General features: G+C 40.5%; 1 protein-coding gene across 1 annotated transcript; it reads left to right on the forward strand.

Moving 5' to 3' along the window:
• The first annotated feature begins 37455 nt into the window (after window positions 1-37455).
• On the forward strand, window positions 37456-55011 carry LOC136866335 (uncharacterized). Its single transcript, XM_067143195.2, has 3 exons — window positions 37456-37568; window positions 46714-46956; window positions 53979-55011. The coding sequence occupies exons 1-3, from the start codon at window positions 37479-37481 to the stop codon at window positions 54315-54317; spliced, it is 672 nt and encodes a 223-aa protein (XP_066999296.2). The 5' UTR covers window positions 37456-37478; the 3' UTR covers window positions 54318-55011.
• The last annotated feature ends 5937 nt before the right edge of the window (window positions 55012-60948 follow it).

Raw genomic sequence — 60948 nt, forward strand, 5'->3', positions numbered from 1 at the left:
GGATTACACATTAAACTTTGTGAAACACACCCTAGTGGGAGGATCACGTCGATATTAACAGAAGATAACACACTGTACATAAACATCTACCTGCACTCTGGAACACATCGTCGTCACGAGCGAGAGGAATTTCTGACCACACACTTACCATTCTATTTACGACATAACTACAAAGACTTAATTTTCGGTGGGGATTTTAATTGTGTTTTACACGCCAAAGACCAGAGAGGAGATTTCAACCCTTCTCCTGCACTTGAAAGGATATGTCAGGCCTTAGAGCTTCGTGATGGATGGGAAAGTAAACATGGCAATTTCGTACAATTTACATTTTTCCGAGGAACAGCGGCTTCTAGAATTGATAGATTTTACGTTAACAGAGACCTAGCACCGCATGTACATGACATCAGTGTTAAAATATTACCCTTCAGTGATCATCATGCTGTCCTACTGAAGATTCGTACCACTAGGAGAATACCTGTTATCGGGAAGGGATATTGGAAACTAAATAATGCGTTGCTTGATGACGAGCAAGTGACAGAGAGCTTTCAACAGATGTGGTCAAATATGCTCAGTCGTCTCACCCAACAGGGACCTTTAACTGTACACAAGTGGTTGCATAAGGTTAAACCGGCGATTCAATCCTTCTTTAAGAAACATGGAGCAGAAAAAGCACGTAACAGACGGAAAACTCTGCACTCTTACTACACTATACTAACTGACCTTCTGGCGCGTCAACAGGCAGGTTACAACGTAAACAGTCACATAGCCGCAGTTAAACGAAGAATAACAGCTATTCAGGAGAACATCCTACAGGGTTCCTTAGTTCGTTCGTGTTCTAATTCACCCTTAGCAGAAGAAAAAGCTCAGCTTTATCATGTAGCCCATGAAAAAAGGAACGGGAAGAGCAAAGTAATATCTACTCTTCATACAGATGACAACAGACGACTCATATCTACTAAAGACTGTCTAAATGAAACTGAGAAATACTTCCGCGAAACGTTCCGGGACTGTGAGAATTCCCCGCTAGATCAAACGAACATTCTAACTTTCGTCGATCAACAACTCAATGATAATGATAGGCAACAGCTCCTCCGTCCAATTGAAGAAAGTGAACTATTCGAGGCCCTACGATCGGCCAGTAAGAGATCAGCTCCCGGCCCTGATGGTCTGACTTACCTTTTCTACAAAAAGTACTGGAACATCCTGAAAACAACCCTTTTAACACTAATGCAACTATTGTTCTCCAATCTACAAGATTGCACAGGCGTTAATGAAGGCATTATAATCCTTATACCCAAAGTCGCCGCACCACGAACTGTATCGGATTTCCGCCCGATAACACTCCTCAACACCGATTACAAAATCTTCATGAAAATACTGGCGAAAAGAATACGTCCCTACCTTAATAACATCATCAAAGAAGGGCAAACATGTGCTATACCCGAAAGGAAAATTACCCACATCCTACAGGCAGTAAGGAATGCAGTGTTACACTTTGAAGCAGAACCAACTGAAATGGGCGCGATTCTAAACCTGGACTTCCGAAAAGCTTTCGACAGGGTGCATCATGGGTACTTGTTAGCAGTGCTGCAACGCTTGGGTCTCCCAACCGCAATATGCAATCTTATTCGAACCCTGTATAGTTCGGCGCATTCTCGAATCCTTCTTAATGGACTCTTTTCCAGACCAATTCCAATTAAGACATCGGTACGTCAAGGATGTCCCCTCTCAATGACTCTTTTTGCTTTAAGTATTGAGCCCTTTATTCGGGCAGTCCACTTTGTACTGTGCACGATTCCCAACCCCCAGAGCCTGTTCACGGTTGCAGCCTATGCTGACGACGTCACCATATTACTGCAGACACCAACCGTTGCCTCACAGTTGAAGAGTATAATAACAACTTACGAGAAAGCCTCTAATGCCCAAGTCAGTTATCAAAAATCCGAGATACTACCGCTTGGTAGCTGGTCACAAGAGATGACAATTGCGTCCATACCAATTAAAGATAGAATTAAGATTTTGGGATTAGTGTTTACCCCTAATATGTCCCAAAATATTGACATAAACTGGTCAACCATAGTTTCAAGGGTACGCGCCACATTGTCAATCAGTTTGAGTCGAAACCTGAACATCATCCAAAAGGTGTGGCATATAAACTTGTATGCCTTGTCTAAATTGTGGTATGTGGCACAAATTCTACCCATGCCGGTAAAAATAAGCCAGCGAGTTGAACTCTGTATTAGTTATTATTTGTGGCGCGGATATATGTTTCGTGTAGCAAGGTCACAAGTGAGAAAATCCGTAGCGCAAGGAGGACTGGGTCTCATAGCAGTCGGCGAAAAATGCCAAGCGCTTTTAATGCGAGAGATAATGATTGCGCAGACGGGAGTAGGAGCTGCTCATAATACTTACTTTTGGAATACACATCAGCAAAACCCGAAGTATTTAGTGCCGACTCGATGTTTTAGAAGAGCGCTGCAAGCGATAGATACGGTACGAGTGACAGGAAACAACGTTCCTCCTACACGAGTAATATACCATCATCTATTACAGAAGAACGAAACACAACCCCAGATCACGGAGAAGTACCCAAATCGGAAATGGAATGAAATCTGGAGAAAATTCAAAGATCCTCTTATACCAACTGACTGGAAAGTAGCCGCATATAAAGCTATTAACGAAATTATTCCCACAGAAGATAAAAAATTCCGTCACAACATCACCCAATCCCCACTCTGTAAAAAATGTTTGGAGGTGGACACACAGAGGCATAAACTTACTACCTGTGGAAATGTCCAAGTTATCTGGAAATGGTTTTGTTCTGTGCTAAGACAGATGACAGGATCGACGAATCCTAATGCAGCTTACAGAGCAGCCTTAGAGCTCGATTTCGGTACGCAGCACTTGAAATTTGCGCAAACCTGGCTTGTCATGGGGTATCTTTATTTTGTCCAGACAAACGAACAGTGCTCCCTTAACACGTTCATTCGTCTTCTAAAAGATGCCAAACGAACATTACTGAAACGTGTGCCCTCGAGAGAGAAACATCAAGTTAAGGAACTCGAGAGTGTTTCATTATAACAGTCGAATGGTCGTGCAGTGGATAGTGCAGTGTTTTTCACGCAATGTGTTTTGTGCCAATGTGTTTTTTTTTTTTCAGTTGAAATGACTACTCTCTAGAACAATCAGGACAGAAGGACTTGTGACTAGTGCACACTATATACTGTAATAAGAGATTCAGTGCTTTGCTTGTTGTGTTACTTTTGTATGTTGATACTGTATCTTGTTATTTGTGAGAAATAAATGATTATTTACAAAAAAAAAAAAAAATCGTGTCCCATCGCTATTTGATAAAGGAACTCTACCCTTAATTCTTCGAACTGTTATAGAAATGTGTGCCTGGATTTTGTACGCGGTGAGTTAATGAATATATCAGGAGTATGTCCAGTATACACGAAGCTGTTGTACGCCGAATGGAGATTACAATGAATATATTAACTGTATTTCCGAGAACCAGTGTACCTGAGACTGAAGTATAAACGCTCTTTAATAAAATTAAGTTGTTACCGAAAGATTAAATGCATCAACTATTCGTGTGCCACTTTGTATACTATATAGGTACCATCTCAAGAAATACCTCCTCATAAACGCTGTGGGAGTTTTGGTCGTAGTCAGAGAAACGGTTATATCTTTCTTTGTCGACTTCCTCAGCAACTTAAAACGGACAAAGTTATCAACCATGCTGCTATCCTCACAACATTGAACGGGCCCATTGAAAATATCATTTGTTTTATATAATTAGGTGTTTATAACTGCTGTTTTTAAATTTCTCAAGTGTTCTGGATCTTTAAGGTTACCAGCAATTTCGTACGGATTCAGAAAGCGAACATTTTACGCTCCTCTTCGTTTCTTTGCCTCCACAGGTTATTCCTACTATCCAAGTATTTTGTCTCATTTAATATTCTCAGTATATAGTTGAAATCGTTAAACATGATCAATAAAAACCATATGACAAATCAAAATTGCTGTTACAATCAATAGTTATTCATGAAAAATGACCAAAATTAACTGTATCTTGATCAAATAGTAATAATGGACCGAGCTCCATAGCTGCAGTCGCTTAAGTGCGGCCAGTATCCAGTATTCGGGAGATAGTGGTTTCGAACCCCACTGTCGGCAGCCCTGAAGATGGTTTTCCGTGGTTTCCCATTTTCACACCAGGAAAATGCTGGGGTAGTACCTTAATTAAGGCCACGGCCGCTTCCTTCCCACTCCTAGCCCTTACCTGTCCCATCGTCGCCATAAGACCTATCTGCGTCGGTGCGACGTAAAGCAACTAGTCAAAAAAAAGTTATAATGGAAATTCACTTACCTGACTGTATTATCAACTAGATGGTTAAATACATTATTTGTACATGCCGCTATTGTTTAGTTACTTGCCTAATATTATCCTAATGGTCTTACAGTCCTGAAGAAATCGCATTTATATATTAATATTGGTAATACTGATATACTAATCAAATTGCACCTGAAAATATACGTGCAGTGTTTTTCACGATATGGGAACAGATTAACTCCTCGCAAATTACGAAAATACTGTCAACATGGGAGTTGCACTGGCAACATTAGGTGATGTGGACGATATCATTTAAAGTGTGTAAACTAATGTAATACTGTAATAAAATATGGTTTCCTGTTAAGGGATCGTAACTTGTCAAACCATGTTTAAATACAGGATTACCTACTTGTGATTAGCCTCTCTTACTTTTACATTCAACTTGACCTAAGTATATTCTGTTCTCGTCTGGTTAAGGACACCTGGACGTGGAAAGTCATAAAAAAATTCATGTATTTCAATTTCATTTCTTCGAATACAGAAGGACAAAAATATAATACGTGTATGTCCCTGAAACAAAAGTGTACTTTATGTAGATATTTAAATATGTCACTACCAACGCGATTCCCTTCAGCTGCCAGCTAACATTATATTTTCAAAAGTAACATTTAAAAATCTGAGCTACACTTTTCTGAGGAATTTTAATAGCTAGAACTCTTCAGTTGTCTAAAAGATACGAGGAAGACTTGTATAATGTATATTCTCTAAAACATAAGTTGCATGGCACTAAACACCTCCAAATACTTGTATGTCTAACTCTTGTCCCGTTCCTGTACGGGGTTGTGTATCAAGTGAGATTAACCTTCGTAGCGACTTTTTAAGACCGAATGCCCTTCGTGACGTCAACTTCGTCAGAGGCGTAATAGAGGAGAGGGTAAAACTCGGTGCCGGTACACACCCTACTCGTGTTGAACAGCACCAAGGCTCAAGGTTTTAAATCTCCATCCGACGGATTAATCACCATCAACAGCATCATAAGCCCTCGCTCCATATGAACACTGCGGGGAGGTTTGGATCTGATCACAGGTTTCTGGCACGCAATCTAACCAACTCTAAATATTTAAGGGAAACATTATTTATCTTTTAGAGCCCTTTATAATGGGGTGAAATGCTTTTTGTATCCATGTGTATTAGGTATTATGGATGATAAAATAATATCTTCCGTGGAAGTGTACTTAAAACTGTGGCAGAAATTTTATTTTTTGAATGTCGTTTGTCGCAATTTGCACTTCTGTTGATGAACTATGGGAGACGTGTAGTATTTTAGTCTACGTAATGTTGACATGTTTGCTAGTCTTCGAACAAGTAGTTGTAACCTACAGAATGAGACCTAAAAGACCCAGGTTTCTCGATCAGGAGGTCTTAATGACTCCTTCCCTTCACTATAGTCCGCGCTCCTCATCGTTCATTACCTGACTTCCCTATCCTTAGAAGGTTGGAAGACTTCTCTCTTCCTTTGTCTGACGACTTCGACGTAAACACATTAAACTTCGACGTAAACATATTCCACTGAATCATCATGAACATATGTGATGAATAACATCTATACTGTAAATAAAAGTTCAAATGCAGGGATGTGTAAAAATAGATATAAAATTAAAGGGGACGTTAATGAATGGGGCACTTCTATACAGTGTTGCCAATCGTAGAGATATTTGGCTCATTTCGTTATAAAGTAGGGACGTACGGATGGATTTCTGAATCCATTTCAAAATATAATTTCTTTTTTTGTCAAATATTGAGATAAAATACCTTTAAGTTTTTTAACGTATGGTTCTTTTTAGTTCGGTAAGTGTCCAAGGACATGGTTCGGTCCACCATTTCTCTAGTTGCTTTTCCCGGTACACGGTAAGCTATATATACCGCTGTGTGGTTTGAGAGTGTAGGTGTAATTGCACGCGCTAAAAATTGGGAGGAAGCGGTCGTGGTCTCGAGAAAGACACAATCCGTGGAGGTGAAATGGGAACACACGGCAAACCATTTCGAAGATGGCCGATGAGGGATTCAAAGCCACCTGTCTCCCGAGTACAGAGCTAGCAGCCATAACTGGCCATGCCGAGCTAACCTCTTCGGTATAGAAAATACTTTTTACCGTAGAATACGCCCGACTCGATGACTAAACGCCTGCGTCGCTGTGTTCGGCACAGTATCCCACTGAAAGAGCTGAATTCTGTGCTGTGTGGTATACATCGGGTGACTGTCAAATTGAATGATGGGTGTGGTGATCTTGGATGAGCCATACATTTACTTCCAGATTTTATAAAATTCCTACCAGTACCTTCCGCAATGTTGATACGAAGAACGTACCGGCCTATTCCGTCACTGCTAGAAATGATTCCTCAACGGATAAATGGGTTAGAGGATGGTTGTCTAGTTGTACCTCCTCTTAAAACAATGATCACCACCACCACCGGATAAGTGGGCTATGCTGGTGTTGGTGATCCGTAAATTCAAAAATGTCCAAGCTTATCGGGATGTTGTAGCTTCGGATGCCACAGGCGTCCGGTTGGCCATTTTTGTTCTGTACTTAACATCTCTTCAATACGTACTATGTGCTGAACACGACCCAATAGGTTGAAAGTTTATTTCGACCCGTGGTTGTGTATCGTTGTATATTTGTGTATACGTGAATATGTCTTTTTCTATACCAAGCTGCATAAAACGTGATAAAAATGAACATTGAATTTTCAACAAGAAGTGGGAGTTACAATATTTATGTTATTTAGTATTTGAGTCGTAGAAGAGAACTTCAAAACAACCGAGGAATATTTATAGCTACTGTAACAGCAATTCACAGTTTTCAGTAAACTTACAACATTATTTCACGAGGACTTGGTCAAAGGTAGCATGCTTAGTTACAGATGGTGTATCAGCCACAGCGAGTGGTGAAGACGGTCTTGTCGGAAAGGTAAAAGAAGGATCAGTTGTTCCATTTGTACATAACCATTGCATAACACTACAAGGTTAACAATAACACTAATGGGAATTAGTGAATTGCAGATCGAATCATATTTATAAAACTTTCATGCGCACCGTTTAACACAATCAACTTGCAAATGTATGCACCGACAGGGGACAAAAAATATGACGGTGAAGTAAAAGTATTTTATGATCGTTTTCTGTGAAAATATATTCTGTTTATAGCTACGGCGAGGATATCACATCCGTTCTCATTTATGTGTGCAAAGTATTCTAGTTCTACGGCGATATCATCCCCAGCATTTTATAAAGGAGATGGGAAGACGGTAACCCATGCCATACGGTCTCAGCATCCCCATGTCAAAACTGTAAACGTTCTCTGGAATGTTTCCTAAGAGGGGTGGAAGAATATACCCATGTATGATCTCCAACGCAGCCGTCTACGATGGAAACGGAGCTATAGAGCAACAGTCAACAATGCCGTTGACGCAAAAGAGTACATCTGGTGATGCCATGGTGGTGTTCCTTGAGATAACTGCACTTTCGAAACCGTTCATAGAATCCTATTTAACACACTATGTATTGTAAAAAAAGTACATCACTTAAACTATTTTAAAATCCTATATTTAATAGGAGGCTGTTTAATCTAAACTGTAATGATACGCTCAATGCAGCCAGAAGGATGTAGGTACCACGACCGGAAGTAAAAGAATTTATAAATGCCGCTTAACTTCTACTTAGGCACTTATAGCTGGTGTTTATTAAGTCCGCTGTAGAAAAGGGTACATGCTAAATCCGGAGGGAAAATGGGTGATCGGGCACAGAATTAACCATTATTCTTTTGGATAGAGGTAATACAACTCACAGGGTTACACATATCTCCTCAATAATACTCCTTACAAATACTGTCAGATATTTTATTGAACAAATATACGTAATGTAACAATTTTTCACATAAATTCATGAACGTAGAATGAAGACAACACCTCTCGCACTCCAAGAACAATATATACAAATAATCAACAAACCCAGTAGTATATATTTTTCTAAAGATCTACTGAGTTCTAGAGATAAGATAAATAAAAATTAGCCAACTCGATATTTATAAGGGAAATACATGAGAGTATGAGAAAAACACAGACACATAATGATAGTCATAGGAAACACCATATCAATTTAAGCACTTTTCCTATTCTGTCACAATCCTGGTGATTAATACGCATACACGTTCCATGGTTTTGGGTGAGTATATATGTGGGATAGCCTCACGAATATCAGTGTAACATCCTGGACAATTCTTTTGTTATCTGGTGTCGTGTGGCCATGGTTTTCTCCAGGTCTTGTATCAACTCTACGGCTAGTACGTCCTTTCTGGAAACTGTTACATCACGTTTCTCAGTAATCAACAACAGGTAATGCCCGTTACATATCTTTGGGAGTTAAACTACATTGTTTCTCGTTTAGAACCTCCAGTGCAATATGAACAGTAATTCCACATTGGTATGGCTCACTGCTGGACCATTGTAGGGAGTATTGTGTCATTCACAGATGTTACACATCACTTGAGAAACCATTAAATCGACACCTAGAATGAAAACCCCATAAGTCGATTTAATCTGAAACTGAGATTTCTCTCTCTCTAATAAAAATATTATGAAACTGAGATATTTGGACCAAAGGTTGGAATCCTTCGGTGTGAAGCTGCTAAATGACGAAATACCAGAAAGATGAATTGTATTCCCCTCCAGCGATCAGATAGTAAACGTATGACTGAGTAGGCAGAATTTAGTGTGAAATACACGTTGGCCTTAGATTATGATTATAATTTTTAGATGTATTGTCCGAAATAAAGTATATTTATATGAAAATCTCGTATATCCAATAATAGGTGTATTAAGTAAACATTTTGTAAGTTGTAAATATATTAATGTTTGTAGGATGGTGTTCAACTTAATTATCAATAAATCTATTGAAAGAAACTTTGACATGTAACGAAAAAGCGGTTTTCTGCTTCTCCTGCAAAATTAGTTAAATCGGACGTACGAGGTTTACATTCTTAAGGTGTCGAAATATGAGGGAGGTCACTTCATATTCACTTGATTCGCCCTAATGTACTGTACACAGCGATCAATCAGAACCACTTTGCATTTCCATGGCATGATTTTTGAACAATACTAATCTTATGAAACCATATACAGCAGAAGCTCGTTATGCAGGGGATCATGACATCATGGATGTCGTGATCGTAATGTTTCCAGTTACAAATGTTTAATTATATATGCAGGGAATACGGGTCAGTACACTAATTTTAATTTTTTAGAGACGGGAACATGATTTCAAAACCTTTACTGCTGCGATAACTTTGCACATTAACTGAAAATTTGAATCCAAAGCCTTAATGTAAGTACCACAGTTGAGGTGGGTGTAGATATTTTATTGCCGAGTTTAGAAACAGTTCTGATGGAGCAGAAGAGGTACTTGGTGAGTGATACGTTGAAAATTATTAAGTGTGTCGCAAGAGGAGAAACGAAATCAAAGATGTTAAGAGGTAGTGGAACACCAGAGGAAGAAAAACTAAACGTAGATGGATGACGAAAAACGTAAAATAACCTTCGTCAGTAAATTGTGTAATATAAAACCACAAACCATATTTCACAGTAGTCAACAGCACGCAATGCTTGTGGTATATTCGATCATATGGCTATACAGCTCATGTTGTTATATAGATTTGTCAATAAAAATCCTCACTATATTACACTATTCTTCCTTTGGAGCCTCGCTTGCGGATACGAACGTGTGGTTATGTATGCATTTTCAGAGTTCAGAAGCAGTCCGGATGGAGTAGTGGCAAATGAGAAGAATTGTACGAGAGGTGATAAGTTGAAAATGATTGAGGTGGGGATTTAAAATGAAGTTTATGGAAGGGAATCAGGGGTGTACAAACGAAACGTTCTCGGTAAAGTCAGATCATTGACTATTTCATGAAGAAATAATATATGTACTGTTTCTAAGTTTAATCAGGAAAAGTTGCATTAGCCTAAGTCTTTTTTTTTTTGCTATTAGCTTTACGTCGCACCGACACAGATAGGTCTTATGGCAACGATGGGACAGGGAAGGGCTAGGAGTGGGAAGGAAGCGGCCGTGGCCTTAATTAAGGTACAGCCCCAGCATTTGCCTGGTGTGAAAATGGGAAACCACGGAAAACCATCTTCAGGGCTGCCGACAGTGGGGTTCGAACCTACTATCTCCCGAATACTGGATACTGGCCGCACTCAAGCGACTGCAGCTATCGAGCTCGGTAGCCTAAGTCTTGTGTAAATGACAGTTATTTCTTTTTATCCACTCTGTGTTCTGTTCACGTCTGGCTCCGTGGCTGAATGGTCAGCGCTGAGCCTTGGGCTCAGAGTCGCATTGGGGATATTAATAGTGTCTGCTTAATTCCTTTGCCTCGGGGACTAGGTATTTGTATTCGTTTCAATATAAAACATCACAAAAATAATCAATAGTGAATACATCCATTCTCATAGAGTTGACGTCCGAAGGGCATCCGGGCGTAGAAAACAGAGCCAAGTACACTTGTGCAACACAGTTCACGCCCACGACCCCACCAAGGTGTGTTAAAAGCGGTAGAAGAAGAATAAGAAGAATACGACTACAACAATTAAATGTACTGTGTGTGGACATTTCACGTTCAAAGACCATTCAAATTGTGTCATAAATTGCGTTTATTGTTTGTATATAATTTGTATGACTGTGTATGTATTGTACCTACTGGAGGTAATGAGAGTTTCTGATTTCCCGTCAATAAAACTCCGGGGAAAAGTGTGGTACAAGGTAAACGTTCTCCCGCTCTCGTAACAAAGAAAGGCACACTTCCCGGTGAATTAAGAAGCAAGTTATAAGGGTTATGAGGATATTTAGGGGTTTTAGTTAGGACATTAAAAAAGACGTAGATGTCTCTTGTATCACCCCCATTAGAGTAAGGTTCCAGTGTATGGGACCCTAACCAGGATTACTTGATACGAAAATTGGGGGGGGGGGGGAAACAAAGGAAAGCAGCAAGATTTATTCTGGGTGATTCCTGACGAAAGAATAGTGTTACTCTGGGGTTGTGAGTAAGGAGACTAGTTGGTCGGCTAAGTTGTATTTTCCGAGCTGTCAGTGGAGAAATTGCGAAAAATGATTTTTGTAGACGAATAAGTTTGAGTGGAACTTTTAAAGGTAGGAAACATCACAATATGAAGATAAAGTTGGAATTCAAGAGCACAAATTGAGGCAAATATTAGTTCATAAGAAGAGGAATTAGGGACTGGAATAATTTATCAAGGGACATTTTCAATAAATGTCTTTGTGATCATCGAAGAAATGACTGGGTAAATCATAGTTAGGGAATCTGCCACCTAGGTGACGGCCCTAAATTCATATCAATGATGACTGATTGAACACTGCATAGCTAACGGATTAAGTGAAATGGTAACTGACTAGAACAATTACTGACTGTAATGGGATGTGGTAAAAGATCTACAATGCTTATGTTCCGATATAATACCCCAACTTCATTCCATTCTTGTCCTAATATCTTTAAACTATCACCTGCAGCAATACTGAAAAGTCACAAATCTTTTGACACATGTCCACACATGTCTTTGTAGTGATTTTCTTTATATCAGATAGTAAGAGCTTTGATTATTAATATTTACGAGCTTTACAAACGTGATTGTTTAAGTGCGCAGTTTCTGAAGTGAAACACAGCAGTACTAAACAATGCACAGGATGCTCAACCAAAAAGAACTGTTAACTTCATTTCCTACTAAGTGAAACTCATCCTACACTTCACTGCTTAAACCCTCTCAAATAATTTATCTATACTGTTTCTTACTACTTAGCTCTAATAACGTTTGCTGCTTCTCGTTTCATTCTTGTAGCGCGTTTAAGCTGTTTAGTACCACGAATAAAACGAGTTTCCTCTTCGCCCTTTATAGAATTAACATCTGGCTCACACCACCCTCTTCTCAACTATACGGTAGTACTATGTTTTTGTGCGTGGTGCTTCGATTCAACGATAAACAAGGAACTTATCTGAAGAGGCATATTTATCACGAACAGAAAGGACTGAATATAAACGGACTCAGCCGGTCTATTATACCCTGTTGTAGTATGCATCACCGCCTTACAGAAGCGTCTGGTGGTTTGCCGAAATTGGCGGGCGTCAGACTATTTCATTTAATCAATGATCTTCAATTTATTCTCGGTCATGCAGAACTCTAGTAACAAGCTTCTACTGTGTTTAGGGTGACAGGCTAGAGTAGTATTCTAGTCACTCAACTCATAACCTGATTGCCCGGATTTCAGTCCCGGCGAGTTTGGGTGATGTTTCCAATGGGACTAGTCCATGGCGACAGAAGAGCGTCCCAAGCCAACAACAAAGTTGAACCCGGTTGCTAGTCCAACCTCACACAAATATGTGAAGGTGAACTTCAGGAAAATATATACTATTAATTAAAGATTTCCACTCACACACATGCTCGAGAACTTGGATGAGTCTTGTTAATCATATTTACAAAATGTGAGTTGGCGAAAGTGTTATAACGACATACATGATAAATTGATTCGGGTGAATAAGATGTGATGTACTTTCAGGATGAGTGAGGGGTGATCGCCTCCCTGAGGCATGTTAAAGTGCTATCCGTAATCTGCTGTTCTTCGGACACAGAAGAAGTTACGGTATCTCGACTGCACTCAGCAGCAGTGACCACAGCCTGTGGTACCTCCGCCTCTATCTTGACGATGGCCCTCCCGAGATCTATACTCATCTGGTTCAAGTGCAATACGCCCTTCGAGCTGGTTGTAGCCAGACATACAGCGTTCCAGTTGCAGGCTGTCAGGTTTTGCACCAGCTCCCGCCCCGTGCTGTTTACCTTCTGCACCGCCTTCCAGGCATCCTCCATATCAGGTTGGATGACTTGTCGAGCTTGTCCTGAACACTCATCCAGACGTTCCCTAGTCTGATTCCTCACTTCATCCATCTCGTTCCGACCAGTGCCGACACATTCCATCACCGCAACGTTGGTAGCATCGGCATCATTTATTACCTTCTCCACCCTCTTCCAGAGCTCACTGACGGAATTCTCGAAGCCTTCTACAGCCTTTTCAATGGCATTCTCAATTCCCTTGTTTATTTGGTTTTCTACATCCTCAAATTTATTCACAGCAGACGTTATAGCTTCCTTGACTACATTTTCAATGTCAGAGATTATGGACGATTCCGTACCCTGAAAATAACAGGAAAAGGTGCAATATTAGCCAATGGCATAATGTGAATATTTTCTATGTTTGAACAATAGTATAGGATAGGCTTATCTTAAATGTACTCTATTCATAAGGAACAGTTTTTTCGTAAATATTTGACACCATTTTTGCTTTAATTGAAAGGAAAATATTGTATTCTCCATGGTTTTTGAATGATCAGGAAAGAAATACAAGGCCAATATTATATCTGTTAGCCTTTCCAGGCTTTATATCGAATGTTATCACGAGGCAACCTTTCTTGAAAATTACTGAAGTTTGCGTATTGAATACGGTGCACCAAATATTTATTACATTCGGATGTCGAAAAATTAATGACACCATAATGGCATCATTAAGCATATTTAAATTGACTCCTTATTAATATTATTCAATTGTGTGAAACAGAAGTATTATTAGTATATTTTCATTAATAGAAACGTTCTATGGGTGAGACATTCTTGCTTACAGAATAAGCATAGAGACAGAGAAAATCGCTGGGAAAGAATGAGATAGAAGGTAAGAAAACACACAATACAAATAGCAGATCAAAATAAATCAAGAATAAACTAATGACAGAGAAACTGTAAGCAGAAATTATCATTTAACTACTTTTCTCAGTGTCAAAAAGTAATTCCTGTTCTTAGCCTTGGAATAACTAAACATAAAAATTCTGTACTATATTTAAAAACAATATTTTCTACCCACCCTGAAAATCTTCAAGTTAATATCAGTACAAATTAAAACAACACGTAACGTTTTACAAGAGTTAGGTTGTCTGATGATAAATTAACATGTTATAATATCTGATTAACAAAAGAGAGTCCTGATAACCATGTTTTGTGGACAAATAAATAAACATAATACAGAACATTAGGTTTCACTTTTCTTTGCAATTTGTTTTACGTCGCACCGGTGCAAACAGGCCTTATAGCGAAGATGGCACAGGAAAGGGCAGGGAAGAAAGAGACCGCGGTCTTAATTAAGATACAACTCCAGCATTTTGCTGGTGTGAAAATGGGAAACCTCGAAAAGCTATCTTCATTGCTGCCGGCAGTGGGATTAAAACCCACTATCTCCTGGTTGCAAGCAGAGGTTACGTGGTCCAAATCGTGCAGCCAACTCGCTCGATGCACCATATTTCCCTTTGGAGAGAATATTCAGTTGAGGGGTGCGACGATCTTGTAAAATTTACTGAACATTTTTTATTCACCTCTAAGCTCAAGTTCTGACTCTTTGACTTCACGCTTCCATCTTCCCATATAATGATGATGATGAGTAACGTGGAACGTCAGCAGCGCATTTTCGCACCAGATTCAGTCATATCACGACGTTTTTATAGGAAGTAACTACCATACAGAGGGAGGTGGATCAGTGTTCCAGATCCCAAGATCGTGGCTTCAAACCCGACAGATGTAGTCGGACGTTTGGAAGGCGGAGACACTCCATGTCGTCACGTAAAAGTTCTCTGGTGACATATTCGGTGTTTAACCGACAAATTAATTAAAATTTAGCCGTAGAGCGCCCAACAGAGAGCCATTTTAATCTGTCGAAGTAAACCGGAACGCAAGCAGCCCGCACGGCTTTCAGACGGTAGTTGAGGTCATGCGATTATCATAGTACAACAAGACCTCTCAAACACCCACAATCTCACGCGTGCAAACTGAGGCGCAGAGTTCCTGTGTACAGTGCATCGGTCCTACTCGGCTCGGGTTGGACCAACGGTTCGTCTCTGGGCTACTGGGCTAAGCTCGGCTCAACTCGGCTCGGATTTGAAGCGCTACGGAGCAAGTGAGGAAGAGGGAGACTGACGGAGCGAGCGAGACAGGCGTGAGGAAAGAGAGAGACAGCGCTATTGCTCCAAATCGGGGAGTGGGGATCTGCACTCTGGTCAACCAAGTGAAGTCGCCTTTTGCAGCGTGCACAGTGCAATGCAATGTAGTACAAGCATGCACAGAAATGGAGTCCCGACATAAACAATCAACACTGCCCTACTGCAGTACTGAAAATATGGGGAGGGAGTGAACGGGTAGTGCTGAAGGCAGTGTATGCATTGCTATGCATTCACCACTGTGCCCATTTTAATCACAACAGTCTTGCAGCGGGCTGTCTACCTGCAACAATGCGCTAAGAGAGCAGGTGGGGTGGGGGCATCATGCTTTGTTTACATCGGGATACCATTTCTGAGTACGCATGTACGTATACAACAGACATAAATACACGCTGTATATAAAGGACAGTTTTAGCACAGAATACCATTGTTCGAAGGACGTTCTTCGTCAAACGCAACACATGCATAGCGTTTTCAACAGCTGTATAGCGCATGCAGGTACTGGGACGTGGTCATAGTTACCATAAACCATTTGGTATAAATTCAGAGTGTGAAAAATAAGCCTGTTTTTACGTATATCGTTTATCGAATGTACATTTTTTAACACTGTTAGGGCAAATAAGAGTTGTCTATTAGAATATATTACATACTGTGAAATGTGCATATACCGGATCTTCTAAATACTGAAAATCCGTAAAAATGGGAAATAAATCTCGGAACGGAGGAATTTCCTATACTAAATAACACTTTAAAACGAAACACTGCCTAACGCACAGAACCATACTTGGTACCATTTGCGTAACTAAAAAAGAAAAAATTCCATGGCTCAACAGTCCCGAAGAGCCATGGCCTACCAAGCGACTGCTGCTCAGCCCGAAGGCCTTCAGATTACGAGGTGTCGTGTGGTAGGCACGACGAATCCTTTCGGCCGTTATTGTTGGCTTTCTAGACCGAAGTCGCCATCTCACCGTCAGATAGCCCCTCAATTGCAATCACGTAGGCTGATTGCACCTCCAACCAGCCCTCAGATCTAGATAAAATTCCATGACCTCTCCGAAAATCGAACCCGGCACCTCAGCCTAGAAGGAAGAAACATTTGCGCAACTAACTTGATGAAAATGGAACAATTCAACGGCAACTGCTACTGAAATCTATCTAATCATTTTTAAATTTTCAATGATGATAGCAAGCAAGGCAATATTTTTGAGACTGTAGTCGGATTTCTACGAACTATTAACTCCACCCACGGTGACTGTCTTCTTTCAAGGACCTGGGCGATTCCATACCAGTCTTTGCAGATAACTTTCTCTTTTGTGCTAAAGAAGATTTCTAGAAATTTCTAACGCTACTGCTCTGTAAATAGTGTACCGTTAATCCTTCCACTCCACTTGCAATGCACATTTAAAGTAGTTACGGCCCATCCTCACTTTTGTGCTGACAGGCAATTCGTGGATTACGGGAGAAATAAACTGCGAAACCTAGTGATTTATTAATTCAGTTTTGTGCTATATTTTTATGAACAAGTCGTGACAATACACTTTGAAATACATGCGAGGACAAAGAAAGTAGGGGAGACTGCAACCGAGTAAATTAATTCAGAGAATAAATTTAACCTACATTTAAAATCAATCAATCAATACTGATCTGCATTTAGGACAGTCGCCCAGGTGGCAGATTCCCTATCTGTTGTTTTCCTGGCCTTTTCTTAAATGATTTCAAAGAAATTGGATATTTATTGAACATCTCCCTTGGTAAGATGTTCCAACACCTAACTCCCCTTCCTATAAACGAATATTTGCCCCAATTTGTCCTCTTCAATTCCAGTTTTATCTTCATATTGTGATCTTTCTTACTTTTAAAGACACCACTCAAACTTATCCGTCTACTAATGTCATTCCACGCCATCTCTCCACTGACTGCTCGGATCCTTTCACCTAGTCGAGCAGCTCGTCCCCTTTCTTCCAAGTCTTCCCAGCCCAAACTTTGCAACATTTTTGTAACGCTACTCTTTTGTCGGAAATCACCCAGAACAAATCGAGCAGCTTTACTTTGGAATTTTTCCAGTTCTTGAATGAAGTAATCCTAGTGATGGTCCCATACACTGGAACCGTACTCTAGTTGGGGTATTACCAGAGACTTTTATGCCCTCTCCTTTTTCATCTTTACTACAACCCCTAGACACCCTCATAACCATGTGCAGAGATCTGTAGCTTTTATTTACAAACCCATTTATGTGATTACCCCAATGAAGATTTTTCCTTATATTAAGACCTAGGTACTTACAATGATCCCCAAAGGAAAATTTTACCCCATCAACGCAGTAATCAAAACTGAGAGGACTTTTCCTATTTGTGAAACTCACAACTTGACTTTTAACCCCGTTTAATCCTTTTTACAACATTATCCAGGTCATTTTGCATTTGCTCACAATCTTGCAACTTATTTATTACTTTATACAGAATAACATCATCTGCTAAAAGACTTATCTCTGATTCCACTTCTTTACTCATATCATTTTTATATATATGAAAACATAAAGGTCCAATAATACTGCCTTGAGGAATTCCCCTCTTAATTATTACAGGGTCAGATAAAGCTTCGCCTACTCTAATTCTCTGAGATCTATTTTCTAGAAATATAACAACCCATTCAGTCACTCTTTTGTCTAGTCCAATTGCACTCATTTCCAGCAGTTTCTTGTTATAGAAATACAGTACTGTTTTAAAACACTGTAAACCAGAAACCTTCTTTAACGAAAAATTTCCAACAAAGGAGCAGTGTTACGAAAATGTTGCAAACTTTGGGCTGGTAAGACCTAGGAGTAAGGAGACGAAATGTTCGACTATGTTTTATGCTTTGAGCTGTCGGTGGAGTGATGGCGTGGAATGACATTTGTAGATGAATAAGCTTGAGTGGAGTTTTTAAAAGTAGGAAATATTAAAATATGAAGATCAAGTTGGAATTCAAGAGGACAAATTAGGGTGAATATTCAGTTATAAGACGAGGGGTAAGGAATTGGGATACATTATTAAGGAAAATGTTCGATAAATTTAAGTTCCTTGAACACGTTTAAGAAAGAGCTTGGTAAACAATTGATAGGGAATCTTACACCTGGGCGACAGCTCTAAACTCAGGTCATTGATGACTGATTGAACGACGTCCTGGTCGAGGCAGGCTTTTCTGTCGTGGTAATTAACAACTGTTAAAACCTTGTAAACAGTTACGAAATATTCATAAAACAATAATGCCCGAGCTAAATCCCTTGGTAGTTGATACTTCGGATAAGCGCCAGTTCCTCTAGAAAGAAGTGAGTGATTCCGGGCAGTAAAATATTACACATATTTTCATTTACGTATTTGTCTCGTTTCATCGTTATAGACACATATCATATGAATCAAATTTTCATGAAAACTATTATTTTTTCACAAATATAAATACAGTAGCATATTTATTAAGGCATATTATGGAATTTGACGCTGTTTTCACAAGCTAACTGCTTTCAACTTAAGATGGGAGCAAACAGCATTAAGTTTCTGCTTTCACTTCAAGAATATAGTAGTAAAGAATGTCAATAGAGGATGCTGTATACAATGATATCATTATTAGTGTCAGTATAAGGAACTTGCAAGAAATATTGGGTGCCAGGAAGAGACTATTTTCAAGAAATACGCCAATACAATAAAAAATCTAGCTAAAAAGTTCAAGCAGACAGGTTCAGTAAATGATCGTAAAAGACGTAGAAGGAGACATGCAGCAGTGAATGGCAAAAATTGTCAGCACCAGCTGTGAACTGGGTAAGTAAAAAGTTCTATAGTCAATGACGCAGTGCCGGGCGAGTGCTGGCCGCATTACGGCAAAGTGCTTGGCGGGAGACAGGCTTGCAGCTTAGGCGACCGGGCGAGTGTCAATCCCCGTCATAGATAAAACAATGTCCCTGTATGTAAGCCATTCACAATATGGCGGCACAGAAAATAATATAACTGAAATAGAAATGAAAAAAAAAAAAAACAAAAAAAAAAAAAAAACGAAGCACTGAGTGACATCGTAGTCAGGGACAACAGCAAGGATAGGATAGTGCCAATGGGTGATTTCAATGCGAGAGTTGGAGGGAGAACTGAAGGTGATGGGTAAATGTACGGAAGATGGGGAGATATGGAAACTAATATGAATGGGAAGTGTTTAATGGACTTCTGTGCTAGTATGGCATTAGCAGTTATGAAAACATTATTCAAGCCTAAGGCTATTCACCTCTACAAATGAGAGAGTAGGGACATCAGATTCATAATAGACTGTATCATAACCGGCTTTGAATTCAGGAAATGTGTCAGGAATGTGCGGGTATTACGGGGATTTTCGATGATACAGACCACTATCTGATCTGTAATGAACTAAGTATCTCTAGGCTTGGGACAGAGAAAGTGAAATCTGTCTGCGGACGAATAAGGGTAGGGCATCTCCAGAACGAGGAAATTAGAAGTACATGAATATGATTAGTGAAAAGTTTCAAAGAACAGACAGTAAGCAAGCTCACTATATAGGAAGAGAATGCGTGGCATACGCGATGCTGTAGTAGAAACAGCAAGGGAATGCCTAGGAACGACTGTGTGTTAGTGGAATGATGAAGTGATGGCAGCTTGTAAACGTAAAAGATGGCGTATCAGAAATGGCTCCAAACAAGGACTGATGCGCGCAGGGAATTGTACGTCACGAAGAGAACAGAGCGAAACACGTAGTTGTTGAATCCAAAAAGAAGTCGTGGGAATATCTTGGTATAATAATAATAATAATAATAATAATAATAATAATAATAATAATAATAATAATAATAATAATAATAATAATAATAATAATACCGAGCTCGATAGCTGCAGTCGCTTAAGTGCGGCCAGTATCCAGTATTCGGGAGATAGTAGGTTCGATCCCCACTATCGGCAGCCCTGAAAATGGTTTTCCGTGGTTTCCCATTTTCACACCAATCAAATGCTGGGGCTGTACCTTAATTAAGGCCACGGTCGCTTCCTTCCCACTCCTAGCTATTTCCTGTTCCATCGTCGCCATAAGACCTATCTGTGTCGGTGCGACGTAAAGCTATAGCAAAAAATATAATAATAATAATAATAATAATAATAATAATAATAATAATAATAATAATAATAATAATAATAATAATAATAATCGTATGGCTATTTTTAGCCGAGTGCAGCCCTTGCAAGGCAGACCCTCCGATGCGGGTGGGCGGCGTCTGCCATGTCTAGGTAACTGCGTGTTATTGTGGTGGAGGATAGTGTTATGTGTGGTGTGTAAGTTGCAGGGATGTTGGGGACAACACAAACACCCAGCCCCCGGGCCACTGGAATTAACCAATGAAGGTTAAAATCCGCGACCCAGCCGGAATCGAACCCGGGACCTTCTGAACCGAAGGCCAGTATGCTGACCATTCAGCCAACGAGTCGGACAATATCTTGGTAATAACTAGGAAAGGCTAGGTCAAGCAGGAGGGAAACCTTGCTGGACAGTAATAAAGAATCTTAGAAAGGGAGGGATAAGGAAATGAATAGTGTTTTGGGTAAATTAGGTGAACTCATAGCAAATCCCACGAAATCACTGGACAGATGGAAGGAACTTTTGAAAATCTTCTCAACGTAACAGGAAATATTTCTGTCGACGTGGCAAACAACTGAGTTTAGTCGGGAGGATAGCTAAGAAAATGTCTTGAGTGTCTGGTCGGGAATATAACATTTGAACAGGTAGAGATTTTCAACTATTTATGACGTGTATTCTCACAGGACGGAAGTATAGTAAGTGAGACTGAATCAAGGTACAGCTTGAAGTTTCGATCAACAGTATTTTGTAAAAATGATTTCAGTTCGCGCTATATACTATCGTTACAGCGGTCTGTTTTCAGATCAACATTGCTTTACGGGAGTGAAAGCTGGGTAGATTCAGGATATCTTATTCGTAAGTTAGAAGTAAGAGGCATGAAAGTAGCTAGAATGATCGCCTCTACAAACAGGTGGTAATAATGGCAGGAGAGTAGTCGGAATGAGAAGATAGATGCTAAGTTAGGAATGAACTCCATTGATAAAGTTGCACGCATAAACTGGCTTCGGTGGTGGGATAATATGAGGCGAATGCAGGAGGACAGGTTACTAGGAGAATAATGGACTCGGTCATGAAGGGTAAGAGAAGCAGAGGAGGGTCAAGATGACAATGGTTAAACTCAGTTTCTAATGATGTAAAGATAAAAGGTATGAAACAAAACGAGGTGACAGAGCTAGTTACAGATAGAGGACTATGAGCCGTTTAGTAAATTCACAGAGGCCTGCAGAGTGAACGCTGACATAACATTATATTAATAATAATAATAATGTTATTTGTTTTACGTCCCACTAACTACTCTTTTACGGTTTTCGGAGACGCCGAGGTGCCGGAATTTAGTCCCGCAGGAGTTCTTTTACGTGCCAGTAAATCTACCGACACGAGGCTGACGTATTTGAGCACCTTCAAATACCACCGGACTGAGTCAGGATCGAACCTGCCAAGTTGGGGTCAGAAGGCCAGCGCCTCAACCGTCTGAGCCACTCAGCCCGGCCTAACATTATATTATGAATATGTAGAGTATGTATGTATGTATGTATGTATGTATGTATGTAAACAAAAACACGAACACCGTGCCCACAGGTGGCCCAAACGAATTAAAAAGTTAAAAATAAAGTAAATTACAATAAAATAAAACAATGAATAAAATGTATGTGCTAAAAAAGCTGCCTCTGTGGTGTAGTCGTTAGTGCGATTAGCTGCCACCCCCGGAGGCTCGGGTTCAATTCCCGCCTCTGCCACGAAATTTGAAAAAAAATGGCACGGGGGCTGGAACGGGGTACACTCAGCCTCGAGAGGTCAAGTGAGAAGAGATGAGTTTGATTCCCACCTCAGCTATTCTCGAAGTGGTTTTCCGTCGTTTCCCATTTCTCCTCCCGGAAATGACTTGATGGTACCTAACTTAAGGCCACGGACGATTCTTTCCCTCTTCCGTGTCTATCCCTTTCAGTCTTCCCATCCCTTACAAGGCCCTGTTCAGCACAACAGGTGAGGCCACCTTGGCGAGGTACTGTTCCTCCTCTCCAGTTGTATCCCCCGACCCAAAGTCTCACGCTCCAGGACTCTGCCCTTGAGGCGGTAGATGTGAGATCCCTCGCTGAGTCCGAGGGAGAAACCAACCATGGAACGTAAACAGATTAAGAAAGAATATGTGCTACATCTTAGTGTGTAATTTTCACCATACACACGCTGCTGATGTAGGTCCACGTTCTGTAGGCGGATTAGAAATGATCAAATATTCCCTCACTGAGCAATGGAAGGAGTGCAAGCACCGTGTATTGAACGCTGTTGTTCAAGAAACTGATGAATGTCGGACTCCTTATTCCAAAAGTGTGCCTGTTTTGCTATCTCCATTCTGTCACTGAATATATACAATTTTAGCCGAATTTCTCACAAATAGTGGCGTAAACGATTTCACTTTCTTATAGTTTATATATTTATTTCCAATTAATGTTTCTATTAACCTTCCGATACGAGAAGTGAAAGGTGAGAGGACCCATATCAATTAAGCACCCAAATGTAGCGCCATATTGGATCGGTCATTTTGAATTTTGTCCTTTTGATTCAGATGTGCATTCTGTGGCATTCGGAAACCCTGACGAGCATGCTAGCTTCTAAATTATCCCATTGATGCCATGCTATTCTCTAGAACAGTCAAATTTATACAAAGGATAGTATCCACATTCAATATTTCACCATTGTAAGAATTTAAAAAAAGTACAGTGCGTGTCGATTGCTTTTTCGTAACTTTACCGATATGTAGGTTTAATTTCATCGATCCCTGCGCCTTTATGACACCATAGCGCAATTACATTGTTCTCGTTCCCAATGGACTTCGTTGCTCGTGACTTTGGGAGAAAGGTTTTCTTTCACATTGAGAATCTTTTCAAAATCTTCCTTTCATTTGTCCAAAGGGCAGTTTAGAAAAGAGGGTGAAATCAATGATGTAAAGTCAAATGGGTGAAGACCGGTTCGGTTTCTGACCACAAAAGGGCTGTCAAGGCCAGATTTTCACTATGTGTCAAGTAATCGAAACATTTTACGAGAAGAATAGCAAGTTTAGATGATATTTGATAGATCTAGAGAAGACTTATGACAGAATATCAAGCGAAGAAATGTTAACAGTACTGAGCTAGTATGGTTCCAGGGGTAGGTTATTACAGACAATCAAAGGTATTAATGCTGACAATCGGACCGTAGTGAAAGTCGATCACAGAATGAGTTCTTGGTTCACACTAATTACAGGGATCAGTTAAGACTGTAATCTAATACCGTAATTGTTCACAGTTTACATGGATCATCTACTGAAAGATATACATTAGCTGGAAGGTTTTCAATTCAGTGGAAATGTAGTGTGCAGTTTTGTTCACCCGGCGAGTTGGTTTTGACGGCACACAGTGCGGCAAGTTTGCCATCTAATATCACTGAGTTTGAAAACAGGTGCAACGAGTATGACCTAAGGAAATTAGAATTTCCAAAACTAGAGTGATGTCAGTTGGAAGAAACCTAAGCGTATTTAATGTCGGGTAATGAATACAAAATTGAGACAGTTCGGTTTCTGATCATAGAGGGGCTGTCAGGACTAGATTTTCAGTGTGCGGTTAAGAAATATAAAAATGTACGAGAGGAATAGACAGTTAAGCTCAAGTTTGTTAGAACTAGTACCAAGGGAAGAAATGTTAATTTTACTGAGGTATTATGATACCAAGTGTAGGTTATTACAGATAATCAAAGGTATAATGGTGGCATTTTCATTTACTTGGGATATGCATTCTGATAGGATCATGGTATAGTTTGTGAATTTGAATCAAGATGTGGCAAAGCTAATGCAGTGAACTTGTATTTGAGATCAACGATATTCCTTAAGCAAGAAGTGAGTTCTCGGACTATATTATCTACGTTCTATTTTCAGACCGACTTTACTCTACGGGGGCGAAAGCTGGATTGACTCGGGATATGTGCATAACTTGGAAGTAATATATATGAAAGTAGGTAGAGTGATTACTGGTACAAACGGATAGGAATAATTACAGGAAGGTGTTCGAAATGAGGAAGAAAAAGCTTAAGTGAGGAATGAATTTGATGGATTAACCTGCTTCTGTACTGGGCTCAAGTGGGGTGAATGTGGAGAGGATTGGTTACCTAAGAGAGTAAAGGACTACTTTTTAATTTTGAAGTATGGTCTCTATGCTGATGAAACACTAAGAGTAGTACTAGTTTATAATAATTATAACACTAACACATGAAAATTAAGTTACAAAAATAATCATACGATTTTGCAACCTGTTCTTGAAGTATTTCACAGTTTTTAAAATAGTTCTTCAATTATGATTGTCGACAGTTCGAGTGCTAAGTGTGAAACTAATGTAACAACAAAAATTGACACATTTAGTTTCTTACACCAATAGATAACTCATTCAATTTTGTGCTTCCTGTCAAAACTTTGTTCCCGACAGTCATGTATATGAAATAATTCATGACTAAACAACATGATGGTATATTTAATGTGAAATGAACGAATTGCCTATTACAAATCTTTTTTTAGATTAACAGTTCGACATTCTAATGTGAAACAAATTATGTGTACCCAATAAAACCATTTCTGCGTGTAATTATAAAATATCATTAAACAGATGATAAAGAGGATATATGTAGTGACAACAGTAAAGAAGAGTTAAAAACGTTTAGTTTATTTGTAAAGACAAACAAAACTTAATGTAACTTCGTCATTCAAATTGGGGTTAGGCTTTCCGACGAAATGTCGATGTGATAGTTTTATGTAATACAGTAAGTGATTATAGATTGTACGGGAATGGTTTGTTTATTAATTTAAAGTAGAAAGATGAATGCATAAGATGTGAGCGCGGCAGCTGACGTAATGTAAATGACGTCATGACAAGATGGCTGCCCATTTAAGGTATTATTTTGCCAGTTGGAAGTCACAAGTAACTAATCTCATGTTTGTTCCGTATTGAAGACCTTAAGATTGACAATAGGCTGAAGATGCCCAAAAACAGGGCGAAAGTACCTATGTAATGCATACAAATCACTTAGAATTTAATCACCACAAACGGTGAATTGTATTGAATAAGTGGGTACAATAAAATTTATTCTAATAGAATCTTACTTATAGTCGTCAGTTATCACGTGGTGTAGCTTGACGTGTAGATGTATCACAGAGACGAGTGAGATTTCATTTGATTTGTCTCGACGAGATCTGTCAGAAAACATCAAAAACTGAAGCTTATCTGACTAAAAGTTGACGCATTTTGGCGTACAATACAAAAATGTCTAAATGAATTAGTCATAAGCGGGTAGAAGCCTACAGAAACAGCATGCAAGATGATCTAGACTCAATACGGAATGTAATAAGATCAATGGTTCATCTACAGAACAAATGGACGTCTACGGGAGTGTGGCAAACTTGAGCCTACCGTGCTGGCCTCTTGTGAAAACGAACGACATTGTAAATTATACACCTCTAACTTTTCACATCATTCACTATTCTTCAATAAAATATCGGTAAAGGCTAAATATGGTACACAGCGTCGCCATAAGACCTATCTGTGTCAGTGCGACGTAAAGCAAATAGCAACAAAAAAGTACAAATGAAAATTGAAATAAATAATTAAAGTTGTGAGCATTTTAACTTGCATATTCATTCTGATTATTGTTGGCGGTAGAAGTTTCACATAAATAACTCATGCGCCTGAAGTAGAGCTTAGGATTCTTTGAGAACTTAAAGACGATCTGAACAATTATCAACATAATTAAAGACATTGCTTATGGTAAAAGAACATTTAAAGAAATATGGCAGATGGAAGAGAGAGCCAAATGACCCTAATTTGCCAGAAAAAGTTATCTTATGTATAGATTATCCTATGTATAGATGGAATATTTCCCCTTATCTGCCTTGATTCTTAAAGAATAATAAATTTGATTTAATTCAGATGTGAAATATCAACGATGTTGAATTTTAAAATGTTATTCAGTCTGAAGAAACGTTTCATATTTGTGCTTACATTAGTTTTACACTAAGCCATAGACTTAAAGTGGTTACCTGAAGAGCAAGGAGTGTCACCAAGACGAACAGAGCGCTGATCTTGGAGTTCATGGTTTAATTTCAGCTCCAACTCTCACGGCCTACTTACTTATATGCCTGTTATCTGCATCTCTCGTTGACTCAGGTGCTCGCCAGATTTTACCAAGGTTCTTCTACGTACTGTATTGTTTGTTTTCCACTAGTTTTCCTTTATAGTTTGTTTAGGTGAAAGGCAGTGGATCAGGAGATCGGTGAATATGAGACGGATTGGCCAATATTTAGCTACAACATGCGGTAGAATTCATATAGTGGAAGATCTGACCTTCAAGTGTTGTTAGTTACCGAGCATCCAAGGTCTGTACTGAACACACGAGGAGCAGTTTGAGGGAAAATGCTCTAGAGTACAATCTACAGAGTGATCATGCAGTTCCATCACCGCTATAATAAAAAGTACGGGAGGGGACAGATCAGAGGTTGTCCCGCTGGATTTTAGAGAGACAGCGTCGCGCGACGCTCATTTGGTAGAGCTGGTCACGTCAAAAACTACATGAACGACAATTTTTGTAGTGATACTAATTATTTCCCGTGTCTTCGACATGGAATTCTACTTTGGAGAGACTGTAGCCGGATTTTACTTCTCCAAGAAAGACATGATGTATTATAACAAATTTCCCCACTACTGCCTAGTATAGCAGTACCATGTTATTGTCACCTAGTAACACGGATGTCTAATTATATTGTATGAGTATGCACGAACCTTACCACTCCGTACCATTCCGTACGAGTTGTCGCGTGCGCTTATGTAAGGCGTATGAATGTATGTGGTTATAACTTTTTCAAACCGAGCGAATTGACCGTGCGGTTAGAGTCGCGCACCTGTGATTTTGCATTTGGGGGATAGTGGGTTCGAATCCCACCGTCGGAAGCCCTGACGTTGGTTTTCCGTGATTTTCTATTTTTACACCAAGTACCTGAATTGAGGCTACGGCCGCTACCTTCCTAATCCTAGCCCTTCCCCAAACTTCCGTCGTCGAAATCCTTCGATGTGTTATTGCGATGTTAAACAATGAGAAAAAATTATTATTAAAATAAAGAAGCCTGAGAAGATTTACGGTGGAGCAGTTATATCCTCTTCCAATTCCCCTTTCCAGTGATACCAAACACGGTAATATTTCAAAGCATTTCGTAATTTCCTACACCATGTCCTAATTGTTGTAAGTCTACCGCAATGACACCGTTATGTCGGGCATAAGAATCTCAATTCATTGCTAAACACACCATGGATCGGAATTTACATTCAGAAGTGGATATAAAGCAAATTAAGAAATTCTCACATTTTCAAACCTCACATAAGTTTGTCTCCAGGGGTTGTAGGATAACCGTTGTGGTACCAACATCTCAGAGTAAGATTTATAACGGTGCCGTATGTGAGGAACTGATGTTTAGACGGTCAAATCGTCGAATTTTCAAAACCAGTTACAACTTCAAACTTTGGGTCTGTCCTTTACCATATTATTTTATTACATACATACATCATCATTATAAACCGTTCAACGTTCAGTCTGCAAGCCTCTGTGAATTTATTAAATGCCGTACAATCTTCTCTGACCTCGTTTAGTTCTATACCTCTTATCTTCAAATCGTTAAGAAACTGAGTCTAACCATCATCGTCTTGGTCTCCCTCAACTTCTCTTACCCTCAACAACAGAGTCCATTATTTTCCTAGCTAACCTATCCTCCATAATTATTTCAACCATTTTGTTATAAGAATGTAAGGTGACATATATTCTATCTTTAGGCATCTTAATCACCTTCCTCTATCTTTTGGTTTTGGAGTCATTAATCGCAAACCAAACCATATAATTCAAAACGGACACTTTTAAAACAACCCTCTCTCCTTATATTTCACTGAGGTTCCTCTCATATAATACATTTCCAGTGAAATGAAATGTCGTATGGCTCAGGACGGGTTCAGCTCGCCAGATGCAGGTCTTTCTATTTGACACCCGTAGGCGACCTGCGTGTCATGAGCATGAAATGATGATGAAGACAACACATACACCCAGCCCCCGTGCCATTGGAATTAACCAATTAAGGTTAAAATCCCCGACCCGGACTGGAATCGAACCCGGGACCCACTGAACCGAAGGCCAGTACGCTGACCGTTCAGCCAACGAGTCGGACATTTCCAATCAAATGATAGCTCAATCATTCGAATAGGCTCTTCACTTTCTGAGTTATAAGCCCGAACGTAAGAAATGATTTCGTTACACTAAAATTCGAAAATATGTAGCCTGATTTTGTAGCCTTTGTCACGCCAAAAACTACATAAAAACATTTCTATATTGATACCATTTTCCATGTTTTCTGTATGGAATTCTACTCTACAGAGACAGCAGCTGAATTTCTGAAGTTCTGCTTCTCCAAGAAAGACATCCTGCATTGTAACAACTTTCCCCATGACTGACTACTACAGTCTTGTTTTGTTGAGCTTTTTGTCGTGGTTGTTGTGAACACACGTATTTATAATGATTATATTTTAAAGGTATACGGATAAACCAATAAAATACAACTCATAAGTGATGTTTACAAAAACAATACCAAGCCAATCAACCAAGTCGTTGTACCTCGCTCTAGACCACAGAGGACAAGTTCAAATCATTTCACTGTTAATTTAAAAATGTTTAATAAAATGCCATCAAGTATATACATATGCTCTTTTTAACTAAGCCCTGGAATACTTCGAAACTAAAGAATTTATTATATGTTGAAATTAAGTATTAAAGTATTCTGATTATGAGCAGGTACACTACCGCTCAAAAGGTTTGGAACTTCTCATTCCGAGGTTCGTTTGGAAAAATGCTGTTATTAAAGCATAGTATTTATTCACACAAAGTTACTTAGTGGAACTAAATAACACTTTCTAGATTTTCCTTTCTTCAAAATAGCCTCCTATTGCTTTGATCACTATTTCACACACTCTGGGCTTTCTATCAGGTGCGCAAATGTTTCTTCGAAAATGTCCCTCCACTCTTTGTGCAAACAGTTCCAATGAGCATTTATGTTAGTTAACGACATCTTGCCAACGGCCGTAGCCGTGTTGAAACACCGGATCTCGTGAGATCTCCGAAGTTAAGCAACATTGGGCGTGGTCAGGAGTTGGATGGGTTGCCACGCGCTGTTGGTTGGGGGTAAGGGAACTGGCCACCCCACCGCACGTAAACTCCGGCTCAGGAACACCTCTGCGGAGGTTCGGACCTGCCTTCGGGCAGAATAACCCTTAAACGACATCTTTCTGGCTTCTCTATCGAAATGATTCCGAAGACGCTCCATAGGGTTACAGCCAGCGCTTTCAGGGGGCCATACCATGTTCTTCAGTTCTTTCTTCTCTTCTAATCGTTCAACATTTCTCTTCTGCATAGTGAAGATGAATTCAGTGTTCAGAACAGTATTGTATATTCTGTTGTATTATTTTCTGTTGTATTATATGTATGTCTGTACATTATACATATACAACATACAGTCAGCTGTGCAAAAGCAACAGAAACATAACAAAAGCACAAAGTTTGTACTGTGGGGTTTTGAGCACAAAATCGTCGTTCATTATGAAGCATCAATAACGTGCAAGCGCACTTTGCAGCTCTAAGGCACGCGTGAAGACGATGAGGCATACTCAGCATCAAATAATACAATTTTTTTAAGGGCAAATTATCTTACTTTTGTATAGCAGCTACAGGCAGTTGCTGAATATTAGCAGAGGGATGAGGACGGTGGGCAATTATTCTGTTCAGTTCAAGACATGCATGTTCACCACAGTTCATGTCCGCAGAATATGCTGGCCACACCAGGGAATATACAGTCTCAGGGAATTAATTGACCACTCTGTATCGATGGACGCGAGGATTATCATCCAACAGTGTAAAGCCCTCGCTGACAGTGGCAGCAAATCCTGTATCTACAGGTTGGAGGATGTTGTCTCTCTCTATACCAGACACGTCAGGATTTAGAGGCGTACGTCGTACGTCGACCAAACACCATTCCTCCCCAAAGCATGACGGAAGCCGACCACATATCGTACACATCGCAGCTGATTCTCCACGAGGATAGCCCTGTGAAGTTTCCCCCTGGAGTAAATCAGTATTCCTCACATTATCACTCCACTCGATGTGAAAAGTCGACCTAAAGCATGTCAAATGGAGGTGGTCTACCTTTCTTGATGTGACATCGATATGGACAACAAGTCTCTGAGGCCTACTGGTGAATCGGGAGTATAACAGCCCTGTACGAAATATCTGGGTCCACACAGAATGGTTGCTAGTGGAAAACGCTGGTCACTACTTAGAAGTAGGTTTCGGTATTTCCATGACGTGAGTGTGCATTTGAAGGGAGAGGAGGGAAGGTATTGTGGTGGCAGGCTACGAATTTTGATCATGTGTCACTGAACTAAGGAAAGTGTTTAGCGTTCTTATATTCTTATTCTTGACAGAGAAACTATGTTACTTTCTCATAACAATAGCGGTATGAAATTAACATGTATTATTAGACTTTTAAATGTGAGATGTTATTAGATCGCATACACACCTTTTTAACACAGTCGTGAAGAAGTTAATGGTGAAGGAGAACGCAATAAGGTAATTCGCTTTAACTTTGTTTATGAGGAGCCCGAATCTGCTGGTGGCCATCTCCAGTGGTCTGATCATTTGTATCAATTCCTCGTGAGAGCTGGCAAGTAAACAAATATCGTCTGCGTACTCTAAGCGCATTTGGTTCTTCCCACCGACTTGGATCCTTTCGAAGTTCTCTCGGGAATAGGAACCATTTTGATAAATGATAATTAAATGCATACGAATAAATTATGAGGCAAAGAAAGATTTTTAAATGTAGATGAACATATAATAACAATTATCAAAGGCTTGAAATCAAAAGATATCAACAAATTTCTTAACGACGATGGTCGATGTTCATAAATGAGAACAGGAAGACATTCTTGGATTTTTCCTGGATAATCTTAACATTGGAATAGAGTTAGGAACGACCATTTATTAGGAGCAACTTTCTGTATTTACAAGCTGCCACTAAGAACAAGATAAAACATAAACATTTTCTGTACAGTTCTATTAATTGAAGAAAACTCTAAATTCTAAAGAAACAGTGTAATTAGTGCGGCATTTCAGAACTGTAGAGGTAGTGTCTCATGGTCTCGAAGGAGCCTCGGAGGATGAGAGTCACAATATCGGGGATAAGCTTCATTGGAAGTTGAAATCACTTTCACGTGGCGACAAAGTGACGAGGTACGGTACCACGAGCTCCGACCATTATCCATTTTATTTCAATCTCCTGAAGGTGGTATTTAGATTTGTAGTAAGGGATAGTGGATTGGTATTTTTAAAATCGTTTTTAGATTAACTCCCTGTGGCTGACCACTGTGGTGCTCGAACCTGACAGTCGGATCTAAGATGAATCCTTGAGAAATGTTGTCTTTACTTCATCAGCACCGGTCTGGATAGGTTTTGTAGCAATATTGAACAAATAGTAATGGAGAACGGTGGAAGAGCAGCGCACTGTCGACACACAGCGTTTAAAGAGTCTTTTCAAGCTTCCGAGGTACAATAGAAAATCTCCGGAGTGCATCTAGAGAGGTTGCCAGCTACATATCCTACCTGAAATTAAGTCTAATAACTCTTTTTTTTTTTTTTACAAGTTGCTTTACGTCGCACAGACACAGATAGGTCTTATGGCGACGATGGGACAGGGAAGGGCTAGGAGTAGGAAGGAAGCAGCCGTGGCCTTAATTAAGGTACAGCCCAAGCATTTTCCTGGTATGAAAATGGGAAACCACGGAAAACCATCTTCAGGGCTGCCGACAGTGAGGTTCGAACTCACTACTTATTAGTACGGTCAATATAATGTATAATTTACCATGAGAATATAACATTCTACTTCCCTTAATGTCGAGAATGTGTATTACTACAAAAATATCTTACTAATAACACACTGAGCATTTTCATACCACGTATACTTATCGGAGCCAAGAACAGAAGAAAGGAATTTGGTGCGATTTTGAAGAAGCCTATGAAACACACTGCAACTTACATGTTTCATGTTGTATTGTACTTACATCCGCCTCCGTGGTGTAGTGGTTAGCGTGATTAGCTGCCACCCCCGGAGGTCCGGGTTCGATTCCCGGCTCTGCCACGAACTTTGAAAAGTGGTACGAGGGCTGGAACGGGGTCCACTCAGCCTCGGGAGGTCAACTGAGTAGAGGTGGGTTCGATTCCCACCTCAGCCATCCTGGAAGTGGTTTTCCGTGGTTTCCCACTTCTCCTCCAGGCGAATGCCGGGATGGTACCTAACTTAAGGCCACGGCCGCTTCCTTCCCTCTTCCTTGCCTATCCCTTCCAATCTTCCCATCCCTCCACAAGGCCCCTGTTCAGCATAGCAGGTGAGGCCGCCTGGGCGAGGTACTGGTCATACTCCCCAGTTGTATCCCCCGACCAAGAGTCTGAAGCTCCAGGACACTGCCCTTGAGGCGGTAGAGGTGGGATCCCTCGCTAAGTCCGAGGGAAAAACCGAACCTGGAGGGTAAACAGATGATGATGATGATGATGATTGTACTTACATACTGTATGTTAGTGTTACCAGCTCCTTTTTCCTGTCCATTCTACAGACATAAGAGGAAAGGCTCTCTGTGCATACGCATTATGCCCAGAAACAGAGAAATACGCTAGAATCTTGAGTAGTTCAGAACACTACTACGCTGATACACAATCATTGCAATATCGCTGCAGTAATGGCAATGATTAACGTGATGTCTTTATGATCAAAGTTGTTCTTTTGCTCATAATGGCTTTTAGATACTTGGCGACAAATTTAGATTATCTGAAGTTGACTTTCAAAAGTTCTACCCATAAATAATTACAATAAAATATCGCGGACATTCGTCTTTTCACTCCGGACGTTCTTGTTACTGTGAAATCCGTGACATATGGTAACTCTACACTGTACAGATGTTATTGGTTTAGGAAAAATACCCCTGCTCTCAACGCTTTAAAACAGCATTTGGATTCACATACAGTAATGTCCGCACTCTGCTGGAATCAAACAGAACAATATCGAAAGGTACCATTAAGCTGCTCCCATTCTAGTCGTGTGACCGCTACCATACACGTATGTTTTTAATTTTTCCTGTTTGCATACGATGATTTTGAAGTATTCAGTTATATTAGGGTCTATTGCATTAACATGATGAATAACACTTCTTTCAAATTATGTTTGAAACCGATTCATTTCTTGTGCTCTTCACTCAATAAATGATGTTAATATATTTTAGATTGATGCTTTCACGGCCCGTATGGAGAGACGTGATAATGTAGCTTTCGGCCTTTCACCGTGTCAAAGTAAACAAGGAGAAACTTACTCGTGGACTCTCTTCTGAAGACGCGGGGTAAAGTCTCCGCGAAACGAAAAATAATCTCCTTGTTTTCTTTCACACCGCAAAGGTCCAAAAGCTACTTTATAAAATGATATTTACCGGGCGAGTTGGCCGTGCGGTTGGGGGCGTGCAGGTGTGAGCTTACATCTGGGAGATAGTGGGTTCGAACCCCACTGCCGAAAGCCCTGAAAATGGTTTTCCGTTTTTTCCCATTTTCACACCAGGCAAATGGTGAGGCTGTACCTTAATCAAGGCCACGACCGCTTCCTTCCCATCCCATCGTCGCCACAAGACCTATCTGTGTCGGTGCGATGTAAAACGCCCTGCCTAGCGAGTGGCGCCCCTGCCTATGTGAGTCCCAGAAGACACTGACCCGGTGTGTAACATCTGGTAAGAGTCCCAGCTCAGGGTTACGAGTGAAGACCTCAACGACATCTACAGTGGAGAAGATGGACGTCGGACCGGTGGAGATTGCGGAAGAGGCAGCCCAGTATTCGGGGAATAGTAGAAGTTAGTACACTATTCATCAGCAGCGTTTGCTTCCCCTGCTAGGAGCGGCTGTAAGGGCGTCTGTTTCCCATGTAAGGGGCGGCGTGAATAATTGCTGGTAGTAGCTCTAAAATGCCTTTGGGAGTGGCGACCCCATCGTAACAATAGCCTAGAAGTCAGTGATGGTTTTCTATCAACACCCCGACCTGGCAGAAGCTGGACAAGGGGAAATGGAAACGATGTTGATTAAGTAAATTCCTGTAATTCATTAAAACGCAATTCCACGAAAAAAAAGTAGAAGCTAACATTCATGATAGTTTGGAAGTTTTTCTTGAATTTGTAAAGAATATTCATATGAAAATGAAAATCCGCAGCTTGTTTCCAGTCATTCGACCGGGTCAGGATTGGAATGAATGAAGCCCCATCTAGCGACGAGGATAGAAATTGTGGCGGCTGCCGAAGCCTGTCGCACTCCGTAGAGAATATTCATATATGCTTTCAAAAGGGAATGTAATTACCGGCATTTTAGTTAAGCATTCAAGGTAAGCTTCTCATAAATGAGCAATCTGCAACACAAAATCTCTACTAATAAGACCATCATTATAATGGGGACCTCTGTGGTGTAGTGGTTAGCGTGATTAGCTGCCACGCCCGGAGGCCCGGGTTCGATTCCCGGCTCTGCCACGAAATTTGAAAAGTGGTACGAGGGCTGGAACGGGGTCCACTCAGCCTCGGGAGGTCAACTGAGTAGAGGTGGGTTCGATTCCCACCTCAGCCATCCTGGAAGTGGTTTACCGTGGTTTCCCACTTCTTCTCCAGGCGAATGCCGGGATGGTACCTAACTTAAGGCCACGGCCGCTTCCTTCCCTCTTCCTTGCCTATCCCTTCCAATCTTCCCATCCCTCCACAAGGCCCCTGTTTAGCATAGCAGGTGAGGCCGCCTGGGCGAGGTACTGGTCATACTCCCCAGTTGTATCCCCCGACCACGAGTCTGAAGCTCCAGGACACTGCCCTTGAGGCGGTAGAGGTGGGATCCCTCGCTAAGTCCGAGGGAAAAACCGAACCTGGAGGGTAAACAGATGATGATGATGATGATGATGATTATAATGGGGAGAGCAAAGTACATTTTGAGAAGAATCGTCATTACTAAACTATGCTGATGAAGATGCTTGTTGTTTAAATGGGCCTAACATCTAAGGCCATCCGCCCCTACAAAACTGTGTAAGAGACATCGGTCTTCTCTCATACCGCATGACATGGTATCTACCATAAATTGCCATCCATATAACATGCATATAAACTGAGAGCCCAGTGAATGACAACTCTTCTTTAGCACTTCGTGGTGAAAATCGAGCAATGAGAATCGTGTCACCACGTATTGCAGCTCGTATGCTGGTTGGATCCATTCCCGCGAACTGACTCTGTGGATCAGCGGTAGAGTGTCGGCCTCCGGATCCCAAGATAGCGGGATCAAACCCGGCAGAGGTAGTCGGATTTTTGAAGGGCGGAAAAAAGTCCATTCGACACTCCATGTCGTGCGATGTCGGCATGTAAAAGATCTCTGGTGACACATTTGGTGTTTACCCGACAAAATTCATTAAATCTCACCCATAGACGCCCAAGAGAGTTTCGGTTTACTCGGTCTGCCATCTAGTGGGGGCCTAGAGTAAAACGGAACGTCGAAATTGACGAGCAGACAGCCAGATGGCGTCAAATTGAAATGTCTGCACACGGTAGCTGAGGCCATACGATTATTATTATTATTATCGCGTCCGTGCAAAAGGAGTCATTCCGCGCATCGCTGATATCTCATATTCTGGTGTAGATGACAAAAACAGCGGTAGTCTGCCTTTCCCGTCGAAAGGCAGCTCTCTCGTTAAGGTATAATGTTACATGTAAAATAATTGGCTAATCTTATACAAATGATTACACGGGCGTTTAGAATCAAGAATAATCTACATACTCTATTTAGAAATGTGGTAAACAAAAATCTACCACTACTGTACCGAAAATTTCGGGCAATAGGGGATTGCTCATTTTAATACCAATAACCTTTTGTATTTACAGTATTTATCATTATTAGCTTTACATCGTACCGACACAGATAGATCTTATGGCGACGGTGGGATAGGCCTAGGAGTGGGTAGGAAGCAGCCGTGGCCTTAATTAAGGTACAGTCCCAGGATTTGCCCGGTGAGAAAATGGGAAACCACGGAAAAATATCTTCAGTGCTGCCGCAAATGGGGTTCGAACCCACTATCCCCCGGATACAAGCTCACAGCTGCACGTCCTTACCCGCACGGCCAACTCGCCCGGCGCCAATAACCTTACTAGTTGTTCGTGTATGTGAGTAATGGTATGTACATATTTTATCTTTATCATTGCTAACACGTAATGCGTATAGGCCTATATAGCCTACTGCACATAACAGGTGTTAGCTTCTCCTATTTTGAGCTGTTTTGTGACTTTTTTTTTCAAATAATTTCGCAAATTATACATTTTCAGTTTAATATTTTTAAATAAAACATACTTAGTCATGTGGTAGTTCTCCATGTGAAGATTTGCGAAACATTTAATGAAATTCTGCCGGTCGGTTTAGAAGCGACGTCGTTTCGGAAAACAGACAGACAGACAGACAGACAGACAGACAGACAGGCAGACAGACAGACAGACAGACAGACAGACAGACAACGTTCCAATTTTAGAGATATAATAATAATAATAATAATAATAATAATAAAAATAAGAAAAATAAGAAGAAAGAAGGGTAAATATACAACGCAATTTTTTTAAAACTTCCTGGACCTCCATAAGTTACTTGTGTTTCTTGTAATTATCAAAGGCATTAGAAGCGAACACGCGCCTCGTCGAGGAAGTAATATGCGCCAGCTGACTTGACAGGGCTGAAACAACATCTCAATGCAATGTCCTTGGGCAAAAAGAATAAATATGCGGCGACAACTGTGCACTGTGTAATTAGTTCGAGATGGCTCGCACGTTCACTCTGTTTTGCTTGCTGGCCGCCGCCGCCATATTTGCTCCAACGGCGCAGGGCAACGTGATTATAGATGTACAGGTAAGCGTTCTGTTAGCTTAGAGAAAAAAGTGTCAAATTTCCCTATGGGAAAATCAAATGATCGTGAATATGTCTTATATGTGTCTCGGCAACGGCCATCCATCGATTGCTAATTTCAGATGATCACCAGCTATAAGAATAACATTCATGGTATTCCCTGCCTGTCGTAAGAGGCGACTAAAAGGAGTTCCAGGGGCTCTTACCTTGGGAGCGTGGGTTGGTGGCCACGGGGCCCTCGGCTGAGTCCTGGCATTGCTTCCACTTACTTGTGCCAGGCTCCTCATTTTCATCTATCCTATCCGACCTCCCTTGGTCAGCTCTTGTTCTTTTCCGACGGTATTGGAGCACTCGAGGCCTAGGGAGTCGTTCATTTTCACGCCCTTCGTGGCCCTTGTGTTTCTTTAGCCGATAACTTCATTTCTCGAAGTGTCGTATCCCTTCCACTCTCTGATTAGTGCTGTATAGAGGATGGTTGCCTAGTTTTACTTCCTCTTAAAACAATAATCACCACCATCACCACCATCACCACCACCATGCGCGGTTGCCAGGCTACACTTCCGTCACACTTTTTTGTTAGATGACACTATATCTTTCCACAAACCTTTGGATGATCGCCGGCTCCAGACATGTATATGTCAAAAGTACAGGTGACAGGTGAGGAACTGTCCCACTGGGTTTTCCGACAACGTCACCCGGCGCAAATATAACTTCGAATGAAATGAAAAACCCGTTAGATGGTGAGTTCAATACAATTTGATCAAGAAATGGCTGATGATAACTACACAAAAATGGCGCCTTAGTGAGCAATTGTAACGTCAATATATACAGGTAGACCTCGTTATACGCGATAGTTACGTTCCGCGGAATTGGCGCGCATACCGAATTCGCGTAAATCAAGAGTAATTTTATATGTAAAATATAGGATTAGGTTTCCGTTTACTCACATAAAGCAGAGATTCTTAGTATTAAAAAAAACCATTATCATGTTTCTGAAACACTGAAACACACAATAATAAACTAAACTCTGCATACAAGCTCTTGTCTTTTGCTTGAATATCAGCTCCAGAGAGAGGTATGTGTTGCTGGTTGTGATGCTCGATCCTATTCATTCTTTCCATCGCTTCCGAGCAAGATTTGGTCACTCCAGTCACACTTAAATTAGTAGAAGGTTGAGCAGATTTTCGAATTGATTCTGCATTGTCACCAATTGTTCTCACATAGGATTCACGAAGTCCCAAAGCAAGCTGAATGTCAACACTACGCTCACGTTTCTCAAAGCTGTCCAAAACTTGTAACGTTGTTTCTAACGAATATGACTTTGCTACACGCTTCTTTCCTTCGACAGTCACACTTTCTGTCCTTTTACCCGGCGTTTTAAACACGAAACCTGTCAAGTGCAACTTTACAGCTCTACTGACCGGAACTGACGATTCACGTCTCGACAAACACGACAGAAGATGCACGTAGATATGCGCATGCAGCGTTTAACTTTGGCGCGCGACGTAGTATACGTTATAGAGTTCGGCACGCATGTCTATATCCGCCTTAAGGCATTACAGCTTCCACGTACTGTTACCAGATGGCTGCAATAGACTTAAAACCAAAATCGCGAATATGCGAAATCGCGGATAACGAATCCGCGTATAACGGGGTTTACCTGTACAATGATATATATATTACCTTTTGCTTTACATCGCACCAAAACACATAGTTCTTATGGCGACGATGGGATAGGAAAGGGCTAGGAGTGGGAACGAGGCGACCGTGGCCTTGATTAAGGTGCTCAGCATTTGCCTGGTGTGAAAATGGGATACTAACGGACAACTATTTTCAGGGCTGCCGACAGTGGGGTTTGAACCCACTATCTCCCAATGAAATAAATAAAAACCGATTAACTAATTTCAACTTCGCACCTGTAATGTTATTGATGTTATTTAAGTATTTTATTTTATAACTTGCCTAATTCTAGGGTTGCCACTAGGACATAGTATACTTCATTTGCCAGCACACAACTTAACTTCAATGTTTAATACTGTAGGTAATAAAATATTATCTTTCTTCTTTTCTTAATTTGCTTACCCTCCAGGGTCGGTTTTCCCCTCGGACTCAGCGAGGGATCCCACCTCTACCGCCTCAAGGGCAGTGTCCTGGAGCTTCAGACTCTGGGTCGGGGGATACAACTGGGGAGGATGACTAGTACCTCGCCCAGGTGGCCTCACCTGCTATGCTGAATAGGGGCTTGCGGGGGGATGGGAAGATTGGAAGGGATAGACAAGGAAGACGGAAGGAAGCGGCCGTGGCCTTAAGTTAGGTACCATCCCGGCATTTTATCTGGAGGAGAAGTGGGAAACCACGGAAAATCACTTCCAGGATGGCTGAAGTGGGAATCGAACCCACCTCTACTCAGTTGATCTCCCGAGGCTGAGTTGACTCAGTTCCGGCCCTCGTACCACTTTTCAAATTTCGTAGCAGAGCCGGGAATCGAACCCGGATCCGGGCCTCCGGGGATGGCAGCTAATCACACTAACCACTACACCACGGAGGCGGACATAAAATATTATCTAACAAATCTTATTACTGTAGCATGGAATATGAAAAAATATTTTACATAGAGTACAAAAAAGAACTAATAAGCAAAGAGTACGCAACACACGATGCTATTGACTGTACAGATGGTTTCTCAAAATGAATAATGAACAGCGGATTGCAGCTACCGGTATGTTCCTCACCAAATGTTTTTCGATGCCTAATAAGTCCAAAGCTAGGATAGGAAAATAGGAATTGTTCCCCGGCCTCCCACCATTAACCCTGTAATAATAATAATAATAATAATAATAATAATAATAATAATAATAATAATAATAATAGTAATAATAATCATATGGCCTCAGCTACCGTGTGCAGACATTTCAATTTGACGCCGTCTGGCTGTCTGCTCGTCAATTTCGACGTTCCGTTTTACTCTAGGCCCACTAGATGCTAGACCGAGTAAACCGAAACTCTCTTCGGCGTCTATGGCTGAGATTTAATTGTCCGGCTCCATGGCTAAATGGTTAGCGTGCTGGACTTTAGTCACAGGGGTCTCGGGTTCGATTCCCGACAGGGTCAGGAATTTTAACCATAACTGGTTAATTTTGCTGCCACGGGGGCTGGGTGTATGTGTCTTGTTTATCATCATTTCATCCTCATCACGACGCGCAGGTTAAATCAAAAGACCTGCACCTAGCGAGCCGAACTTGTCCTCGGACACTCCCAGCACTAAAAGCCAGACACCATTTCATTTCAATAAGTTTTGTCGGGAAACACCAAATGTGTCACCAGATATCTTTTAAATGCCGACATCGTACGACATGGAGTGTCGAATGTAGATTTTTCCGCCCTCCTCTGCTACCTCTGCCAGGTTTGAACCCACTATCTTGGGATTCAGAGGCCGACACTCTACCACTGATCCACAGAGGCAGCTATTAACTCTATGACTGATATATATTTTGCAGTCCATACTTTTCTTTATAATGCGAGACTGTAGTTTCATAAATACTATTCTTCTCTAAAGCTACTTCTTTCGCACATTTGGGTCAATGATCATTCCGTTCTTGCTTTCCGCTTTGAAGGCTATGGTACTCTATCTATTCGCCTGGTATTATGAACTAGCTCATCTGGCTGGTCTCCTAGCGACACGGATGGCCCGAGCGTGTTCATGCATCATGTCCTAAGTCTACCGCAATGGTACCGTTATATCAAGTGGAAGAATCTCTACTCAACAATGCACACATCATGGGTCGGAATATACATTCAGAAGACAATATGAAGCATATTAAGAAATTTTCATACTTTCTACCATGTTTAACTCCGTCCTGGCAACGTCATGTTGGGCTCAGAGACAGCTTTATAACGGTACCCCGCATGGTGAGGAGTTGGTTCGGAACTGATATTTCGACAGAAAAATCACCGATCTGACTTGTAACCTGCAAAGAAAGAGTTTATTTTGGCTATAAAGTCACTGTGTGTGTTTGTTGCTTATATTTTGTCCATTATTCTGTTGGTTCACACACTAATTGACACGATCAGACGTACCGTTCGCTCATTTCCAGCAATGCGAGGCATACTGAACCATTTTATATCAGAGGTTCACGGCGCAGCTCTGATGACATCAGCGCGATAAGATAATCTGTGAACCTTGCAGTCCGAGGATCGATGTGTGCAATGGTATATTTCCATTAAACGCACTGCTTGTTCTTGAAGTGTAATTTCTACGGACCCGAGAACATGAACGACCAAGTTTTAAGACGTCACGCCAGAACGGCAATGAGCGAAAGCTTTATAGTTATGGGGCAGTTTCTGTTCATTAGCCTAATCCCACAGTTCTGTATTTTTCAGAGTTCCTTTGTTCGTGCATAATTCTGATTTAAAAAGTATCGAGCATTCCACACTATTGACTATTTTAAATATTAATTTACATTTCTGAGAGCTTCCTACCAGAATGCTAGATTTTGATATTTCTACTATATTTGAAAATGTTGGTAACTTTCTTTCTTTCTTTCTTTCTTTCTTTCTTTCTTTCTTAACCCGTTTACCCCCCCCCCAGGGCTGGTTTTTCCCTCGGATTCAGTGAAGAATACCACCCCTGCCGCCTCAAGGGTAGTGTTCTGGAGCGTGAGACTTCGGATCGGGGGATACAACTGGGGAGGAGGTCCAGTACCTCTCCCAGGTGGCCTCACCTGCTATACTGAGGGCCTATACGTCGTGATAAGGATGAAATGATGATGAAGACGACACATACACCCATCCCCCGGGATAGAACCCGGGACCCCAGTAACCAAAGGCCAGCACGCTTACCATTTAACCATGGAGCCCGACATTGGAAGTGATAGACAAGGAAGAGGGAAAGAAGCGGCCGTGGCCCTAAGTTATGTACCATCCCGACACTTGCCCGTAGGAGAAGTTGGAAACCACGGAAAACCACTTCGAGGATGGCTGAGGTGGTAATCGAAACCCACCTCCCCCTCTACTCATTTGACCTCTCGAGGCTGAGTGGACCCCGTTCCGCTCCTCGTACCACTTTTCAAATTTCGTGGCACAGTCGGGAATCGAATCCGGGCCTCCGGGGGTGGCAGCTCATCACACTAACCACTACACCACAGAGACGGACAAAGTGTTGATATTCAGAGGCCTTTCCTGACATTGAAACTTCTACTGATTTAGAATTTGAGGGACTAGTTAGAAGAAAATAGCCCAATAATGGTGGAGGGATTTACCTAGTTTACGGAAAGATATACTGTACTGCAGCCACTTCACTCTACAAACCTAATAATAATAATAATAATAATAATAATAATAATAATAATAATAATAATAATAATAATAATAATAATGGTTGCTATCAAGAACTAGAATTCACAAACACTAACAGTTAAACACAAATAAGGAACAATGGTAGGAATGTACCGTAATGAGGAGATGAAGCCTAAGTTGGTGATGAACTTGATAGATATTTTGGGCCGATGACCTTCGATGTTAGGCCCCTTTAAACAACAAGCAGCAGCATCATCATCATAGATATTTTTACTTCCGGGTGGGGCGGTGGGGGGGGGGAGGTGGTACGGGAGGGTAAAATGGATGGAGGGGTAAACACAAACTACATCGCCTTTAAATCTAAGAGAACGAGACAGCAGAGAGGGTTGGAAGTAGTGTTACTAAGGAAGTATCGTGCCTGTTCCCATGTCAGACATGCTACCATCTGGTAGAGTAAAATGGGACGTTGAAATTGACACACCGGCAGCCTAAATGGCGTCAAAGCTAAATGTAACGGTAGTTGAGGCCATATGTTTATTATGATTATTATTATTATTATGATTATTATTATTATTATTATTATTATTATTATTATTATTATTATTATTATTATTATTATTATTATTATTATTATTATTATTATTATTATTATTATTATTGGTAGGTATTCCGTCCGGTGTGGCTCCTTGCGAGAATGGTCAGAGTAGTGGTCTTCGGTTCAGAGGACCTCGGCTTCGATTCCCCGCTCGGTCAGAGATTTTAACCACATTTGGTTAACTCCCGTAGTTCGGGGACTGGAGGTTTGCGATCGTCTTAATCCATACCTTCATTTACACACAACATATCACACTGCTAACCACCACGGAAACATCCCTCCACACGGGAAAGGCATTAAGCCGTAAAACTAGGCTTAATCTACATTAACGCTGACTCCAGATAACTGGGATAAAGGCTAGAAGAGAAAAAGGTGTGCAACTCGGCTCCGTGGCTGAATGATTAGCGTACTGGCTTATGGTTCATAGGGCCCCAGGTTCGATAACCGGACAGGTTTAGGATTTTAACTGCGTATGGTTACTATCATAGCTGAGGTGTTGGGTGTTTATGTTCATCTTAACATAAACGGTCTTCATCCAAATACGTTACAAAACATAACCAACCACCACAAAAGCACATAATAGTGAATACATTCCTCCATATAGGGTTGGTACCAGGTAGAGCATTCGACTGTAAAACTGGTCCATATCCACAACATGTGCCAATCGCAGAGAAAAGTGCATGAACATAGGAATAAGAAGAAGAATCTATGGGTGTGGTCTGAAATTTCCCTTCAAATCATCTGTAAGTCTGTTTTACAGCAATGTATTGTATGGTATAGTATTTATTTTCCTCCAGATCTTATCGTACATAACTTAATCGATCTATTTAATGGAGAAAAATAACAGTATCCAAACCTAAACAAGGTCTTTCAACCTACACTCTACCTAAATACTAAACAATCAGCATAATAGGAATAATAGTGCCCCATCTAGTCAAGGTGGCGCCAGGCACTAATCAGATAGTTGGCGTTAGCCGTCGCATCGTGAGGATGCTCACGATAATAATAATAACATAAGAGTAATAAGAATAGTTATTCCATCAAGCAGTGTTAACTGCTATATGGACCCTGGTGTTAACCAGATGCTTGGCGATTGCCAACACGTCTCCTAAGGAAGGCTGATGACCTGTCTACTCTGCCCTGATTGAGTCTGTGACCCTTGCATTACAAACATTCCGTACCTACATACCATGACCCACTCTACTGAGACTCGCTGACTCCATCATAACATTACGTCATCCACTGAGTGCATGTCCCCATTATTCTCTCATTTCAACTTACTGCCTTTGCTATTCCTTCTGTTACATACACTGTTATACTTCCGTTTAAGTTCATTTAAGTTCGTCAATAATTATTTACTAACCCTATATACCACCACATCTTACAATTCCAATATTTACAAGACCTACCTTATAACATCACTCTTCACAAACCTCCAATATCTTCATCTTGTTTTAACACTATTCACAAACCTCCACTCTAATCTCATTTTATCTTACTACACAAACCTTCCACATTTACAATATCTTCACACTACACAACCTTCCCAAATGTACAATATCGTAACAAGCCTTCATTACTACCTCACTTACTTAACTATTTACTTACAACCACCTCTCACAATTCAAATATTTACAAGCCCTACCTTTATAACTTCATATTTTCGAACTTCTTGGATTGTTCCCTTATCAACTCTTTTATCTGGTCCACTTGGCAAAACTCCTTGGATTGTTCCCTTATCCACTCTTTTATCTGGTCAGATAGACATTCATCACCACTTCCTCCCACATGTTTACTTCTCGTTGCTATGGCCCTCTCTGCTTCTACTTCCTTTCCCTCTTTTTTGACAGTTTGTGGCGCTCTTTGCCTACCTCGTCCTCCTCTATTTTTGGTTTCTTCCCTAGTCTCTCTAAAACCCTCACTGACCCCTGCCATGCTTGCATCTCTTAAATTTCGTTCTGTCACCTGCGTTCCATCCTGTCTTGTCGTCTTGACTTTGTCTTTACTATGCACTCGACCAATGCAAACTATACTTGCAGTTTCTTGAGGTTTTCTTTCCGCTAGCTCCTCCTGGACCCCCTTTTCTGATCTTTCACGACACTGCCCACTGAGTCCTTCACTGAGTATGTCTCTTAATTCTCTACATCCCACCGCTCTCTCTACGACCTGCCTTCCCTCCTGTCTTGTCGCCATGTCTTCTTCCTGCTTAAGTTTATCTTCCATTACTTGCAGTTTCGTCGCTGACCAAACTCGTACCCACCTGCCATTGGATACCACCAACTGCTGGCCCCTTATATGCGCTCTCAGTCCTTGCTTTCCGGCTCTCACTGAATGTCTCTTCAACATTTTCAGATTTTCACTCCCTTCTCTTCCCATGTCTCTCTTAATCCAAATTCTTTCACCCTGTAGATTTTCCGCGTTTATTATCACTATATCCGCCATCAAAGTAGATAGTAACTCCACTTTTATTGGTCTGTGTCCTCTCACTTTACCTACCCTTTCCGCGTCATCTATGTCCAATTCACTAAAACTTTCATTTTATTCTGGATAACCTCCACCACTTTGTATATTACGTCCACTTTGTTTTCTCTCTTTGCTTCCTGTACACCATATATACATATGCATTTCCTCATGCATTCCTGACTGCTGATCACGGCTTCCTTCTTCCGTTTCAGCACCTCCTCTTCCAGATGTTTTACTTTCTCCCTTAGCCTCACAATGTCTTTCTCATTGTTTCCCACTTTGACTATTGTTTCTTCTGTTTTTTCCTGTATCCATTTTTTTCATATTTTCGAACTCCTTAGCTTGATCTCTTATCAGCTCTTTTATCTGGTCAAATGGACCATCTTCGTTAACTACCTCCTTTACCACCTTCTTGATGACTTCTACGACCTCCCAATTCACATTTCCACCTGCTTTCTGGCCAGGGTTTATTTCCACGCCCCCAATAACTACTAAGATAGTTATCACTGCTCCCATCAACACCACCTCCCCATCTTTCCTCGAACGTCTTCACCTTCCTTTCCTTTGTTGTTTTCTTCTTCGTTCTCCCCTGCCATCTTCCGATCATGACCCGATATTGCTCTATTCCGATCATATTCCACGGAACTCGTCACTTAACACATCCATTCTCCGTTACTTCTCTACTCCCATCATACTTCTTCGCTCTCCCACTCAGCACGTTCACACTCGTTGCTTGCTTAGGCTAGACTGTTTTGCTGCAATGTAATCCAGCCTGTTTCTTGTGTTATTCTGCAGAGAAAGATCGCTTCCACCATCGAACACTTCTTGAACGTGACGGCCACAGTGACTATGGACGCCTTGAAAGTCCAGGCGAAGGCTGAGGAGGAGCTCCTGAACGTGTTCCAAGACGTGCAGGACAGGATTGTGCAGCTGCAACATGATGAGTCCAAAGTTGTGTGCGGTGTTCGAGCAACCAATGAGTACAAGGAGGTTGTTGCTAACCTGACGAAGGGTATCGCCAACTGTACTGCGAGTAAAGTAAGTACTTGTACCCTTTGGTGGTCCTTATCAGATAAAATATAGTCTAGTGATCCTTGTCAGACAAAAGTGCAGAAAGACCTCGACAATGTTGTGAGATGGACAGCAGGCAATGGCATGATAATAAACGGGGTTAAAAGTCAGGTTGTGAGTTTCATTAATAGGAAAAGTTCTCTCAGTTTTAATTGCTGCGTTGATGGGGTGATTTTCCCTTTGGAGACCATTGTAAGTACCTAGGTGTTATCATATGGGAAAATCTTCATAGGGGTAATCACATAAATGGAATTGAAAACAAAGGGTATAGATATCTGCACATGATTATGAGGGTATTTAGGGGTTGTAGTAAGGGTTCAAAGGAGAGGGATATAAGTCTCTGGTAAGACCCCAATTAGAGAATAGTTCCAGTATATGGGACCCTGGCCACGATAACTTGATTCGAGAACTGTAAAAAGTCCAAAGAAAAGCAGCTCGATTTGTTCTGGGTGACCGAGCTCGATAGCTGCAGTCGCTTAAGTGCGGCCAGTATCCAGTATTCGGGAGATAGTAGGTTCGAACCCCACTGTCGGCAGCCCTGAAAATGGTTTTCCGTGGTTTCCCATTTTCACACCAGGCAAATGCTGGGGCTGTACCTTAATTAAGGCCACGGCCGCTTCCTTCCCACTCCTAGCCCTTTCCTATCCCATCGTCGCCGTAAGACCTATCTGTGTCGGTGCGACGTAAAACAACTAGCAAAAAAAAAAAAAGATATCCGAAAAAAGGAGTAGCGTTACGAAAATTTTGAAAAGTTTGGGCTGGGAAGCCTTGGGAGAAAGGAGACGAGCTGCTCGACTAAGTGGTATGCTCCGAGCTGTCAGTGGAGAGATGGCGTGGAATGAAATTAGTAGACGAACAAGTTTGAGTGGTGTTTTTAAAATTAGGATATATCACAATATAAAGACAGAGTTGGAATTCAAGGGGTCAAATTGGGGAAAATATTCATTTATAGGAATGGGAGTTTGGGACTCGAATAACTTACCAAGGGAGATGTTCAAAACAATTCCAAATTCTTTGCAATCATTTAAGAAAAGGCTAGGAAAACAACAGACAGGTAATCTGCCACCTGGACGACTGTCCTAAATGCAGATCAGTGATGATGGATGATTGATTGATGCTTGATTGATGATTGATGGATTGATTGATTGATTGATTGATTGATTGATTGATTGATTGATTGATTGATTGATTGATTGATTGATTGATTGGTGTTTGTAACAGTGAACAGTGATGTCCATAATATAATGTATGGAAAGGTTTGTAGTGATCCCATCAGAAAAAAATTACCTATATCACTCTCTAGTGATTCCACCGAAGTTCAACCATATCACTTCCTTGCGATCCTCATCAGACAAAGTACGAATCACTGAATTGTGATCCCCATCTAGCTAATGTAGATATCCGTGTCGAGAGGGCCGCATCAGGTAATATTGATATCAGTGTATAGTGGGCCCCCATGGGATAATGTAGGTATCAGTGTCTAGTGATCCCATCAGATAATATACGTATGAGTGCCTAGTGGTCTCCATCTGATAATCACTAGTGTCTGGTGATTCCCATCAAAGTACGTAGGCCTATCTCTGCCTAGTGATACCGCTCAGATAAAGTATGTATCTCTGTCTAGTGATCCCATCAGGTAATGCACGTATCGGTGTCCAGAGATCTGCATCAGAAATTAATATACTACTGCATAGTGGTTCCTATCAGTCAAATTACGTATCAGCTTCTAGTTACCTCAGTCATACAATGTATAACTCTATCTCTGTTTTGTGATTCATCAAAGTAAGTATCAGTATCCAGTGATCCCCATCAGACAAAATATGTGTCAGTGTTTGGTGATCCCCACCAGACAAAATAAAATTCTATCACTGTCAAGCGATTTCCAGAAAAGTATGACTATATCACTCTCTAGTGATCGTAATTAGACAAAGTACGTATCACTGCATAGTGATTCCCCATCAGATAATGTAGCTATCAGTGTCTAGTAATTCTCATCAGGTAATGTACGTATCGCTGTCTAGTGCCCTCCTCAGACAAAGTACTTAACATCCTCTAGTGATCTCTGTCAGGTAATGTACAATCCACCGCAAAAACATTGGCCGTCGCAGATGACTTTCTTTCAAAATCCTCTTGTTTGAAATTGAATGCACATACTAAGCAAGTGGTAGGATATCAAGTATCAATTCTATGGCCACCGGCTGTCCACAGCTTACAAAATCTATCCTCACGTTTCGAGAATGTATAAAATTAAATATTTCTTTGCTGGCCAATTTTTGTGCGGTTGAGTGTACTTATCACTGTTTAGTAATTCCCATAATTTATTAATAAAGACTTCAGGGAGCTCAGAATGCTTGCTTCCACTTTATACTGAACATTCCAAAATGTCATCACGTAACTCCTGCATTCCATGAGCTAAATTGTCTTAAACTAAACCAGTGTCGTACTTATCATTCGTTGTTTCTGCTCCACAAAATAATATACAGGCAGACACCCTTTTATCTAACAGATTCTTTCCAGTTGTTCTCATACAATCATAAATATCTGACCAAAGCTGCAGCTAACCTAATCTTCAAAATACCAAATCACAGATCCACCCTCTACAATAATTCTTTTGTTGTCAGTACTATTCGAACACGGAATTCGTTGCCCAGTGACCTAAGGGACACCCTATCTGAACCGTGATTTAAAAAGAAAATGTTGGCAGTGTTACTTGTACGGATCAAGTTGGGTGTAAAGACATGAATTCTGTTTTCCTGTTTTGTTATTTCCTTCCGTGTTTCACTAAGACGTTATACTCAATTTGTTTGTATTGATGCATTAGGACAATTTTCTTTATTCTGCGTTATTTCATATACGTTTCTTTTTTTCCCTCTGTTAACGTGTTTTTACAACTATGTGTAAAGTTTAATAATTGGTAATTTAGTTTAGTATTATAGTGTGCGTGTGTGTGTGTAATATATGTTAAACTGTATGTACATTATAAAATATAGTTTGGCAGAATAGCAGACTTTATAACCTGAGTCACGCCATGTAAATAAAGGCATAATAATAATAATAATAATAATAATAATAATAATAATAATAATAATAATAATAATAATAATAATAATAATAATAATAATAATAATAAAGCCACACTTTCCTGTGTCGACTTAGTTTTCAGTCCACCTAAAACATTAATTATGACAAATATAACAGTACAACCATCCCATCAGATAAAGTACGTATCAGTGTCCAGTGACCTGCATCAGATTATGAATGTATGACTACATTGTGGTTCCCATCAATCAAATTACATCACCTTCTACTTATCCACATCATAGTGATTCGTCAGAGTGTAACTATCAGCATCTAGTGATCCCCATCAGACAAAATACGTGTCAGTGTTTAGTGATCCTTATTACATTTCTTGCTAGTGGCTTTTTACGTCCCACCGACACACATAGATCTTATGGCGACGATGGGATAGGAAAGGCCTCGGAGTTGAAAGGAAGCGGCCGTGGCCTTAATTAAGGTACAGCCCCAGCATTTGCCTGGTGTGAAAATGGAAAACCACGGTAAACCATATTCAGGGCTGCCGACAGTGGGATTCGAACCCACTATCTCCCGGATGCAAGCTGACAGCCGCGCGCTCCTAACCACACGGCCAACTCGCCCGATGATCCTTATTACTTATTACTTATACAGGGTGGTCGGAAACAACGCGAACGGGATGTATGTGCGTTAGAGCGTTGGTCATACTGATAGGTATTGTATGTCGATATCTTGCTTCGTTGTCATTTTATCAGTTAGCCAATCAGATCGCTTCGCGGGGGAATTCAGATGGGTTATACGAGGTGGTGTTGATAAATCTGCACGTGGCTTATGACCGGCTTGAGAGCTCCAAAAGAAGACATAAACTTCTCCAGGGGAGGGACTTGAACAATCTCCCTGCTGATAGGCTCGGCCCATATCAAGCACGCTACGGCAGCATTGACTAAAACCCACGGTGTGTTAGCAAATACAGTAGAGACTATACGCGATACTTCCGGATTTAACCTTGTTAAAATGAGAGACAATTCGCAAGTGGCGCTCCTAGTGGCGTGACCTGGAAATTCGCGCTAAATTCAAATATCATTGGAAATGTATATACGGAAGTCGATAAATAAATTACGTCTAGAGAGAAAGTGTTGCTAAAATATTAACTTCAAAGTTGCTAAGGCAATTCTGGATACATGAATGAAGAATTATTTAACAAGTTATTATTTAAAGACTGAAATTAGACATATAATCAAGATGTGATATGGACTGCTGTGAAAGGGCTTGATCTGTCATTTATGCATTATTTTTTTAACTTTAGCATACCTGCCTGAACTTTCACGGCTAGATTTGTCTTTTTCTCATTTAAAAACGTTGTACAGCACATTATTACACTTGTCAATAAAAATATCGGCACATTCCTTACACATGATTCAATGAATTTACATTTAAGAGCTGGACAATTTTCCTTTAAACTTGAAGCCTACTAACAGAAAGAAAATATAAATTTAGCCGCAAAAAAATTCAAAATTATGTTATAATCAATACGTGCCATTACATTAGGGTAAAGCAAATTTGCATCATTGTCACATTTCTTAAATCACCCATATTTTCTTCAGTGCTTGACAACGCATTACGGCGTTCCAAATGGAGTAACTTAGAACACAGCCAGCCACACACATATGCATTTTCCTGAATTAAATCAAAACCCACAGATCACACCTACAACAACACATCGGTATTGAATGTTACCTACTGCACTAATACAATAAAATAAGCTTATTATATTTTAAGCCAGTTAAAATATGGGTCACGCAGGTAAGAAGTTTATGAAGTAAGCCTTTTATAAAAATATCTTTGTAACTGGAAGAATATATATGCAAACACAGTATTTACTTACATTTTCTTGTCACGAGGGAAACGGAAGAAAGACCGCAAATCCTTCTGCACTTCATAGTTATTGCAGCCAAACGCAGCACTTTCCACTCATACTGACAGGAGATATAAAGGAATGACACACGCTACTATTTACTTATGTCAACTTAATGCAAACGCATAAATAACCCCAAAAACTTCACAAACAAATACACGTGCTCTTTTGACAGAATCAGTAACTCTCAGGTCACTCCGCTAGATAGAGCTCTAATCGCTGTCCCTCGATATCTCGCAGTGTCTCGCGTATCGTCTCTACTGTATTTGGTGTTAGTGTTTGATGCTCTTTTCTCGGCACAGCTCTTAAGCTCGACCAAGCCACGTGAAGATTTAGCAACACCGCATTGTACAGTAAAGCCTATTTGAATTCACCCGCGAAGTGATCTGACTGGCTAACTTCAGTAGCTGATAAACTGAACGGTGCGAGATATAAACGTATTTCTTCAAATTACCTATGAGTATGACCAACACTAACGATCATATACTTAGTTCATGTTGTTTCCGATCAACCTGTAGAAATGTTTCAACAACTGCTTCTGGACAGTGACGCTACGGTTGAATATTACCACAATCATTATTTGTTAATAATGTTATTGGCTTCACGTTCCACTAAGTACTTTTACGGTTTTCGGAGACGCCGAGGTGCCGGAATTTAGTTCCGCACGAGTTCTTTTACATGCCAGTAAATCTAGCTACACGAGTCTGACTTATATGAGCACATTCAAATATCACTGGACTCAGCCTGGATCGAACCTGCCAAGTTGGGGTCAGAGGGCCAGCGCCTCAAACGTCTGAGCCACTCAGCCCGGCAAATCATTGTTTATTTTACTTGTTCATAGTATCAGCAACTCTCAGTCATTGACAAGCTTACGCAACGTAAACAATACTGTACGTATATGCGCCTTTTTTTTAAAAGTGATTTGATAGAATCTGAGGATGTTCTTATAGGACGAAGCATGTCATTCTTTGTTTAATAATGTGTGTTTTTACAGATATGTTAAGGTGTTTTATGTGTTATAATTGGTGTTTTCAATAGACTAAAAGGCCTTAGGGGGAGACGTGCAGGAAAATTTATTGATTTACGTAATTCTCTCTAACTATGACACTATTTAAATTGGAATAATGAAACTTTGCACACTGATTTAAATACATTTTTAGCTACCTATAAACATTATTCAGTTAATTTAGATAATTTGTATCGAAAAGAATTGTTCAAATTTGAATTTTGGTCATACTGATGTACCTTTTCTTCACCAATTCCAAAGTCCTGGAGCTTGTAACTTTTTTAGTGATTTCTAACATCTTGGTGATTTAATCCCTGCAGGCGTATTTTAATTTCATGCCTATTTCGATTTTAAAAAATTAACTAACTTTTCAATTGGAAAAGTTCACTCAAAGTACATAAATATTAAACTCTAACATCCATAAAATTACAAATTTTGTAATTCTCTTAGGAAAATTCGTAACACTGTTTAGCCTGCCTCTCTATCAATTTTTAGATTGGTATTTTTAGTAGCTGCAGGGAAAGGGAAGTCCTGGAAATGACAATTGAATTTCACAAGAGCAACCTCGTAGTGTATCTCTCAAATCAAAAAGAACTTTCCACGATAATCGCCATGCCTGAGCAACCGGAAATAACGCTTCGCAGCCTTCTTCAATACTTCCAAGTGTAATACCGTCAACTGCCTGACTAAACAGACGTAAAATAGTGAAAAAGGGGGTGTGGCACCTGGCAAGCATGTGTTAGGAATTTGATTTTTTAAGTGCACTTAAGTATTGAATTTAACTAAATCATTTTGGAAATTGATTCCCAGCATAATAAGCTAGCAATTACAGCAAAAAATATTTTCTCATAGTTTTGAAGGATTTCGTGCATATCTCCCATTAGAGTTACTTCCCATGAGATAATATCAGTTAGTAGAGATTCCCATCAAAATTAAGACTATAAGAATGTTTTGTCGTAGAATATCTTAGTAGATATTCTTTCTCCATCTACTGCTCTTCTTCTGATACGACAACGTCACTTCTACTATTTCCAGGTATCATCTGCGAAGGAAGTTGTCGACTCCGTTGTTGATCTTTTTCGGCGACTCAATGCGACACTTGAAGAAGCAGAGCAGCGTATTGAAGACTGCAAGAAAAACACAGTTGCGGCAATAGCAGTGGCTTGTCAGACACAAGAGGAAGCTAAGGCGCTGCAGGATGTATTGCCTGTGGTGTATTCGTCTTTCGAAACGCTGGTTAAGGTGAACCGCTTCATGATGAGCATCATGGAGGGTTTAATGAACTGTCCTAAACCCTACATGGCGGCTGCTAGAACCGCAGAGAAACAGATCAAAGGCCACATAGATCAGTGTGTAGCAGACCTTTCCGCCTAATTCTATCGTTCTTGTGTGAATGCACCACGAGTGGACACTTCGTATGAACAGTTTCGTGAGGTTTATTCAGTGCGAGTGAAATACATCTTTTGAACTATATATTACTATTGAATTTCTGTCTTTATGATTTGCTTCCTTTCCGCAGGTGATGTACTGGTATACCAATTATGGCGAAGGTACACCTTCCCTAGTAAGTGTATAACATCGCTAAGATGATTAGTAAAAACTTACCATGAAATGAATAACTCACATCCTCTAGCGAAGGTGCACCGTCATTGGTCTCGGACAGTGAACGTGAACGACAACAATTTTATGTTCAGCAAGTACTGCTGCACAGTAGTACGCTCTTTTGTATTTTAAAACAATGTGGCAAATGTATTATTATTACTAATTTTTTTTGCTATTTGCTTTACGTCCCATAAGACACAGATATGTCTTATGGCGACGAGGGGATAGGAAATGACGAGGAAGTGGAAGGAAGCGGCCGTGGCCTTAATTAAGGTACAGCCCAGGCATTTGCCTGGTGTGAAAATGGGAAACCACGGAAAACCATATTCAGGGCTGCCGACAATGGGATCGAACTCACTATCTCCCGACTACTGGATACTGGCCGCACTTAAGCGACTGCAGCTATCGAGCTCGGTATTATTATTATTATTATTATTATTATTATTATTATTATTATTATTATTATTATTATTATAAAAATAATAGAGCAGTGATCTTACACGATAAAACGTCCCCCACTCTGCGAAGACATACACCTTTCGGGGGTTTCTATACTATGCGCCCCTGACGTCTTGGACCAAAGTATTTTGTCACGAACCAGGGCGTACGCAGACCAATAGAAACACAGTGCTTCAGTCGGATAATACCAGTAGTTTTTATTTATTATTAAAGAAACAAATTCTGTTGTCTTACTATTTACCGGAGACCAGTGGAATCCTTTTCAATTTAGTTCTGACTTTTTCCTCTTTGCGAAGCGAAATGAAAATTTCTGAAAGGTGACTTTTATTATTATAGCACTCGTAGTGATGAAGGTATTCCACCACTAGCGGCGGTGCATTATCCTTAGTGATATGTATTATCAGACAAAATTTTGTATAAATAATTCTCTTTCACTAAAGGGATCAGTGAAGGTGTACAATATCCAGGGATGGTGCATCTTCATCGAGACTTACACTTTCATTATACCATGTCTAACTGCATACAATTATTCCAGACGCAGTTTTTAATTCATAGCATGATATAAATTAGTGTAAAATGTATGACGATAAAAATATATTTATTTAAAGTTAATTACAGCTAGGACCAGAGGTCCCTATGGATGTAACTAACTGCCACTGTAACTTAAATGTATCAATAAATATACAAAATGTAATAAAAAGAATGCACATAAGAGCGTAAGATATATTTTACTACTGAGGATTAAAAACTAAACACCTAGAAGATTGCAATATTACTTTTACTATTTCAGAAACATAAATTACACTAACAAGGAAGAGTAGACATAAGAGAAACCCAAGATACATTTTACGCCGAGGATGAATTAAGAATAAAACTGAACATCTAAAATGTATCTAGGATATGACGGTATTTCGTAATATTTAATTAATTTGGTGATAATTCACTTCATCATCATCATCATCTGTTTACCCTCCAGGTTCGGTTTTTCCCTCGGACTTAGCGAGGGATCCCACCTCTACCGCCTCAAGGGCAGTGTCTTGGAGCTTCAGACTCTTGGTCGGGGGATACAACTGGGGAGTATGACCAGTACCTCGCCCAGGCGGCCTCACCTGCTATGCTGAGCAGGGGCCTTGTGGAGGGATGGGAAGATTGGAAGGGATAGGCAAGGAAGAGGGAAGGAAGCGGCCGTGGCCTTAAGTTAGGTACCATCCCGGCAGTCGCCTGGAGGAGAAGTGGGAAACCGCGGAAAACCACTTCCAGGATGGCTGAGGTGGGAATCGAACCCACCTCTAGTTAGTTGACCTCCCGAGGCTGAGTGGACCCCGTTTCAGCCCTCGTACCACTTTTCAAATTTCGTGGCAGAGCCGGGAATCGAACCCGGGCCTCTGGGGGTGGCAGCTAATCACGCTAACCACTACACCACAGAGGCGGACGATCATTCACTTACACAGCTTAATAAGTGGAAAGATAACGGTATTTAAGACATTGTTTCTGAGTTTTGACACTACTTTGCTTTCATATATTTCATATATTTTTTTGGCTAGTGGCTTTACGTCGAACCGACACGGACAGGTCTTATTGCGACGATGGGATAGGAAAGGCCTGGGAGTTGGAAGGAAGCGGACGTGGCCTTAATTAAGGTACAGCCCCAGCATTTGCCTGGTGTGATAATAGAAAACCACGGAAAACCATCTTCCGGGCTGCCGACACTTGGATTCCAACCCACTATCCCCCGGTTGTAAGCTCACAGCCGCGCGCCCGGTTTAACATCTTTTAAGGTATAATTGAGAGGCAGTGACAATAAACGACTTGCTGCACTTTACCGTACGATGCTGTGGAACCTGAAGGGCGATAGCTGTAAACTTGACTCATCTGAACAATGACTTGGTCATAAGTACGAGGGAGCATTAGATTTTTAAATTCTCAGCAGTAAATTTTTTCTTCTTCGGGAAATGAAAATATATTAGGGTAAGTGTTCCAATCAACTACCCATTAATATTTGTATTATTTGACTATTAAAAGCATGATAATCAAAGAAGGGATAATCCCGAACTACACTTCTAAAATAGCTCTTAGCAAATGGCAAAGATAAAAAGCATGGAGAGTAATTGGAAAATAATGTAGGGTTCAACAGATACGCCATTACACAAGGGCTAATCTCAAACCATATTTTCAAAAATTAAATTGCAAATGCCCTTTAACCGGTATACTAGCAATGCTACATGAACTGGGAGCCCATCACGTTTCCCGGACCTGGTGCTGAGTAACATTAAATATTGAGGAGTAGGTCTGCAGTTCTAGGGCCGAAAAATCACTTAGTGGATTTCAAGGCTATGTTTCTACGACGTTATGCAGAGGACAAGTCTATCCAAGAGTTCAGCGTACAGTTCTCAAATGGTACCCCTACAGAAGTGGCGGTAAAGTAGAGAGAACCAATAGGTACAAGGTCTATGATACCTAATGTTCTCAACTCTCAAAAGACAGGGCCTTCTATGTACAGCCGGAGCAATGAAGGTGTCATTAGTACTATCCCAGGGAGCACCGCTGGTGATCATATTACCACTCGCTAAACCGAGACTGTCTTGCATACTTAAAATAATTGCAAGTTATCTTCACTGTATGAACGACAACGCAGAATGCAACCCAACAGTTAAAAAATAACCATACATCGCTAACTGAAGTAGCAATGGGACAAACATAGTCATATGTCCTGTAAGGACCAACGTCACTTGACAACAAACTATAGTCACATTTTTTTCACTCCCCCAAAGGCCGATATAGAGACAAATTTACCCTTTAGTGTGTTCTTATTTACAATTTAGATTTTTAGAACGAGCATTAATTTCATTCACCTTTTGGTGATTTATCACAAAGGAAGTAGGGCCTACTCTAATTAGCCTATCGTATCCTATTCTATTGGTTAAGAAATGGAATTGTACTGAATCTCGAAACTCTTATATGTAATGTCCAATACGATGAAATGAGTTCCTATTTCGAACATTTGGTTGAAAATATAACATTTATCTGGACTGGGAAATAGAAATACGAAAAATACACTACCTGGAGAATTAGTAGATTCAATATAAAAAGTTTTAAATGTTCTATGAAAATGTTGTTTTAATTGACATAATAGGTAATATTACACATTTCGTCATTTAAATTTCCATTGTAAGTACAGCGGTAAGTCATGACTGTACGGACTTTCCAAGACATACCTCCAATAAAATACGAGGATGATGCGGCTGACATTTCATTATGATTGCAGTAAACAGTTATAATTCAAGTAGCCGAAGTATCGGGCTCTGTACCTGTTTCAGACAGTGTCGCAATTTTCTGTTGGATTTGAAACCACAGACTTGTACCGGGCCTTTGAATTGGTTTTAAAGAGAATGGCCACTAAGTTTTATTAGGATTACATGGCAGTGGGACTGTTTAAAAGACATCGGTTTATTTGTTTCATTTCGACAAAAATAATAATGATTTATTAACTAGAATCGCAGTAATAAACTGCTAAATATATGTGTAGATAGGACTAAAATTTTTGAAAATATAAATTTTGGTAGGGTCTCCCTATAAGAGAAAGGTAAACCTTTACAGGTAAAGAAATACGTTTAAATTTTTATTTGCAGATCACACTTCCCTCTTCAATGTTTAAAAAAATATTATTTCCATTACTTCACAGATTTGTATGTGACTTGTTACTTGCTACTCTGCTCCGTCGTACGCTTCTTTCTCGTTTTCTATAATTTTCACTCTTTCACATGGTTTTTATTACAATTCGGAATGTTATGAAGACATCAGATTGAAATAGATACATGCTAAAGTATAAAAACCGAGTGATCTATTCTGTTGTCTTCGACTTTAATTTTTCTTTAAAAATCATCAGTATGTCACAATCAGAAAAAATAGATTTGAAAGGTAATTATTAAGAAAAGATATATAAACATGTATGCTAATAATATAATCTTTACCGCGAAAGTGGCTGCGCGGTTTGGATCGCGTAGCTTTCAGCTTGTATTCAGGAAATAGTGGGTTCGAACCCACTGTCGGCAGCCTTGAAGATTGTTATACATGGTTTCCCATTTTCACATCAGACAAATGCTCGTGCTGTACATTCATTAAGGCCACGGTCGCTTCCCAGTCCTAACCCCTTTCTATCCCATTATCGCCATAAGACCTATCTGTGTCGGTGCGACGTAAAGCAAATTGTAAGAAGAAAAAAATTAAAATCTTGCATTAGCACAAACGGGAAAACTGTCTAATTCATGTTCAGAATAACTCATTTTATCCTGACGTGGACAGTCAATGTAGCAACAAAAGCCTTTTAATAATGTTCAGTTATCTTAACTGATCATCCTAACGTTTCATTCCAATTCCTGCCTTCGATATACCACGTTCCATCAAAAACTGTAGTTAAAAAGTATGTTAATATTGTTTTACGGCAGAATGACTAATACCATTAAGTTTTTAGTTGATCGTCTACTAATTTGCATTGCAACCGATCTGGTCCAACTCAGATTGTTCCCTTGTTAGTCATACAATACTCTCCTAAACAAAGTATTATTATCATATACTGAACGTACAAGAATGTAAGCCGTTAAGGAAACAAATCTTAGAAGTTCTTCTGCTTGAGTTTAATGTTATGGCCAGGTACTGTATGGGGGGATGGCTACTACCTCGTTGTACTTCCCCTATAAAACAATAATCACCACCACATCATTGCACTGGAAACAATACTGAGTTCGCATCCATCCGTGAAGTCTTACTTTTAATAATTCGGGATCTTCTTTTTTATACCAATTACCATAACATAACCTGTTCGGAAAATAAGATTACGAAAATTATGACAATGTCTTCAGTTAATTCTATACACTTTTGTTAGTAAATGGACTACATGTTATGTATCAAATGTCGTTTATATAACAAATAAATTCTTTCATTTCTTAGTTTTTATCTACTGTGGAACAGCATTTCACAGTCAACCAACCACAGTCTTGCACCGGGCCTTTGAATTGGTTTTGAAGAGGTTGGCGACTAATATTGATTAGAACTGCGTGGCACTGGGACTGTTTATAAGGCAGAGGTTTACATACACTGACTGACAGAGCAAATGCAACACCAAGGAGGAGTGGTTCGAAAGGGATGAAAGTTGGGGAAAAAACAGAGTTGGCACGGAAGAATAATTGATGTTTATTTCAAACCGATATGCAGGTTACACAATGCGCACGGCATCGACTCAGTAAGATGTAGGACCACCGCGAGCGGCGATGCACGCAGAAACACGTCGAGGTACAGAGTCAATAAGAGTGCGGATGGTGTCCTGAGGGATGGTTCTCCATTCTCTGTCAACCATTTGCCACAGTTGGTCGTCCGTACGAGGCTGGGGCAGAGTTTGCAAACGGCGTCCAATGAGATCCCACACGTGTTCGATTGGTGAGAGATCCGGAGAGTACGCTGGCCACGGAAGCATCTGTACACCTCGTAGAGGCTGTTGGGAGATGCGAGCAGTGTGTGGGCGGGCATTATCCTGCTGAAACAGAGCATTGGGCAGCCCCTGAAGGTACGGGAGTGCCACCGGCCGCAGCACATGCTGCACGTAGCGGTGGGCATTTAACGTGCCTTGAATACGCACTAGAGGTGACGTGGAATCATACGCAATAGCGCCCCAAACAATGATGCCGCGTTGTCTAGCGGTAGGGCGCTCCACAGTTACTGCCGGATTTGACCTTTCTCCACGCCGACGCCACACTCGTCTGCGGTGACTATCACTGACAGAACAGAAGCGTGACTCATCGGAGAACACGACGTTCCGCCATTCCCTCATCCAAGTCGCTCTAGCCCGGCACCATGCCAGGCGTGCACGTCTATGCTGTGGAGTCAATGGTAGTCTTCTGAGAAGAGCGGACGCCGGGAGTGCAGGCCTCCTTCAACCAATCGACGGGAA

The sequence above is a fragment of the Anabrus simplex genome, chromosome 3 (assembly GCF_040414725.1).
Source record: "Anabrus simplex isolate iqAnaSimp1 chromosome 3, ASM4041472v1, whole genome shotgun sequence".
Lineage (NCBI taxonomy): Eukaryota > Metazoa > Arthropoda > Insecta > Orthoptera > Tettigoniidae > Anabrus > Anabrus simplex.

Excerpts from the sequence above, each read along its gene's own strand:
- LOC136866335 (XM_067143195.2), top strand. The coding sequence starts at position 37,479 with ATGGCTCGCACGTTCACTCTGTTTTGCTTGCTGGCCGCCGCCGCCATA. Across the intron at positions 37,569-46,713 it reads ACGTGATTATAGATGTACAG|AGAAAGATCGCTTCCACCAT; the intron begins GTAAGCGTTCTG and ends GTTATTCTGCAG. Across the intron at positions 46,957-53,978 it reads CCAACTGTACTGCGAGTAAA|GTATCATCTGCGAAGGAAGT; the intron begins GTAAGTACTTGT and ends TACTATTTCCAG.